Below are 72,089 nucleotides of genomic sequence, written 5' to 3'. Positions count from 1 at the left end.
CTCACAAACAACAAATATGAATAATTCGGCGAAATCAATAGGCTAATTCTTTTAGTCTCTTCTGTGTGCTATCGCTATCGGTTATGTCTGTGTTCTAGTCTTGAATGTACACACTATTTGTTTTTCAGGGTAATTTGTACTTTTGCCATCTAATCCTGACACTAGGTCTGAAATAACATCCACATAATCAAGGTCACTCATGTTTTGGTCTTAAAAGAGAACGTCTTTCCTCTCCGTGTAGTATATCATGTTGGTTTCAAAGTCTATATGGGTGAAGTTTCATGAATAAATCACGGCGTTTGTGTCAAAACACAAAACATTTCAACACGCAAGATTGAAAGAAATATAAGTATCAATTGGTCATGACATTACTTTGTGGATATCATGAAGGCTCATTACTTTTACACGCAAACTTGAACACGACACATTAAAAAGTACAACAGTAGTGTAGTTCATGAGTATTGGGATAAATGACTTGAATATCACACTGGTGTAGAATGTATGTCCTATTTTGTTTTGACTGTCTTCTTTGAGCGTCTATCACCTCTCTTGCACTTTCCATCCCCTCGGTAATTCACATTTGATACAGATGCAGGGGCGGCACTAGGGAATTTTGATGGGGGGGGGGGGGGGGGCAAAGGCGACATAAATGTGACATTTTCTTCTTCTTTTCTATTCTTTCTTTGCCCATTGGTGTTAAAATTCAGTCACTTAAGAGTGAAAATTATCACCCGTTTCATGAAGCTTTTTGTAAAGTTTGGTCGCTATTAAGACTGGTAAGTGAGTGGTAACCCTTGCTTGGGAGCTAAACTCAACACCAATGTATATATATATATATATATATATATATATATATGTATATATAATGGGGTATATCATTTAGCGATGCGAAGCAACAAATTATAGTCTTAGTCGCATCAGACGTATTGCTTGCGTATAGGGCTAGTTTGTGTATATAGCATAACCTTGTTTTTATAGTGGCAATTTCCCTGGACTTCCTAATCCTGTTGAGTCTTTGAAAAACAGAGTTTGCCTTGTCAAGTTGACTTGGAAAAATAATCTTTAGCAATGGTGCTCCTAAGGTATATATAGGAACACATGTAAAGGGACCTCTTTCACATCGTGTTGGTTTGTTGTTTATTTGTTGGCTGGTCTATCTCGAATTTTCATGACTTTTCTTCTCGGTACTGACTCCGAGTTCTCCTCCGATACTGTGGTCCCAAAAGTGTCTGCCACTGACTGGTGGTTTTAGACAGTCTTTTAGGAGCACCAGGGGAGCGTTTCATCAATATTTTCATCCGACAAGTTGTCAGATCTGACATTCTGCCGGATAAAATGGAAACGCCCCCAGGTCATTGGCGAAATCGAGAGCAGACTGAGCAGTGAGCCTCATGAAGTTAGTCCACCTTAACACTCGGGTCATCCATAGTCTGTTGCATCGCATCAATAAGTCGATTGTAACCAGAAACAGCAATGGAGATAACAACCTATCCTTGGCGTACTCCTGACAAAATTCTAGAATAGTCAGTTTGACCAGTTTCTGTACTAATGCACACACCAACGAGAGGGACGAAGAAATAGATTTATAGAAAAAAAAAGTTGGGAGTTTGCTTTTGTACAAATTGACTTACGGGGTGACCAAAAACAAGCGCATATGAACCACTGGATATTAAAGCCTCTTTTGTGGAACACGTCGAACAAAGTATGATCGTCTTTGATGACATGATTATTGTTTAGTCTAAATAATGGATAAATACTTTGCACTACAAAATAATTGGAAAATTAAACAATGTCCTCATACTTCAACTTTACCTAATGAAATCAATGATGATCGAGAATCATTTTAGACTTAACACATTCATAAATCGCAGTCATTCATGACTCAGCTTTAAATCCATGTTCTCTTAAGGATATCAATTCACGCAACGGAAAAAAAGTTCGAAAAACTCAGAGAATAATTTCTCGGAACTGAACTAATTTTGTTTTTAGCTTGTATTTCATGTTCTAATTATTTCTGAAAACAAGACGTCATGAATAATCAGGTTACCGTCTATGCATTATGCTACAATTTCCATCTTTTACAAAATAGATCAAGCACATTCCCTTTGCCAGTGTCTTAGATTTCAAGGTCATGCAAGTAAAAAAGTACATTTTTAGTACCAAAGAGACGAGGTCAAAATCGTGTCCAAATTTCAATTACAGGCTGGCAGTGCCTTTACGTATTTCACAAAACAGTCCAGCTCCCCTCTGTTCATCTCGATCGCGATATTTGATGTTAGCGAACCATCATATGAAAATCGATCGCCAGAGATAGAAAATTGCCCGAGCTGATATCTCTGTGTGTGCTTATCGACTCGCCAACTCGGCTTCAGTTTAGTTTGAGCTGTCCTAGAATTGGTTCGAGTGTCGATAGACTGCTCTCGGGTTTCGTGTATCTCATGGCTGTTACAACACGCTTGTAACCGACACTAAGTGGAATTTTCCCCGTTTCTCTCGAACTGAACGATAAAAAATCTCCCGCCTTTTTCTTTTATTGACAAAGACAATACCGCTTCGCACTTGATACGGAACTCTTCGCGCGCGAAAAAGCGGCCAGGAGGCTGGATGGCAAACTGAAATTCGTGCGTAGCTGGAGAGGCGGCAGTCCCCTCGAGGCTCCGCGCGCTCGCTCGCCATGTAAACGATGGAAATAGCAATATCGGTGAAGCGAGAGATGACGCCATTGTGAAAATGTGCCAAAATGTAGGGAAAAACCACGAGAAGGGACGGACTTTGAAGAAGAAACACTGGGTGTTAGGAGAGTAAGAGATGTAAGTGAGAAGGGTTTCGTAGCCTCAGGCGAAGTGACGCCGGCAGATATCATGATGGGCTAAGAAGTCGATAGCTATCGAGAGTTGCTGGAGACTAATAAATAGTCCCACATAGTCACGTTGTTGCTGGTATGACATATCAATTGTCCCGCGTATTCCTTCTCGTGTGAGGGACACTGCATTGCTGGGATATGGGACTTGGCTGGGTTACGAACATGATTCTTGGTCCTTTGCGAAGTTCATTGGGATTAGTATTTTAGTATACCAAGCTGACAGTCTTAAGAAGACCAATGTCTTTCAATCAGGACTAGTTCTACTTGAAAGATCAAAAGGTCCCAGAATCTCAAAGAACTCGCCATTAGCGATTTGGATAGGAGTGGAGACAAGTATGGTGGCTGATCATTAATCGTGTTTGTTGCTGCAGTTACATCAAATAAACGGATTCCAGATCGATCAGAGCTTTAACTTTATTTCGAATGACATATCGCCTGTCGGTTTGAAATCGATTTCTTTAGGGTGACTACGGCATAGTGGTGGTTCTCCATAGCGCAGTTCAAGCAGTGAGGCATGCGGACAGCACAAGATGAAAGCATAAGTGATATAAGTTCGTTTGATATACATTGCAAGTATACAGAGTGAATCAGAAAAAAATGACCTGTCAGTTTGGAGTTGTCTTTTCTTAAGTATGCACATTTAATCATTGTTTTATTGATATGACCCGGTAAAGTTTCCCTCCCTGCTTATTCGGTAACATTTCCATCTGGATCTCTGCTGACTACGAGACAATCTCCAGAAGGTTGTAAAATCTCAGATGCCCCAAAGTGTGAGACAAGTAAATGTGCACGCAAAAAGACGCCCATCATTCCACACACACACACACACACCCTCACATATAACCACACCCATAACACCCTCATACATAACGCAGCACCTCTCTTGCACACACACACACACACACCATCACACACACACCCTCACCCACCATTACCCAACGCACAAACACCCACACACTCCCACAAAGTGCTCCCAAAGGCATACTCTCCAATCCATTTTATCATAACCACTGGACTTATTTTCATTACTTTGACTTAAAGATACGAATGCTATCAATGTTCGAGCCTTTTGCATCATCGTCTGACATTAACTTTTGCGCGTGCGCATATAGGCGTAACGAATCGAAATCATTAACGTACATTGCGTCTGATGATGAATATTTCCCCGCATTTCATCTGGCCAGTACGAGAGGGAGGGGGAAGGAGAGGGAGAGAGAGAAAGAAAGAGAGTGGTATTCATAATTATGATTATTGAGGGATAGATGTGGCTTTTCTTGCGATACTAACAAATTGGTTATTTCATTATTGCTTCGGATAATCTCCATCTGAGCGAACTGTTGCGTTACGGAAAGCGAGGTTTCTATCTTTGCTGCGGTGAAACCATTTTCTAATTTGGAAGAAATAAAACCGCGCAATATTCTGCATACATTATTACAATATCATTACTGCTGCGATCCGTATAAGCTTTGGTCTCTAATATATTCTAGGTATACCAGTAAGCTCTCCTTTTGAAAATCCCCCAAACCCAGGAAAATCTTTGCGACAAAAATTTTAAAAAGTTACCCCTAACATAGAAAGGAATAAAAGGAAAATTAAATGTTTGTTATACCGGCGCGCCGGTATAACAGATCAAGACTATTATAGTCGCTGCTTTTCTTGAGAACTTAACAAAGATTAGATTTTTATATGTCGGAATTTAGAAATTATATGGATCTAGCTCATGAACACTAGGGTAATAAAGTATCACTGAAGAATTATCTGTGCAGAGCGAGATGAGATGAGAGTTTACTGGTCTTTTATCTCTCTGTTATCATTATTTATGTATTTATTTATTCATTTTCATCTCTTTATATTTTAATGTATCATTATTATTGTGTTTTAGGGGGTATGTAAGGAGGCCGACTCACACACACACTCACACACTGAGTTGCTCAACGACCTCAACTTCCGCGCACATCGTATACCTAAATATAAATTTACTTAATTTTTTTGGGGAAGGGGGGGGGGTACAGAGAAAGTTGGAAAGAGAGATTGAGAGAGAATTAGGTAGATAGAAAGAGAGAGAGAGAGAGAGAAAGAGAAATAAGGAGATAAAACTATATATGATTAGATGAAAGAACGCTTAATTAGGGTTCAAGGAAAATACTCATATATAATTCACTGAAATCAGCATGACCTGAACAATATATTAATGTACTTCGAGTATAACGGGCATGATTTGGAATTGTTTATATCGAACCGCTTTGCTTTAATTGCCCCCCTCCCCCTCTTCTTGTCCCGAGTGTGGGTTTAGAGGAGCAATTATCATGATTGCAAATTACGCTCGTCTGGTGGAATCCGGTGCACTCCTCCTAATTAACCGTGTGAAAGATTGATGAATCCAATTAAATAGAGGAGATTACAGACCCCCTCTCTTCCAGTGTGAATTAATGATAGGGGGCTTGTTTTAGCCGTCATTTTTAATCAGATTATCATGTAGGTTGACAAAGGGGGTATTGTCGTTCCCCCTTGACGAGGACGGAGGTGATTTGGAGTATGGATGAGGACTAGGAGCTGTATCATAAATTGAAGAGAGCATCGTGTTCAGAAATTAATTGCTACATTGGGATGTAATTAGCAAAAAAAATGCGATGAGGAAAGGTACCCTAATAGTAAGGTGACTTAATGAAGGTATTTGCACTGAAGATGGATAAAGATGATGATGAGAAAATAGAATAAGAAGGGGAAGAAGTAGTAGAAGAAGAAGAAGGAGGAGGAGAAGAAGAATAAGACGAAGTAAAAGAGGAAGACGAAAGAGGAGGAGGAGAAGAAGAAGAAGAAAAGGAAGAAGAAGTGGTACAAGAGGAAGACAAAGTGAAGGGGATCGAAGTGTGCCAAAAAATCTCATAAGAATTCGAACGAAATAGCCCATATATACCTAAACTGATAAATCTGCTGTTTCGGAGGAGTTTTTCAAAATCATCTGATTTTTTTTGTCTTCCTCCTTCACAGACGGATTTCTGCCATTGTGCTAGTAACGGTGAAAAAAATCCATATGGATTTACACGCAAACTTCATATCTAACGAAGAAAGCAAGGTCCTCACTAAATAACCCGATCCAATTTTCATCTCAACGTAACGATTCATTGGGCAACTGGAGATAGCATTGGTAGAAAAAAGCAAATAATTTTTGTTGCTATGTTTTATTTTCTTTACTCGAGACTCGTCATTGTTTTAATGATCATCATGACTGTTTACCTATAATATCATACATTTTTAGTCAATTACTTGACGTGTTCTTTCTTATTCCAAAGTCATCGGGGGAAATGCATAGGTACAGTTATCTTATTTCTCTATTCCTTTAATGTATACATATAAACTCTTTGTACGCTGAATTAATTTTGGAGGGATAATAGTGACGATTGTTTTCATGGTATTTTCTTTAATTCAAGATTTCCATATTGCACCATTGAGGAGAAAATTAATTATTACGATTGGTGAATTTAATTGTACGAATGTGCAAAATTGAACTCTGGCGCACAAAGTGTTTAAGAATGTCCGCATGAAGAATAATCATAAAAAATTGAACTTTTTTTTATTTGATTTTCGGGATGAAATTCAAGATGGAGAGTGGACCGTTGGAGCAAAGGAAATGATAGTCAGGTAGGAGAAAAATAAGATGAAAGTATTGAAGTTGAAATACGTTGGATATGATATATATATTTTTAGGTATATATAGTACGGTGTTCACATTCATCATTGCATTTCAAATCAAATCTGATATTGTTTTAATTTCTTTAAAAGCAGATCGTTTACAAACACCTCTTATACGTCTGAATCCGCACTTCATCTCAATCAAGCTCGTCTCGACTACCAACAAGATAGTGATATCTCCATCTCAACACACAACACTTTGCAGACGATAGAGGCAAATTACACCCCGACGGCAACAAATTTCTTCAATCGCAATTTCCCGCCCTTAATTTACTGCCTCCTCTTTACCTTGGTGCGTTTTGGATGATGATCTGCTCCGCCCGGCACAACGACACGTCACCCGGACCAAAATGAGAGAAAAATCCACAACCCGCGGGCCCGAAAAAGAAAAAAAGACGAAATAATCAGCGATGAAAGGGCGAGATATCGCGAGTCTAATGTAATATGAATTTGATTTTGATATTAAAAGAGCTTCGCTGGGGGTCCTCCGGGCTCTCCTGCATCCCTACGCGTGTAACCTTTTCTCCGAGAAGAAAGAGAGTGTGGTAATAACACGGCTCACATCTTTTGACGGTGACAAAGGAAATTTGTTGTAACGTATTTCGCGCGTTTTTGTCGTCTGCTATTTGGGGGCTGGCTGCGTCTGAATTGAGGTCGTTTGCGGGTGATTAAGCCCCTAAAACTGCCGATGTTTTGAGAGAAATATTTGCATAAGAGGAGTGATATTTTCACACCTCGATGAGTTAAAAGTGGGGTGCCGAGTAAATTCATTTAATAGAGATTTCAACAGAGGCATCAAGATTAACGTGGCGACTGTCTTTACCCTCTTCCCTGCAAAATTAAAATTAGCTCGGGCAATAATAAATTGTAATGGGTCGGCACTTTATTACCCCGGGTAAGGATGAACCCTTTTGAATTGGCCAAAATTAAAACCAATTAAGAGTGGGCGGGTGTAGTTGAGAGGGGGTTTGCCTTGGGTTGGTTTTGACCTCTCGGACCTGTAGATATTAATTTTACCCAGGTGAGTCGCTGCAGTGGGTTAGTATAATAATAATAAAAAAAAACGTAATTCACAGATGGACCAATTTCAACTTTTTTGCATTTTGGTAAAATTCTTGGTCCAATGAAAATTTGCTTGCAAGTGATACTGTTAGACGAAAGATAATATTAGGCAAACTGACAAATTAGCTAAATGGCATTTAGACCAAAATATTGATTAGTAGACGAACTAGAAAATATTATACAAGATGGGTTTAGACCAAGAGGCAAATTTACATCCAGAGTGCAATAGGGGCGACCGTGCATTTGATCTTTCAAATCTCACAATAAAAAGAAGAGGGGGAGAAAAGTAGAAATACAGGGGGTTATGAAAAGAAAGGAATATGGGAAAAAAATTGGTCGTATTTTAAAGATTTTTTAACAATACCACCTTCCGAACAGATAAAACAAACTTGTTCACCTCTGGGCTGTTTGCCCCCTATATCAATATACACTGGTGCCGCCCCCGAGTTTGTCTTCTGATTGGCTTTGCTTGTAAAAGATAAAATGTTAACATCGACAGTTTGGCTGAAATTAAAAGAAAATCGACAGTGTGAAATTAATATCGGGTTTGTTTATAAGTATTTTATATCAGTGCCCTAAGGGGTGCTAATTTATTGCATCCGACGCTATCCCTTGACTTAGAGGAGAATCCTAAGAGGGAGAACATCCTCGAATAATGGAAGAAGATGACCAGTGCATCTCGTATTAATCATCGAACATTTTTTTTTCTGGATTTTTTTTTATTACTGGAAATTTTTAGTGGGGACGATCGCCGCAATTGATTAAAATCTATTTCTGATGACCTCCCTCGACACAGCTCAAGTAGTGCAAACAAATCTGTCGCTTCGTGACTGTGCCTTGGCATACATTCCCTCATTTTGGCAGACGATCTCAATTTACCAAAGCAGAGATTAATATCGAGTACCGATCGTGGTGAATCTTCACTTTCCCGCCAATTTTGGGGGTGCGCGGCAATGTCGGCTCGTGCTGACTAAAACGCTCGCCAAATTTACCCCCGGCATCGAAAGAGAGCCGGAGATAGCAAGGAAGAGAGAGGGAGAGAGTCGGAGATGGAGGGGAGTAGATATAGATGTAAATGCAATCAGAGAGTACAGTGAAAGGTTTAACATTGCCAGAGCTGAACCCAAAGTTTACGGTGTTTTCGCGCCAAAAACGTGCCAGCCGGTACAATCGTCTGATTTAGCGCGGAATCGAAGAGAGCGTAAATTACGCGCGCACCAAGGGGAAACATTACGTGTGTAGAGAGTGATACGAGGAATACAATTTCGACTATCTTCCCTGTTTTGTTTTTCACGATCAATTTAATTTCCTCTTGGATGATTAACGTTTGCTTTGATGATTTGATATTTCATCCTCTTACACTCATGGGATAATTTAGATAAAACAATATTAAGCATTACAAGAACTTGGTGCATGCCTTTAAGGGATTAATATTTACACAGCAAAACGATCAGATTGTTTTAATGGACTTTTTTAATCTGTAAACAAAATTATTTTAAGCATGTATAGTAGCTTATATCCCTCATGATAGTGTTTTGGAATAAGGACAGTCTACACTCTGAGGAACAAAGGTTTAACTCTGCACATTTAATTGTGCATCACATTGCCACACTGAGAGCACCTTCAACTGAATGTGCCAGTTTGCACCTTTCTAGTCTATAGGAACACCTTTATAGGTGGAACTTTGCACCATTTTTTAGAAGATGGTGTGCATACAAAATTAAAGACGACATTATCAATATTTAAAAATTTAAGTGGGAAACCAATCTCAGTTATAAAATTATTTTTGTGAAAGAAAATAAGAAAAAAAAATCAGCATGTTGAAAGCCTTTAAAAAATCGGATCAGGAATATACATCTTTTTATGAGATCACTACGATTTTGTAAATCTCAAATTGGCAACCTGTTGAGATTGTGACGAATTGAAAGGAAATCTCTATCGTTTGTTTTGATCTTTGAATTGACAATTTTCTCCTAAGCAGTGACGTAATGAGCCAAAATAATTGGACATGGCGTAAGGGTAAATTTTCCAAAAAGCTGCAAGCGAATGAAGTGAGCTAGCTAAATTTTTTACCTTTTTATATAATACATATATCAAATTTTGTGATATATTTGTACATGATATACAAAAAATGATATCATAATTATTTCACCCCTTTCTTTATTTCCCTTTCTTTCTCTTTTTCTTTTTCCTTGGTCTTTTTTGGGGGTCAATGGCAACCCCTAGCCCCATCATGGATGGATGTATATATAATTGGACTAAATGAAGGGATTTGCCTCTACCCTACATCATATCAATCATACTGAGAGATTATTTTTGCCCTGTTAGATCAGTACTGAGCACAATGACATCAGCCTTGTGGCAAATATGAAATCCATGTAACTACTAATCAAACATCTACGTCTATGATTTTTTTCTTTTAAAAACAACTTTTGGGTTGGATCTTCGTTCTTTCAATTCGAAGAGAAATTTAACTCGGCTAGTATGAATGTACATATTATTCAAATCTCTCGATGAAATTCGATTGCATTATATCCAATCGCTTGTACGTGTATAATTGCAACCAGGGGCGGCGATGCTGGGTGGGGGGGATGGGGGCGGGGGCACAGTGCCCCCACTTTTTGAAGCACTGAAAAATGCCCTTTTTAATGCAAGAAAATGCCCCCACGAACATGTACTGTGCCCCTTCCACTTGAGGAGGACCCGTCTTAGGTGTTACCAAGTGTCCTTTCTCGTATAAGTGCCAATTTTTACCACCAAATGTCCCCTCTCGACCTTGTTCTGTGCCCCTTTCTCCTGAGAAAAACCCGTTTTATGTATTAGCAAGTGCCATTTCTCGTATCAGTATCAGTGCCAATTTTTACCATAAATGACCCCTCATGTACTTGTTCGGTGCCCCTTTCAACTGAGAAGGACCAATTTTATGTGTGAGCAAGTGCCCCTTGCTTTCTTTAAGTGCCCTTTCTCGAATTAGTACCCTTTAACGCCTAAGAAAAGTCCCCCGCGAACATGTTCTGTGCCCCTTTCACCGGAGAGGGAGAAGAGTTTTATGTGTCAACGAGCGCCCCTTTGAAACAAAACAATATTTTAATTTTTACATGTTATACTACTTGTAACGGAAAACAAGAAAAAACGTTTAATGAAACTTTGTTTCATGAGTCATGTGAGTGGGGTAGATAAGCAGTTGTGTACAGATAGGACGGGGGTCTTACCTCCCCCCCCAAAAAAAATCACAACCAAGGGGAAAAAAGAGAAAATGAAGGAAAACTAAAGAGAGAAGGGTGAAATATGATATTATAATCTGAATATTATGTCAGAATCTATCACAATGTTGGATTTTCGTTATAAACATGTCAACATTTTTGCTTGCTCGCGTAGCTCGCTCGCAGCTTCTTAGAAATTTTATGTAATACAACATATTATCTAGCCCCGTCAAATTTTTGGGCTCATTAAACCACTGTAGAGTTTTTCTCTTTGTTTTAATATAGTGCCCTTTTCGAAGGAAAAAGTGTCTTTTTTCCCTGTGCCCCCCCCCCCCACTTTCAACTTCGCTCCGCCGCCCCTGCAAGGAACTTGCGGAAATTTTTGCAGTTTAGATATAACTTGCATTCTTAAAGTAGAATTCTCATCCATGGTTAAGTTAGTGAAATAGTCAAAACTAAGAGGGAATGGGAAAACAGATGTAACTTTTTGAAAGCAACAAGATGAGCTCATTTCCGGCAAAGTCTATGAAACAAGTTTTAAAGTAATATAAAAAAAATGAAAAAGGAATAAGAAATGATATCACATAACCCGTTTAAGGTGCAAAAAAGTTGGATATCTCTTATCAAATATCTTACTTCTCAACAGAAAGTTCTGCAAATTAAAAAAAAGAAACGTGTACCGGCATGATTTCATTCGTTTATCCCTACTCGGTCGTGCGGTTATCCCACCCCGGGGAGCTCTGGCGGACGATCCCAACGGGACCCCGCTGCCATGCCCAGTCGCTGCCGCCCATCAGGAGTGTAAACATGGATTATGTGGATGGTGGCCCGAAAGTGAATTAGCGCAGGGAAAAAAATATAGAAATACAGGCGAAACTGCAGTACATCTACTCGGCAACGTACATTAGATTATGTCCACTAATACAACACCTCGGTTGGAGAATTGATAAATAAGGATTATCTCAGAATACTGCACTTTCATTCCACTTTCTGTTAAAATTCATCTTTTTCCGAGACTCGTCATCGATTTATGAGCAGGTGGAAGTGAAAATTTTGATAAATAATTTTTCATTTTATTTAAAATTAATGATGAAATTATCGAGCCCGAGTTTTATTTCAAAGTTAACATTTTGTGAGAGGATATGGGCACCATTCACGTTTATGTTTTGTACAGCGCTTTTAAATGTAGTTGCAAGCACCATATACTATTCAAAAATCTAAAAATAAAAGTGCTGAACACGTCGAGATAATAAGGTATCCTTTGTTTTGGTATTGATTTGTCCTATTTTGAAAATATTAACACAATAATGCTGTATATGGAACAGAATACGATATCGCAAAGCCACAGTATTACACGTATAAGGAAATTATGTAAACTACTATAAACAACCTCAATACTTGCAATAAGACTATCACCACCACTATCACTACCACCACCGCCGCCATCACCATCATCAACAACGTCACCATCATCATCACCACCATCATCATCATCATCATCACCACCACCAGCATCATCACCATCACCACCACCATCATCATCATCTGCATCATCATCATCATCATCATCATCATCATCACCATCACCATCATCATCAACATCATCACCATCATCATCAACACCACCACCATCATTATCATCATCACCATCACCATCACCACCACCACCACCACCACCATCATCATCATCATCATCATCATCATCACCAACAGCGTAGTTAAAAACCACCACTACCAATACCATTATCATAACCATCATCAACATTATTCTCTTTTAATGATATCACCATCAGCACCATTTCCCCACCATTCTCATCATTAGCACTACCACCATCACCACTGTCACCAATACCATTATCATAACTATCACCCTCATTATCATTACCATCATCATCATCACCATCATCATCATCGTCATCATCGTCGTCGTCACATCCCCCTCGTCGTCACCATCGTCCTCCTCCTCATCTTTATCACCTGATCACCATCATTAATATTACCACCACCATTGCCAAAACATCATCATCATCTTCTTCGAACTTCATTATATCACCTGCAAGTCAAAGCCCATTCAAATTGTATCTCAATCTCCCTCTCTCTCCCAGCAGTGAGCAATCGAAACGATTAGTGTTCATCTCATCTCATCTTCCAAACCAACCTCCAATTGTTACCAGGGCGACCTTCTCCTGAAACCCGAGACCCCCTATCCCTTCCACCTCTCTCCCCCTCACGTCACCGTATACCCTTGATTGGATGAGGGATGCAAGGGTTTGTATCCATTCATCCTCCTTCATGTCCCCGCATCAGATGCGATCCTAAAACCACACGCAATCCCACCAATCAATGTCTCCACCACTCTCATCTTACCCCTCTCAGGATCGCAGAAGGCTCTTCTGTCATGCCTGTGGAAAAACCGATGAGACGATATTGGTGTTGAACATCATCATCATCTATAGATTATCTGGTGAAGAAGAAGAAGACAAGATGAAAGTACTCGCTTAAGCCACACCGCCGAAACAAGCTCCTGATCGACCAAATCTACCACGTTATTTCTTACGGAATACATTGGATGGTGTTTGAGTCAGTTTCTTGGTGTTACAGCAACATAAATGTCTGAAGAAAACGGAAGCCCGAAATTAATGCCCCCATTACACCGTAGGAAGTTCCCGCTACGTCCTTGAAATTCCGAAAAAATGGCAGGGACGTAGCGATAACTTCCTTGTTTTCGAAAAATATGAATCGTCCCGTGCATGCTATGTCTGCGCTACGTCCTTGATACGTTCATGGTGCGTTAGTGGTGTTCTTTCCGTGTCCGCTACGTCTATGTTATGTCGATTGAGCTTTTAGTACGTGGTAAGAAGGTCCTTAGTGCGCGAGTACTACACACTGCTCAGACGGCGCTCCCTCTACGTGGACTTTGGACATGATCAGACTATGCCACGTCAATAACAGTTCTCGCTACGCTCTCAGTACGCTGCAGCAGTTCCCACTGCGTCATGGCCATTTTTCTTTGACGTAGCGAGAACTGCGTGGACGTAACGTTATGGGGGTATAACTAAACAACTAGTCATTAGGTAGGTATAAGGAAGATCGCCACCTTTTTTTAATCAGTAGATGATATTGATATTCGAACTGGCATTTTTTTCTCCAAATTGTATGCCTCTGTACCGTACAGAGGGCATACAATTTTTTTTTTTGGAGAAAAAAAATGATGAAAGAACAGAACATATACAGAACATGCTTTAATGTTCACACCTCATCAGCCTAAAATCATAAACAGAGTCATTTGGTATTTATACATTTTTGATATCATCAGCAAAAAATGAAATATGTTGTTGAAAAAAAAATGCCATCACTTATACATCGTTCCAACAAACAGACATATTGGAAGTCAAACGATGAAATGAATACAGGCATTTGTCTCTATCAAGTATTGAAAATCATTGTTTTATTGTACACAGGTTTTCCATTGTTATATAATCCAATGTGACGTCGTCTGATAAACCTCTATGGCTAACAATTTTTTTTGTATCTTCTTATGTTATACTATCATAATAACACCGAGTAAAGGGGCCCGTTTCAAAAAAACTATGGTAACATTGATTATCATCACGATATATTCTGCATTTAGATATCTCGATGGCCGATGCACTCACACAGCTTTTAGAACATGATATAATCATTTCAAGAGATTTTGGAAATAAGGAAGCATAAATTACCCAGCCCGAGTGAAATAGAACGCAGACTCCATCTGAAGCCCGCCATCAACGTCAATCAGAAAATAGCTTAATCATTATTTAAGACGTTTACTTTTAGTGAAGTTGCTCCATATCAGATTTGAGGTTTTCTTCTCAGGTATTTTTATGTAAAAATGTAATCAAATAATTGAAGTACTGGCTGTAGTAAACTTTCCGATTGACATTTCATCCATTTTTCATGTAAAATATACAATTCAATAACATGAATATAGTACAAAAAAAACGATGAATGTAAAATACAGTATGTAAATTGGACATAGAAGTACATAGGTATATATAATATAGAATTATATTTTCGCAGTCAAAAAACTTTGTATTCCACTCCCTTCATTTTTTTATTCCTCTTTTTCTTACTTCCTCTTCTTTTCCTCTTCTTTTTTTTCTTTTTTTTCTTCTTCTTCTCCTTCTTCATCTTTTTTTCTTCTTCTTTTTCTTCTTCTCCTTTTCCTTCTTTTTCTTCTTCTTCTTCTCCTCCTCCTTCTTCTTTTTCTTCTTCTCCTCCTCCATTTTCTTTATGTTTTTCCTTCTTCTCGCTCGTCACACTTTTTCTTCCTCCTATATCTCTTCTTCAAGATCATTCTTTGTATTTTCCCTCTATATACGCTCTCTCAATTTCAGTTGTAATGGTGTGTGCTTGATGCGTCTACTATTTCAATTTTCTTTCCTGCAATCACCAATGTATAATCGTTTTATGTATTTTTTTTCTTATATGTTATATATTGTGTACCTGTAATTCTTTTATTAGTCCTGTACTTCGTCCTAAAAAACGAGTACAAGCAACCTGGACTCATTTTCATTGTATGTAACTTCAATTTGTTTTGTTTTCAATAAAAGTGATACTTAAAAATTAAACGTTTTGTTTTCGCAATGATATATGCCTATATTTCCATGCCTCCTAATTCTCTCATTTAAACTGAAGGTAAAAAATATGTTATTTAACATGTCAATAAAGTCGTAAGGATAAATAGGAATTGGATCCTAAATGATTTCTCCCTTGAAAAAAAAAACATAAAACAAACACAGGATGACCACTGTATTTGCAAGGACTTATTATCCTAAAGTTGATGTGTAACACTCGAACACTTTTTGTGACGACGTTGTGCAAATAAAACCCATTTTTGCGACAACGCTCCAAATTTGAATACTAGTATCTAGTCCATCCCCTATTCACTTTGGGTGCGAGGCACCATTTCGCTGCTCCCCGGGGCATTCGGCAGAAGCTAGTGTATGTATACTTCTAGCTGGAACCAGCGATTAGTATTGTATTTCAATATTTGTCAAGATATTATCTATGCGTCCTAGAAATGAAAAATGTTGCGCCAACCTTCATTTGGAAAAAGTCATTTTAAGACCAATACAATGTATTTCCTCTGTAATTTACTTCGTTATTATCGCACATTCCGTCAAGAGAAAGATACCAATAAACTAGTCCTTTATTTGCTCGCATCGCTCTCTCTTATCGGATACTACCCAACAGCTGACCAATGCGATGATATTCTACATATCGCCCTGCTAGATTAAGTTTTACATTTGATGAAAAATAATTCTTTGTGAATGAAATTGCTGTCCCTTTAGCGAAGACGCCATCAAATATCATGAAAAATCGTGAACTTACTTCGTGAATTAATTTGTGAATTTGCATGTATGTGCATGCCTTCTCAAATTAACAAAATGCCCTTTTTCGTAATTTGAAAATTATTATTGAGAATTAATTTGGTACGAAATTGTTTTTTAAAACATCCCTATTATGCTTTCTCTGTAAGGTGAAGACAGCGGCAATACAAATTAAAGGTAGAAAAAACGCCCACCCAGCATGATGCTGAATAATGTTGACAAATATTATTTCCTGCATTTGTCACCTAATTCAATAGAAATCGTGACTATTTAACACTCGTCTCATTATTGCTCAAAGCATGAAATTATAATTACATTGTAACGTCCATTCTCCCAGTTCAACAGCAATGTGTCAATCTTATTAATTCGATTGTGCGCTCGACAAAAAAAAAGCGATAGAAAAAAGGGCGTCGATTTAGTGGCAAAACGTCAATTAAGCCGCCGTGTTCCCGGGTAATTTAGGGTCAAACTCATTTATAGAGGAATGCAATTGCACCATGCTGGTGTTGGTTTGGTGAATGGGGGAGTTTTAAGAACGAAATTATCGCCTGCTCGCACGCCTCGCCATGCTAACGCAAAATGCAGCGTATGGGGCTATTGAAAGATGTCACGGACTTACATCCGCTGTGCCTGTTATACAGGGGTTTGTTATTCTCTGTCATGCGGTGAGCTTAGCAGACAGCCGAGAAAAAAATGGACACTAGACATATAAGTAATTATTAATTTGTCTGTTATATTCATCTGGAATAGGAATTTCTTTATCTACGCATCTGTCTCTACGATCTACATGATCTATATGTTAATGGCGAAATTCTTACATGTTTCGTCCATGCTTTAGCTGGCAAAAGATCGCCCTTGGCAGCCCGGGGGGCGGGGGGGGGGGGTGCTCAGATTTTATTTGGACGGGGTTGTGCGGCTGAAGGTTCAAAACCCATACCCATATATACGGGTCATTTTGGCAGGGGCGGATCCAGAATTTTTCAAGGGGGGGGGGCATATTTTCCCCTGGAAAAGTTGACAAGCAAAAAAAAAAAAAAGAAAAAAAGTTATCACCCAAGATGTAAGGTCATTTCGTATTTGCACCTAATTCATTGGAGGAGAATATAGACCCATGTTTAAGGCCAGTATCTAAAAATTGGGGCCATGTTAAGGGATTTTCCAGCATAAAACCATACCCATGTTTAAGGATTTTTTCCGAAAGAAAACGAGCCATTCCAGCGGCACATCCCCGTATGCCTTATTTCGTGAGTACCCCCCCCCCCCGGCTTTGGCAGTGACAAAAAATCGGGGCATATTCAGAAATAGAGGGCTATCTAGTGAAGACAAAGCGACCGGGGGCAAGTGCCCAAACTGTGCCCCTTCCAGGATCGGACGCCATGGGTCCACGTTTGATTCACCCCCCTTCCATCTGTGATGCTAGATTACTCTTTGGTGAGATCAAACCGTTACACTTCGTAATTTCGAAGGTTCTTTATTCCGAAGGTTCGTAATTCCGAAACATGTAAATTGCCTTTACCTCGATGTTCGTTAATCCGAAAACGTAAGAGGGTTCGTTAATCCGAACATTTGTGGCGTTATTCAGAAGGTTCGATAATCCGAAAACGAAATAAGGTTCGATGTTCCGAAGATTCGTTAATCCGAAAACGAAAACAGGTTCGTTGTTCCGAAGGTTCGTTAATCCGAAAACGAAATAAGGTTCGTTAATCATTTCGTTTTCGGATTAAACGAACCTTCGGAATTACGAACCTCACTTCGTTTTTGGACTAACGAACCTTCGGAATAACGAACTTTCGGAATATCCGAACCTTCGGAATAACGAAGCTTCGGAATTACGAATGTATGCGAGATCAAACAATCAAAGTTGAATTTTTCTGGGACACCTGTCACATGTCCTTTGCTAGAGACGCCATCATTTAGAAGGGGCCAAGATGGTACTTTTTTGGTGCAGGGTTAACAATCCGGTTTCCAGCAATATTGTGAATCTGTAGCTAAACCTATTTATCACATATTAACACCACCATCTAAAAAGAAGAAAACAAAGGGAATAGGGGATTATTGAAGAATGCACATTATAATCGATTTATTTACCTATATTTCAACGTAAAGTTGCAAATCATGTCTTTTCATTAAGAATTGTAGTCATTATAATAGATATATTAATCAATTTCCAGGTAAATATTGCAGTAGTGTAACAAAACGTGAGTCAATACATGGTTAATTATGTTAGGATATAGCTATTTATCTCCCCTTTTAGAAGCACTGAATAACATGGAAACATGTACTTCTCCTTCGAAGCATATAAAAGGAGGGCTATGAGCTATAAAATTATTAGGTCAGCGTACTTTTGAGGAGATATGGGGAGTGTATTTACTCGTCCAACAAGCTTTGCCCACAGTGTTTGAGTTTTGCAGTTCATTTTTCAATCCACGCCGTTTTATCTTGCAGGGCAAACAGCATTTCCACTGCCCCGAGCCCGCCAATATTGCGATTTAGAACACGTATACCCCCATCGGCAAAATAGCAGATGACACACATATTCGTGTAGTCTTTCTTATAGGCTCACATTCAGAACTTTGAGGATGATTTTTTTTAATAAAATATGAAAATGCAGTTATCAAAATTGGCCAACAGCTAGTTAAGGGTTTACTCAAAGTTATTTGTCAGAGTATTGAAATTGATATTCTTTTTTTTATCATGAATTATTTTCGAAGCTATGATTTTCATGGAGTTAAAAAGAGTTTTACACACAAATATGAGAGAAAAGGCTAGATATGACATATTTTGGAAAGGACTTTGACGACTTAAAGCTACCGGTATCAGAAGCACAGATATATATTTCGAATTGGAAGTGTGTAATGTTTTCAATTTGATTTTGCAGTCAATCAAAGTTAAATAAAATGTGCCTTAGTTAAAAAATATTGGTAAATTATTTCAGAGATATCATACCCATCTTCTAGAAAAATCTGTCACGAAGGCAAAACCAAATACTAGCTATGCTACTTAAAGTTTTCGGTCAAAAATTTATGACTATAGGTATACATAATGATATCATCATCTCCATCATCATTCATTATCATAATCACCACCACCACCATCATCATCATCATCATCATCATTGCATCATCACCATCATCATCACCATTATCATCGTCATCATCAATGCTTTAGCGCCTAGGCAGCTAAGCTGAAGCCGGGATAATAATAATGACAGGGCTCGCTGGATAACAGTTTTCAGAACCGAAGTGGCTTATTATTATTATCATCATCATTATCATGATCACCATCACCATCATAACCATTCCCACCAACATCATCATCATCATCATAATAATAATAATTATACTTGCTTATATAGCGCATAACACTTACTTTGTCAGAAGTCTCTAAGCGCTCTACAGTATATGCAGCATAATTACCCTGGTTTTAGCAGTGCAGCTGTTACGCGCGCTGCGTTTCAAGGAACAAATTCCTGCCAAGTACCCATTTACCTCACCTGGGTTGAGTGCAGCACATCGTGGATCAATTTCTTGCTGAAGGAAAATACGCCATGGTTGGGATTCGAACCCACGACCCTCTTTTTCAGAGTCCGGAGACTAATCCACTGGGCCACAACGCCATAATGAAAAATTATCTTACTTGCAGTACAGAGCAATGTTTTATACATAGCAATGTTTTCCCGGCTTTAAGCCAGGAGCCCCGCTTTTAGCGGGGAACCCTCCTTTACCAGAGGGGTATTCATCATCATCATCATCATCATCATTATCATCATCATCATCATCATCACCATCTTCTTCTTCATCACCATCATCGTCATCATCTTCATCATCATCATCATCATTATCATCATCATCATCATCATCATCATCATCATTCTCATCATCATCACCATTATCACCATCATCTTCATCATCATCATCATCATCATCATCATCATCATCATCATCATCACAATCATCATCATCATCATCACCATCATCATTATCATCATCAATACTCTTGTATAGTTTATGTGACTCCAGTCTTAGCGACGCCCATTATTTATTAAGATTTAAAAAGAGGGGCTAGACATGCCAGAGTTGACGACGCCACGCCCGTATATGCGCAACTGGGGAGATTGCAAGGGAAAATGTGGATATGTGTGTGTTTGTATGTCGCGGGGTTTAAGTATGATAAACACCTTTACTCCCCAGGGAGTGGAGGATGTGCACACATTGTGTGCGGGAATGACTGATTGAATCCGATGACCGGGGTAATAATATATCTGTAAAGCGCTTAGAAACGTCGTTCCGATGGATTAAGCGCTATATAAAAGCGGATTATTATTATTATAATTATCATTACTGATTCTGATTCAGAATTGTTTTTCATTGAAAGATAGCATAAACATTTTCAAAGTTATAGATTCCGAATCTTCCATAGAGTAAACTAAGCATATGCACTTAATTTTATTATCGCACAGAGCTTTCCTGTTACTTTGACAAAATATTAATATATAGAAACAAGAAAGCAAGTGATGACCCTTTCATCTTATTTCAGTTACTTATCAGTTATTATAGAAGGACCTTATTATACTGCAATTTCATTCTCGTAGACATTTCTTTGTTCATTTTGTCATGGTGGCGACTGTCAAGTGAGAAATTAGAATATACCCCTTTGAAATGAACCATTTAAAAATTAGCTATCCACTGGTACAAGATACCTCGTGTTGTAAACTGAGCTATCAATGGAGTAACATTTTTTTAATAGAAAAGGATAAAGCATTCTTTCTTTGGAATTGTAAAAACCGTTAACAGAGATTGAAAAAGAAAGGGCGGTATATCATTTTATTTTCTTAATGTTTATAGGTTGGGATATACGTAGGTGGGGCCCAATCTCCTGTTTCCCTCTGTCTTCCGTGTGTATTTTCCCCTATATGTGGGTTGATAAATCTCTAACGAATTTCATGGGAATCAGCGGAAAATAGGTACTTGAGGCTTTGGCTTTAATCCGAATCAAGAAGGGCTTAGGCACGATTTAGCACCTGAAGTGGGAAAGAGAGGATAAGAAGGAGGAGATAGGTATGGAAGGTGTGTGTATGTGTGTTGTGTGTGAGAGAAAGATTGAGAAAGGGAGAGAGAGGGGGAGGCCATGAGAGAGAGATAGAGAAAGAGATGGAGGGAGCGGGAGAGACAGACAGACACCATTTTGAAAGGAGTTTTGATACGCATTTCCCCCATTTGATCTTTTATGCACACAGCTTGGCAAGGCAATTTGGGTATTTGTATTTCGTGATGAGGGTTTAGGTGGGTCGAAGCAAGTGTGTTCGAGAGTGTTATTTTGTGGGTGTGCCCGTTTGCCCAGTATGAATTTCGGGTTCACCTAAGACCTAGCACCTATCCCGTTTTATTTTTACAATGCTGAAACACCTCTGAAGCCCAGTCATCTACCTCTATATCCCATTTAACATGTTTAATCTATCAACATTGGAGGAGCAAGGGGGGAGGGGATATTCCCCTATGATTTTCAAGCGATGAAAAAGTGTGGCTTTTAAAATGAGGAAAGAAAAGAAGGAAATTAAGGAAATAAGAAAGGCGAGGATAAAACGAGAGATTTGGTATTTTTTTCTCTATCTATATTTCCATTGGAATGAAAGAATAATAATACTTCATCTGTCTCCCCTGCTCTTGGAGAACAAAGTTGTTGTTTAATTTGTCGGACTTTATGGGCATTTGAAATATTTTGGTTAAACTGACAATATTTTATGTCAATTTGTTAACTAACACCAATCCCGACAAAAACAGCGGCTGTTGAATATAGAAAGTGCTTTGCACTGCCGTTCATTCTGTTGTGCCAATAGTTTAGTACCTGGTATGTATCTAAGTCATTAAAAAGGAATAAATGGAAATTAATTAGCAGATAAAAACGGAAAACTAATCAATAGATAAACCAAAAGATAAAAAAATTAAAAGATAAATATTTGAATAAGAGTAGATGAAATGATAAAATAATAAAATTATACGAATAAATAAATATTCAGGTTAGTTTTAAACTATATAGAATGTAGTCAGATATTACTGGGAGAATTTTGTGGAATCACCCTTGAAAAACCTATGAAAACACCTACCAGGAATCCCAAAAAAATGAAAGAAATGAATAAACTGGGTGTATTTTTTCATTTCGTGGGGGCATCGAACGTAGAGGGCAGGAACAGACAAGCGCGTGTGATGCTGCCCTCTACGTTCGTTGGTGGGGGTATTATTAGGATTAAAAGCCGATACCAATATCTAATGAAGATGTGGAACTATTTTTAGGGAAATGTCGTCTGCAAAAATTACTTTAGGATGGTGTATAGTTTTTTTTTTATCCCTGTAAGGCAAATTAGTCACACTTGAATCACTGATGACGATCAGTCGAGTAATCAAGTGGGGGGGGGGGTGATACTTATTTCATGGAGTCAAATTTGACTCGGAATGGCGCCACCTGCACTGGGAATCATCTCTTATAAAGAGTTAGTGTGACTCACATTTCGAGTTAATTTGAATTAATTTGACTCGGAATCGTTTGGCATTAGCTAAAAACGGTCGATTTTGAGTCATTCTAATTCAGTAAGTAGTCATTTTTACTAGAAACAGATTTAACCCCAGCTGGCGCTATTCCGAGTCAAATTTAACTCCTCAGAAATAAAAGTGTAGGGAGGGGTAAAAGGGTGACATTAGTGAGGAGATAAAAGGGGTGGTATATGAAACCTGTATTCAATTCTAAATAGATTGTAGGTCAATAAATTGCTATTTTGCAATTGGTTTCTAGTATAATAATATTCTTCCGACGGAAGACTTCATATACATGTATATATTTTGTAATCTTTCAAACTACAAACAATAATGCTCTTACCATTTCCATAATTCTGATGTTCTTTTTAATTGCATTTGATTCTGATTATGACAATAATTATATGCATGACAAATTAATATCATTTCAACTATTGCACTGGAGGCCAATTTCAATACATTGGATGTATTGTCATAATGATATTCACAGTTTTAAAGGCATTGTGTTATAAAGTGCTTTTAATGATCATGGCAGGTCGAAATACAACCTCGTCGCAGTAAAAAAGCAACAACGATACTTTAAAAGTGCCTGAGAGATGTCCCAAACTGATTTGTTTTGTCTTTGTTTTCTTTCTCATACATCCTGGGCCAAATTATTATTTAATATTAAAATTTTATAAACATAATTCAGGTTTTACTATTTGTACCTCTATATTGTGATAAGAACATGGTCATTTCGTTCTCTCGCGCAAATCGTCAGAGTAGCTTTAAGATCATTGGGTACCATGCTCTCATCCGCCCAAACCATTTTTCATCATTTACCCGATATGGGCCACGTCATTTATCTCGCTTGCTGATTCTTTTTGATAGAAACTTGATGAAATCGAGCAATGGCTTGTTTAAACACGCACTATTGGCACAGCTATCGGGATATTATACCCATAGCCCCCAGCAATTACGGGGGCAAGCGTAGTGTAACGGAGATCACAGATTTTCTTAAGGGGGAAAATGCAGACGGCGAGACGATTAAAGTTTGATCTGGTTATCGACAGACGGAGAAAGAGAAGGATGGAAGGATGGATAGAAAACAAAGAATGGGTAACTCATATTTTGAACGAAAAAATGTAGGAGTTGTGGAAAATGAGAGGAAAGAAATGTTGAGGGAGTGAGATAAGAGAGAGAGAGAGAGGGGGGGGGGGGGGGGGGTAGAAGAGAGGGACGGAAGGAGAGAGGATGATATGATTGTAAGATTGTAGTCTGAGAAAGAGGTTAAAGATCTTGATTTTTACAGGAAAAAATTGACACTGAAAAAAAGGAGTGATATTGGATGGGGTCACTGAAATGCATATAACCACACTTGAAAATATCTGAGACGGTAAAGTTAATCTTATTGACCAAGTGCAAAGCCAATCAAGCGATTAAACAGTTCAATGTCTATATTTGAACTTAAAATTGTAGTGGTTACTCGGTTGGCTGATATGGCTGACCAAAACACCAATACTCCCATACATGTCAATAAGACATCAATGGTAGATGTAACGACATCAATGGTAGATGTAATTCATAACAACCTTTATGAATTCAAAGGAGGTGGATGAAAGTACGAATTCAGGTTGTTTAATGTCATGAATATTTTCTTCAAACATGATCTTCTCATTTCCATGTTCATGTCTTTACGTGGTTATGGGTGGTTAAAACCTTTCAATATTGAATTTCTTGTAAAATCTGTAGAATATTTGAATATGCCCAAACAAGAAATATTGTAATTTTTTACTGAAACAATTTTTTATTGAAACAATGAGCCGCTTTCTCGTACCACATTACATTATTGTTTCTACAAATATTAAAGTTATGTTTTCCCGCCAAAATAGGATATTGTTAATTGACGTGCTATAAAAAAATCTTTTAGAAGAAAGGGGGGGGGTCGCATGTTTGGGAATCATCTTTCCGATAACATGGATCTGTTTCCATTGAAATATTTCCTGTTCCCTCCAATTTAGGATTAATTTTACATATATACCATTGACGTTTTTGAAACTGTGTGTGTGTATGAGGATATGTGTATGTCTGTGTGTGATGGATGGGCTGAACATACTCCCCCCAAAAGACAATCACGATTAGATGATAATGTTCATATTAATGTAAAAGTTTACTAATAAAACTGAGGGTGCGTGAGGGTATGTGGGTGTGGGTGTGGGTGTGTGTGTGTGTGTGTGTGTGTGTGTGGATGGGGGAGGGTTGAATCCCCTACAGCCCCCCCTGTTCTGCGGCCCCGTTTTCATTTCTTTCCTGATCATCATGATCATGCTGATGTCCCGCTTCGACCCAATCTCACTCTCTCGTTCGGACTGTCAATCATCTCTCTGTTCTCGTTTCTCATTCCCTCCCATTTCTATAAACTTCCTCGTCTTCTTCACCCGTCCTGGGTGAATGACAGCAAATATCCGTTCCAATGAGGGCAGCCTTCCTCCCCTCCGACCATTATATGAGTCCCCCTTCTCCCCCTAGCTCTCCCCCTCTCTTGACACGGTGGGGTTTGTTAAAACATCGCCAGTCCAATATTATCGGTACACTCTCCCGGTGTTTGCTCATCGCTTGCCGAGATCCTAATAAATGTCGGAAAAATCTGTGTATCTTTTCTACCAAAGCCGGGATATGACTTCAAGAGAGACGCTGAGACGGGCTTTGGGTGGATGGGGAGAAAGAGAAGGGAAAAGGGGGAATGAGAAGGGAGAGGAGGAGGTGGAAGAGGAGATGAATGAAGAACAAAATTTCAGATAGTGCCCTTTTCCGCCCCTGACACCATCGTCATCATCATCATCATCATAATCATCATCACCACCACCACCACCACCATCATCATCCTCGTCCCCCTCCTCCTCATTATAATCATCATCATCACCACCATCATAATCATCATCATCGTCATCATCCTCCTCCTCATCATCATCACGACCACCACCATCATCATCATCATCTTCATCATCCTCATCATCATCATCATCATCATCATCATCATCATAATCATCATCCCCACCACCACCATCATAATCATCTTCATCATCCTCCTCCTCATCATCATCATTATAATCATCATCACCACCACCACCACCACCATCATCATCATCCTCCTCCTCCTCCTCCTCATCATCATCATTATAATCATCATCATCATCATCACCACCACCATCACCACCATCATCGTCATCATCATCATCATCTTCATCATCATCATCTTCCTCCTCCTCCTCATTATAATCATCATCATCACCACCACCACCATTGTTTATAGGTGGCGTTCTTTGTCAAACATAATTCCGAATACAAGCTGTGCACTGCCAAGTCCTCTTGCTCAATATCATTACAAAATACAGGAAGCTATTCATTAAAAATTTAGCTAACCACGCCACAATATTTTTTCTTACCCAATACCATTCATATTTGAATTGCACTATATTTAATGAGAGCAAGCTATCCTCTCGAACTATACCAGATAGTCAGAATTTTCTTGATTTTTCTTTATCACATCCTGATTTATCACCTGTGTAAAACACAATAGGACTTCTAAATACAAACCATTACGCAAGCATAGATGTACACAACGAAAAACTTTTGAATGACAAATATACATTTTTTGTCATAGATTATAAGTCACCATTAATATCATTCAGGTTAATTTGACCAGATGGGATTCATAACTTTTTAAAAACTTCACCCCACTAAGCACCAAGCCTGACAGAAAGGATGGTTATGATAATGATGATAATGCTAGTGATGGAATGAAAGAGCCCATGATCATGACGACGACGATAGCGATGATGATAATGATAACGATAGTGATAATGATGGTCATGATGAAGATGACGACGGCGATGCTGATGATCATAATTGCGATGATGGTGATAACGATTACGACGACGACGGCGATGCTGATGATTATAATTGTGATGATGATTACGACAACGACGACGATGATGATGATGATGGCGCTGGTAATTATTGTTGAAGAAGGGATGGTTGGGGCACGTGCAGGTCATCAGAGCGCAATATGCATATTCATTGCTTATATTCAAATGTGGAGAATGGGAGCATCTCCCCAAAAGATTAACATTTGACTGGGGGGGGGGGGTGTTAGCTCCCCTAATGCATGACATGGTGTCAATATTCATACATGAGAGCCCTATCCTGATGGGAAGATATTTTCAAAACACTTGTATTAAAAAAAAATCCACCGATCGTTATGTTTGAATATCAAACTAGGGCCAAATTGTGTGATGCAGTTAACATCGTCAGGAATCAATTTTATAGTTGCACTGCTAATTAAGATTGAAGTTGCATTTCTTCTTTTGTTAGAATAGGCTTAGAATGCTATCAAGACAATAGCCGAAAAATTCTATTACTTAAAAATGACTTTTTTAATTTGGCAAAAGTTTAACTTTTTGCAAAAATATGCACAGTTTATCGTTGCATAGAGGGTTAAAATAACTAGAAACATCAACTATGACGGAGTATGGCTTTAAGGATACAAAATTCTTTGCAATCATGATACTATTCATTGTATTCAAAGTTACAGATTAACAAAATGAATAATCACAATCATTCTTTTCACGTTAATAGTTCATTGCATTATTGGACGTATCATGCATGCAAACCCCCTAAATAAAGTGTTGTCAAAGTCGGGACTTTAATACGAAGCGCTAAGAAACATTATTTCGTACAACGCGCTGTTGTATATGTTGAATATTTTTCTGTTATCATTATAAATTTTCATTTCTTCATTCTACTCATCAAAAAGTTGATAAAGACAAAGTTTCTTCTCTAGAAGAAAACGATGATAAACCATTCAGTGATATTTCATAAAGAAGAAGTTTCAAGACAAACACTCGCTGTATAGACATGATAGATCAATCAGGCGCGGACACTTTCGAAAAATTATTGCTATCCGGTCGAAAAAAAGGTAACATTTTATTTCAAAATGAATATTTCACCAAGATCGAGAGGATATTGGTAGTTGCGCGGATAGCGATAGCGATGTGTAAATCGATACCCGTCGCGATACAAAAATCAGCGTTTTATTGGTGAAATCCATACTAAGTAATTTAGGAAGATCATCGCAGGAGAAAAGGGCTCATTTTGAATCTCAATAACAAAGAATGAGACACGGTTCGACCACGCGAGCTTACTTTGCCACGATTTCTTCATTTTTTTGTGGTGGTGGTAAAAGAAGAGGAAAATAAAGGTAAATTTGAGAAGTCGAATGAGGGGTTTTCGTTTGTGCGCGTCGTTTACATCCGTGGATGAAATTACAAAAGCCCGGAAAACACACAATCCCGCTAATTCTCGCTTACGATTTTGGCATTTCAAAAGGCGGGATTTAATTGGGACCGGTCGTGATGTTTAACGCTGTAGATGGTGTATATCGAAAGCAATTGAACGCCGTTTAGTTTTGATATCTAATCATAAACGTCTCCGAGGGTCGTGGAGTGAGATGGATGGGCTATCCTGGCACTGGGTTAAGATGATTTCCCTCAAATGAGATATGAAGTCGACTTTAAGATCTTGCTTGTGAATCTTATTAGCTACCTTAGCTTCCTTCTTGTTGCGACCCATCATGATCATGATCCTGGAGGGGGTTGGTGTTTGGGGGCACAGTAACCCCCACTTTTTGAAGCACTGAATAGTGCCATTTGTACGCAAGAAAAATGCCCCCATAAACGTAATCTATGCCCTTTTCACCTGAGAATGACAAGTTTATTTCTGAGCAAGTGCTCCCTTCCTTTCTTGTAAGTGCCCTTTCTCGTATCAATGCCCCTTTTTTCCTAAAAAGTGCCCCTCACGAACGTGTTCTGTGCCCCTTTCACCTGAGAAGAATGCTATAAGCAAGTGCCCCTTGGTCTTCTATTAGGTGCCCTTTTCTCGTATCAGTGCCCCCTTTTACCGTAGGAAAGTGCCCCACGGCTCTACGAATGTGTTCTGTGCCTCTTTCATATGAGAGAGGCCTGTTATGTGTTAACGAGTGCCCCTTTGCCTTCTCAAAGGTGCCTGTTCTGCATATCAGATAGGTTGTCCTTAAACACCACTCATTTTTTAGCGCCGTTCTGCTTCCTTCTGCTTGCAAGTGCGTATAATGAATGAAAAAAACGAGTAAAAATAGTCTTACGTGCCTTAGTTTCATGAATCATGTGAGTGGGGTAGACAAGTAATTTCTTCTTTGTTTTGAGATCATGGCCGTACGCAGTCCCCCCCCCAGAAATTTTGAAAACTCACATTATTTTACGGCAGATTGTCACAAAATTCATCAAAAGTATGCACAAAAAATTTCACGTAACAAAATGCAAAAGCGCCTCTATGATAAGCTTGGTCGTTTTGCTCCCTTGCTATCAACTTTTTTTCTCCAAAATTTTTACGCGTGCTGGCCCCTAGCGAAAACAATTCTGCATACGGCCATGTTTAAGATAGTGCCCTTTTCGAAAGAAAAGGTGCCCTTTTTCCCTGTGACCCCTCCCCACTTTCAACTTCCCTCCGCCGCCCCTGACACTATTACAACCATCATTACCACCATCGTCATCATCACTACCATCATTACCACCATCATCACCATCATCATCACCATCATCATCACCATAATCACCACCAACATCATCACCACCATCACCACCACCACCTCCACCAACACCATCATCATCATCATCATCATTATCATCACCACCACCGCCACCACCACCATCATCATCATCATCATCACCACCACAACCACCATCATCATCATCATCTCCGCCTCCATCATCGTCATGACTAGCGCTATTATCATAATCGTCTTCATAATCACATATTTCCCTTTTCATTCATAAAATTTCATCATTATTTTCATTTAAAAATTCCATCATTATTTCTCGTACAAACACAATGGAACTAATAAAAAGGCAAGTTTACACAACAGCGTCGAATTGGGTGCTTATACCAGCAAACAAGAATAATTTGAGAAGAAACATATCCCAAAAATACTGCAGCCGGAAAACCATCAAATTATGAAATAATATTGTTTTGTGTCAATTCACTTTGATGACGCCACAGACGAGCATATAAGTTGTCCTTTTTATCGGTTCCTGATAACGGGATACATTTTATACAGAACAGGGGCCGCAGAACCGGGAAGGGTGGGGGAGGCTTCAGCCTCCACTTCTTTTTCAAAACCTTGTACAAAAACGCAAAAATGACCATACGATTTTGATTTAGGCCCCCTTCCACTTTCAAAACCGTTCCGCGACCCCTGCAGAAGTGTTTGTAAATAATGAGTTGGAATAATCATTGAAAGCATAGATAATCGTATGCAATATATCAGTTTGAGAGAATGACAATTTATGGAATTTTATTCACAAAGCAAATGGTATAAATGCTGCTGGCATGTAATGTCACACAAATAAAAAAACATAACTCTGTTATTATCTGAATGCTTTTTTGCTACAAAATGAGAGTTTCCTCCATATAATATGCTATCATTGAAACATCAGAGTTAACTACCCCTTTAATATAACAAAATACCAAATGACGGTTCATTTTATGTGTTGTTAGGTGAGATAAGTCTTATTTCAACCATTGCAATTTTTGTAATTGATTTTTATTTTTATTCTGGTGTCATACATCGAAGAAATTAATTCGCCTTTCGCTTTGGTTATAGATACAATTATGTCTCTCTGTTATAAATCATATAATAAATAACATAATTCGGAATATTTGATGACAGGAAGTAATTCATCAAGGGTAAATCAAATATATTAAACAATATATTGCATAACATCTAATGATAAACACAATGATCTTGTCACCTCTTAATGAAACTTCCATTTTAAGATTAAAATACTTATGAAATGAAAATCAGTAGGTGCGCAGGACACGAATTGTCAAAGCAACGTTACTCTACAACGATTAACGTCAATGTTACGTTAAGCTATACATGGAAGATTCCTTCCTAACGATTGCTTAGATTTAAATCAAAATTTATCATCGCAACGAAAATGCTTTTCACAATAAAATAACACGTTTGATAAGTATTTTTGATTTCTCATTTTCACAATATTGCTGCATTTAAATGTTTGATCTGTAATATAAACAAAATAGATATGAACTTTTTACTTTTGTTAATGGATGACATTCATTATCACTGTATTAAATCATATGTTGTAATGGGATAGTCTAATATGAATAGATTTTCCAGAGCAAGTGAAGTATTTGACATGAAATAAAGCTATATTCTTTTCATGTATTTAATATTTTACGAACACCGAAGGCATTGGGTTAGTGCTATCCATTTAAATTTTCACAGATCATACGGGTTTCATATTTAAATCGAAAATATATTTTCATGTTTTTGATTGTCATATATAAGAAATCAAAGCCATGCATATTAAACAAAACTTCACGTATTTTTTTCTTTCAGATCAATATATAAAAGGAAACGAACTTAGTATTTTCATGTTATTTTTAGTCCAAACAATATAAAAAGAAGGAAGAATCATATATAATTCATGTAACAATAGATGTGAATTTATAACCGTCTTCGATAACATAATACGATGATCTTCGACTTTATATCAAGGCTTAGTTTTTTAATGATTTGATGACGATGGTAACCGCCGTCAATGACATCAATATTTTAATCATTAACTTCTACAGGGTTTTTGCATGTTGGTCTGCATGCAGCGATGACGGTTATAATAACTGTCGTCAATGACATCACTATCGTAATCATCGACTTCAAGGTTTAGTCTCACGTCTTCGTGAAATAATGTCGATTGCGTAACCCCCATCAGTGATATCAATGCGCTGACCATCGACGACGAAAAGTTACGTCTTCTTGAGATGACAACGATCATCGTAACCGTCGATGCCCTCGACGAGATTGGTGTCCATGGTGTTGAGAACTTAGCCAATGTCACGAACAGGTCTGTACAGGGAGATATAAAATAATAGAAGGAAATAAAGCTGTTGCTTATTGTTGTAAAACTCCTAGTTAATGTTAGCTGTCTATTTAAAAAAAAATGTTTCAGATGAAATGTAGATTGAAAAATAATAATAATGAATTAACCTGTATCCTTCGAAAGTAAGGATTCCGGAAGTTTTAGTCAAAGTGCGCCATCTACTTGTGAAGGTTTTACAATGACAACAGGACCAAAGCTTTAAGTCCTGGACGAACCCTGGGAATCTCGACTCTATTCAGGCATAAAGCCTATGTTGAAGATACAAATAGAAGATTTATATTTAGCTTAACATACCCCCTAACCTCATGTTGTTTGTTTCATTTTCATAATTGTTATGATATCAGGGTTAAAGAAGTAGGCAGTAAATATAATCAAAACATCATTAATTCAACTAGAGGCCTATCATTAGTTGTTCAGTTTTATTGGTTGATGTAGAATATGCTCTTATATACGTGCATTCGCTTAACAAGTATTCGTATTTGTTGAATGACAAACAAGTGTCCCGATATTTTTAAAGATCGTGAGAACTATACGCACTTTGTAAAGGATTAATTCCTTGAATGCACGAGCGCTAAATGGCAGCTCGGGCTATAGCCGGTGTAATAATAATAATAATAATGATAATAAAATGCGTCTCGGAATAGGCTGTTTCTAGACAGATGGTGCTCTACAAATGCCTATTATTATTGTTATCATTATTACTATTATTATCATTATTATTAAGTGCAAATGCGCTAAATTTCTTTTCAGTCTGGACTTGGTGAAAGTAAAGAAGAGGTCTAACGTCAGGAGTTCATTGCATGATTTATGAAGATTTTGTTTATACGTTTTCTTTCAATATTCATTTTTGTCAGTTTCATTGATATCTCTTAGATTGAATGATTTTTCTATTATTTTGTTAGATTCATCGTATTTCACGATGAAAATTCGTCGAGTACTTGTAAAATAGCATTTTTGCACAACCCCATCAATATTCAAATCATTTTCCACATTAATAAACAGTTTTATGGGCTGCCAGCTTTTTAGTGACCCCTCCACTATCAACAAACCTTTTAGTGCCGTTTGTCTAACTGAAAATAAAGTTTTTATGTCAGACATTGTGTCAAAGAGTGCTTTTAGTATTGGAATAAATCCCTACAAACTGTATGGTCCGAGTTTTACCTTCACAAATTCATACCTACTTTAGGCATGTTAGGAGAGGAATATTAAAATAGATAAATGTGAATTCCAAACAATCTATTAAACCCGTTTAAAAAGTAAATGTTAAATCACTTAGCAGTTGTATCAACGGCAAATAATGCAGTCCAATATTTCGCCACAATGCCAGAAAATAGCCTTCTGTGCCTTAAAAAAGGAATAAGTGTTGAAATCCGCCAGCTTCTAAAGAGAAATAACAAAAGTATTAAAGGGCGGTGAAAACAGGATAGTTAAAAGGCATTAAATAGGAGGGGCTAATCCCGTCAAATCACGCTGGAGTGCAAAAATAAAATGGGGGCCACTTCTTAAGTCATGCAATCATAACGGAGCGAGGATGAGAATAGAAGAAAAGTGGTAGACAGTGATTAAAAATTTGAATAATGGCTATAATGGAATCCGAAGAATGTCACAAACCACCATAAATTTCAGCAATTGAGTATGATGGGGGTCCGAGGATCACTCTTTTTAAATAGATGGGGGTGAAATGTGGCAGGGGCATAACAAATCGGGGTTTTAACGAGCTTCTCATATAGTTGTTAAAAAACGGAAAACACAATAGGATTGGTAGCGGTAAAGATTGAGAAGTCTTCGTTTCCAGACGCAGTCTGTGTACAAAAAGTATTCCCTTTTTTGAATAAAATGTTACAGGTAATATACTCCAAGTAATGATAATGCGAATCAATGATTTTAAAATTAACCTCTTACTTTGAAACTTCTTTTTTTAAAATCTACTTATTTAAAAAGTTACATTTGATTTTGAAATCTACATCTTAGACTGAAATCTACATTTGCTTTGAAATTTACACCTTAATCTACATCTCACTTTAAAATGTACATCTCACTTTAAAATTAACATCTGAAATTGAAATCTACATCTTACTTTTAAAATTTCTTTTTTTTTTAAATTTACATCTTGCTCTTAAATGTTTGAATTTTACACCTTACTTTGAAATATTCATATTACTTGAAATTTACAGCTTACTTTGAAATTTAGATTTTACAATGAAATCTACACTAACTTTGAAATTTACAGCTCACTTTATAATCGACATCTTGCTTTGATTTATTTTTTAATCTACATCTTGCTTTGAAATTCACGTCTTGCTGCGAAATTTTCATATTGCTTTGACATCTACATCTTATTCTGGAAATCCGCACCTTTCTTTGAAATTTACATCTCACTTTGTATTTTACATTCTCATGTGAAATCTATATCTTGCTCTGAAATTTACATCTATCTTACAATGAAATTTACATCTTTGTTTGTATTCTACATTATGTTCCTGCATTTCATTTTCAAAGAAAATATCCCGAATTAGATTAATCTGATTGAAGATTTTTATCTTTTAAAGTCTACAGAAGCCACCAATTGGATGCGAAAGTGATTTTCCACTACTTGAAAAGTATTAGGATGTGGTTGACCTTGCCTATCTGTGTCCCCCTGTTTAAAAAAAACAAAGGCCAGATGAGACTGTGAAGAATACACTGTAAAAAATGAAGTGCTAATTTAACACTTACAATGCTTGTATAGTGACTGCACCACGAGTGCTGATTTTCTAGTTTAAATTTGAACTAAAAAATCAGCACTCTTAGTGCAATCACTATACAAACACTGTAAGTGCTAAATTAGCACTTTATCTTTTTACAGTGTACAACATGGGTTATGATGGTTGTGTGGAATGGTGCATTGTATAAACCGTTTCATTTGTTTCACTTTAATGTCTGAACTGTTCAGGACAAACACTATTAAAACGATTTTTTGTGAAAAATGGAAAGTATGTGTACGCACACCCACAAAATCAACGCACACTCTTTCTTCCCTCACGCGCACTCCCCCACACCCTCATACGTTCACAGTGTGCACCTATAATGACGGAATCGAGGGTTTCACCTTCTTATTTCCTCATTCACTTCAGCAGCTAAGACTACTTGAAAAGAAAATAACGATGGGATTTGAATGAGAGTGGACCCTTTCATAAGCTCCTTTTAACAGTCGTAATTAAGATAATCGCCCAATTAAAAGGGTATAATGGAGAAAATGCGAACGGTAAAGGGGTTCCATAATGCGCTTTAGGAGCAGTGATGAGTGACCAACGTTGGTTAAAAATTGAAAGATAGTAAGAAAATAACTACACTCCTCTTTAAAGTATAATTGTCTTCTTCCAATTCTTCCGATTCCTTTACAGAGAAAAGTTTTCACACTTACATTAAAAGAGGTATAACACGATTTCATTTACAGAAAATACCCCAAATTAAAAACAAATGTTCAATGATATTCGGGTTATTTAAAGGTCAAATCCATCCCAGAAATATATTGATTTGAATAAATGGAGAAAATCTGTTGTATTACGCTGAAAAGTTTTATCAAAATAAGACATTGCACATGTAGATATACACTGTAAAAACTGTGGTGTTAAAACTGACACCATTTGGTGTTAATAGAGGACCACACCCTGAGGTGTTAAAATAACACCATAGAGATTGAACATAACACCAAAGAGTGTAAATGTAACAAACATAGGTGTTGTAATAACACCTATAGGTGTAAAACTAACACCACCAATTTAACACCGGTGTAAAATAACTGGTGTGGTCCTCTATGTACACCGGTTAACACTACAGTTTTTGCTGTGCAGGGTATTGTTTCCCATAAACGGTGTTATATTATTGAAATTAACACCAAAGATTTAGATCAACACCAAACAGTGTTGCTGATTTCAGACCAGCAAAGTGTAAAAGTCACCTACTGAAGTATCAAACCACAAGGTGATAGAGTGTTATTTTTAACACAAACACCGAATAGTTTCTCACACCCGTTTCTATGGTCTCCTGTTGCACACTGGATTGTATTAGGTTTAACACTATATTATATTCAAATTAGACACCACTATTTTGCACTGGGTATATAGGGAGCAAAATAATTGCTCATGCTATGTTCGTAATAATAGTAATTGTTATCTAAATTAGATCTTAAACAATTATTGCATAATGAGGACACTTGCATGTACATGTATATATATATATAGACTATTCATGACCATCATTGTTACATGAATTGCACATAATTTTAGGATATTATTATGTTTATTTCGGGTCAAATGATACATTCGTTATTATGATTGAGCATCACCAACACATGACTGTTTCATCCATTTTCTTCATGGTGATATTTTCTTTGTAAAATATTGAAATCAGCTCTGAGATTTTTAACCTTACGACGGATTTTATCTCGAGGAAAATATCCGAAGTGATTTCACCTTCTGAATGTTTGTGGGTTTTAAAAGAGGAATTATAGGTTTCCGTTTACTTTTCATTAAACAAAAAGTAATATAGACATTCTGAGGCTGTGTGTTTTTTGTAAATAAGAGTCGTATGTTGATAAGTTTTCACATTCACAATCGTTCTAATCATCAATGACATGACCACGATGAGAGCATAAATGATATGTTGAATAGATTTCAAGTAAAATAAAAAAGTGAAATTAATTTAAAAAAATCAAACATAATCATGAAAAAGTTGACCATCTAATGCATGATATCGTAGATTGAAGTTGAGGCCAGACCAGCATAAAACCAACAGTTCTGTGTCGTGACTTTTTTGTGAGGTAGAAATTTGCATTAAGCCTGAAATAAAAAAAAGGAACTGTTTTGATTGGTCATTAGTCAGTGTTTTGATCAAAATGCTCATAAAATATTGATCGTAATTGGACAGCAACATTTGAGGATCAATCGTTACTTTAATGTTTTTTTTTTACTTAAAAAATGTTACAAAATATTTAAGAGCCTCAGGCTCCAGTCCTATCAACAAAAATCGCGAAGGCATACAAGACGGAATTTACAAAAGAAAATGACAAGGATAAGATGAAAAATGCTTTCAAACCGCGATTCTTTCCACAATAGCCACCAACCCACGAGATAGTATTTTAAACAAGAACCACCGAATTAAACACGATATAAAAATCGTTTGGGTCAGATTTGACCAGGGATCAGTGCTTTGGGTAGGCCACACTCCGTTCTGGGTCAAAAATGGCCCCGAATAGCGTCGGGTCATTTGAAAACCCAGATTTTGGGTCACTTTTACCCGGAAAAGGAGTGTGGTAGCCAAAATCGACTGATTTAGTGAAATCATATTCGAAAAAAAAACATATATATTTTTATTAACCGATGTTTTGTAAAGTTATTTATAAAAATCGTTTCGTTTCTGTTAGGGTTCCTCCCTGCGGAAGAGGCCACACCAATGACGGATACCTGATGTAATTGGTTAGATTGTTTTCAAGCTAACCCCCAAACCTAGCGGTTTGCTTCTAAAACCATAGCGGGGACTATGTGGGCGAGTTTGAGGGGTTTCTTTGCCAAATTACTTGCCAAAAAGGTAAGCTCCAATTTGAGCACTAAATGGCTTCGCTCGTTTCGTGGTCTTTTCTATTACTTCATCCCTCTATATACCCATCCATCTCCTCCGCTTGTCGGGATCGCGGCCGGGACCCCATCAGGATTCATGGGCCTTTCTTTTGAAAAAGATGGTAATCAGAATTCCTCGACACTTTTGAATCTGTTGGTGAAATCTCAGATCGTCGTGAATAGAATGAGCTATTATCGTACAACCCCATACCCCGGGGGTATTGGCTTGTTTGAAAACCCGCTTGCGATTCTTCTCGGTTCTGGAGCTGTTTCTCCCCCGTCGCGCCCCGGGGCTATCCACACAAAAAAATGGGGAACTTCTATTCATCAGCCCCATTCATTACAAATCGCGTATGGTGGTAGGGGGCTCTGAGCGGATTATTTATCTCATTTTTTTTTTACTTTGCCTCTCCTCTTTTCTCCCTTTCCCTCTCTCATTCTCGTTCGTCTAATAAAAAAAGAAACCATTCGATGCAAGGGCATACCTATACACCGAACTAACGCTTTTTCCAGGGTTGAATCAAAATGAATCGACCAGTCTGGTTCTTGAATGTCAAGTCTTTACTCTCGTATTGTTAGCCCGATGAAGAAGGTAAGGATAGTCAGAAATCGGATTAACAAACTCTGAATATAAACTTTTTAGAGCGAACATAATGACGGAACAAAACGATGCGCCGTATTCCCACCGTAAGTCCCATTCGTAGTTACCCGTGTAGGCAAACAGCACCTATTCATATTTATTGTGCCGTTATGAAAAGAAAGGAAAACAAGATTCGGAGTGTAAGAAGTCAAAGGAGATGGGTATAGAAGAGGGGCAGGTAAACTTAAAAGACTACTGATTGAATAATTGGTGATAAAGGGATGTCCTTTGTGACGAACAGTTAATCTAATACAAGACCGGTCTATCACTTCAAGCCGAATGAGAATAAAAGAAGATTTGCCAATATATACATATAAAAAACCTTGACAAGGCATAATAAAGAGGAAGAAATCGTATCATCTGCTTCTTCTTCTTCTCTTCCATCATGTCCGTCTTTTCTCTCTTTTAGGTCAAGTCCACCCCAGGAAAATGCTGACTTGAATAAAAAGAGAAAAATCAAACTAGCATAACGCTGAAAATTTCATCAAAATCGGATGTGAAATAAGAAAGTTATGACATTTTAAAGTTTCGCTTATTTTTCTCAAAACAGTTTCTATTTCTATTTCTTTTGTTTTTACTGTTTGAATTATACAATATTTCATTTTATATAGATTTGACATTAAGGACCAACTTGACTGAACCATATAGTATTAAACAATGCTAATTCCACATGTTCAGGGAGGAATTAATTGTTGTATCACTTGACAATGATGACATATTTCATATTTCATATAATAAAACGGAAAGAAATAGCGATTGGATGACGTCATATTCTCCTCATTTACATACCAGCCAGGATGTTTTATGAAATTAAGCTGTTTTATGAAATTAAGCGAAACTTTATAATGTCATAACTTTCTTATTTTACATCCGATTTTGATGAATTTTTCAGTAATACATGTATGCTTGTTCGATTTTTCTCTTTTTCTTCAAATCAACTTTTTGTTGGGTGGACGTCATTTTCTTTTCATTCCCCTCCCTCCTCCTTAAGGTGTAATTTTGGAGGTGGGTCCAAAAATATAAAATTTGTTTCACCCACACCCTTTAAAGGTTCAGTTCGGTTGGCACTCAATAATAAAAACTGTAACGATATAATTTACAAAAGTGATAAATAACAAAAAATGTTAAAGGAAAAGAAACTATAGTGTTTTTCATACTTGTAAGGAATTACCGCCTAACATAAATTATATACACATAGTGTGACACATTTAAAACTTAATGGTTTTATTTTCTCTGCGATGTAAAACGAATTTGATATAATCTCTTTTGAATGAATAAAATAAAACTTAAAATACAAACAAAAAAGAAGAAAAAAAGACAAGGATATAGTATCTGTGCTTACAAATTCATACCTATGGACTGAATAACAACTATTTTGGTTCTCATTATGAAAGCGAAAATATCCATGACGAAATATTTGCCGAATCTGTTGCACCGTGTCATTCATGTTGATCACAAAATGCATTTGGAAAAAATTAAAGGCATTTTAGTGTATCATTAAAATCATATGTTCATAAAATTAGTGTATTATAATCATGTTCACGATTTTCGCATGTTTAAAAAACTATGCTTTGAAAGGGAAAGAAAACCGATTTCTCCTGATAAAAATTTAAGTATGCAAATCCCTAAACGTATCAATGTGACAAACAACCATTAAAAAGTGAATTAATAAATTATGAAGTGAAATGCACATTAAATTAATATGAATCAATGTCTATTTGAAATCAATATAATTCAATTGGTGTAAATGTTGGAAATAGTGCTATGCAGTTGGACATAATCGAAATTAACTATGTAGTATACGCCTAACTTGTCTATATTTACATTCAAAATACGCTTTATCTTTGATAAGTATCATTGGTATAATTATGATTATATCGTGTATTTGAGAATGACAAGGTAAGTGTGAGCTCATCCCCAACGAATCTAAAAAAAAAAAAGACAGTTGCCAATAAGAACAAACAAGTCTGTTTCAAAGAATATTGAGGTGCTGAAACGTGTAGTTGCTCATTATATGGTAATTATTATAATTTAGCTACTAATGTTGGTTTAGGCTTGACCCATCCTTTTGGCAAACAGCTTTGGTTTCCTATTCATACTTTAATAATGAGTCTACAAAACTCTGATTCTGCTTGAAAAAAAAGCCCCGCCAAAATTGATCCGTATGCTTTGTTGGAGGGTGTTGGCATCCCTTTCATGCGGAAGGCTAAGCCAGTCTTTGCAAGCCAAAGAACAACCCTTGGTGGCTTTGCACCCCTAAAATCCTCTTTCTGTACCCCTTGACAAAAGGCCTATTACCCTTCCTTAACGAGAAAAAGAATTTCATGATGGGGTGATGATGACCCGGCGAAGGGAAATGATTTTGAGCTTAATTCTTTAAGGAAAAAAACTCACCCTAACGATGATTTGATTTTTATTAACAATAGAAAAAATATTGGTTAAGGTTTGATGACAATACGTCAAACAATAACTGAGTTATGAGTATATTCAACGTTTTTATTTTGTGATGTCACAGTGGAGCACCTCCATGCCGTGTTGCATAAATTTATAAAATTTCCTTTTCTCAGAATTTTGAAATCTATTTTATTTTCACAGGGGATTATCATCAGATACATTATTGCCTGTCCCGTTCTATAAGGAAAGCATTTGTATTCATCATCTTCCATTGAAAAGATACATTTATGAAATTTATATTACATGACAATATGTGGGAGCGATGACAACACAAATTAAAAACTTTAAGAATTCATAAACTCTCTCATCCTTTGTGATGGTTTTTCATCACCAATATTTTTTGCTATCGTTAAGACCAACTTCTCGCAATGGTAAAATCCCCTTTAAGGTTCCTTAAGAAGTAGCTAAAAATTTCTCTACTTTCTCGAGCCGTGATCCCCTCCCATGGTTTTGTTCGACCCCAATTAGATCATTCTTCAATGCTTTTACTTTGAAAGACAGATCGATAGATGGGGGCAAAGGCTACGACTTAATCAACCCAGCCGGGATTTAGCGAGATAGAAAAAAGGGCCCACTTAAGTACCTTTCCGAAGAAAAACCGAGGAATGATTTTAATCCATAAAATGTTGTTAGTCTTCTGACCTGCTGGTAACATCCGTTTATTTCAGAAACCATTAAAATATTGAACTTCTGATTAAAACACTCTATTTGTTAAAAAATTATCTGAATATATTTGAAATGTAGCCAAACTTTTTCAAACAGAAGAAAAGTTTTAGATTAATAAATTTGAGGTGGGTTAATGTTTTGGCTTATTTTATAACAAAAAATTGTAAACTTTTCATATTGAAAAATAAACGTTTGAAGGGTATTTGTTGTTGTTGAGTGAATTGACATTTTCGTGCGTTGTTTGGAGGGATCTGATAATTGAAATGTTTCGTAACATTTTCACCCAGAAAAGATGAACTTTTGCTAACAAAAATGACATCTGACGTGAACCCGAAACGGCATTCACCTGAACTCCTTGAATTTGGACAGAAATAGACCCTTTTTTGGCATAGGGCTGACGTCATCATCATATTACCCGGCACAAGCGCATATAAAATGTACATAACATTGACAATAATGGGTACTTTCCATTCATCAAAAGAAAAAAATTCCTACTACCTGCCCTAAATGTTTTGAAAATCCATTGAATTTACCTGTCCAAGAGATTAGCATTGCTATTCATTTTCAAAGCTTTAATTCTGTACATTTACGACATTTTCGCGTGATGAATTATACCTCTGTAAAATGATTAATTTTGCAGAATGCACACCTTTTTCTTCGCAATTTTGTTTTGGATTTTCATAACTTATCCATCATTATTTGTGATGGAATGTCTGGTGATATGTATGTATTTTTTTTTATTATTTCATTTTTGAGGAAGAAGGGGGGGGGGGGGGTGGACCGAGTTGGTGTAATTATTCAAAAGCTGTCAGGGAATTGAACCGAACTGTTATTCACAAACACGTACTCGACTTAAATCCTTTCTCCCTCAAAATCATTATCTTCTTCTCTCTGTGGGAGATAATCAGCCCCTAAAGAAGAGACGAAATAACCCTCTCCTATTGTTCTCTTGCTTTTGTTCCCACCGCCGAAAAAAATATAACACCGACAGGCAATATGGAAGAAGGAGAGAGAGAGAGAGAGAGTGAGTGAGAGATGGATAAATAGAAAATAGAGAGATAAGAGAAAGATTAAGAGAAACAGAGACCACGGTAGAGGGTGCGTGGGTGTGTGTGGGGGGGGGGGAGAAACAATTTTAATTTAAACATGGGAAGAGAAATTGATTGAGAAAACAGATGGAAAGAGAAAAGTAGAGATGGAGGGATTAATCCAAAGAAACACATATAGAGAGCATGGATCGTTTAACTTTTGGGAATTAGAAAACGAGAGAGGGAGACAAGGGGGGGGGGGGGGTAAACAGAGTGAGAAATAGAAGAGAGATATTGGTCAAAAGAGAAGGGAGATAAAGTAATAGAAATGGAGGGAGAGAAAAAGATATTTATACACAGCAAAAACCGTGGTGTTAACCGGTGTGCATAGAGGACCACACCAGTTGTTTTACACCGGTGTTAAATTGGTGGCGTTAGTTTTACACCCATAGGTGTTATTACAACACCTTTGGTTGTTATATTTACACTCTTTGGTGTTATGTTCAATCTCTAGGGTGTAGTTTTAACACCTCAGGGTGTGGTCCTCTATCAACACCAACTGGTGTCAGTTTTAACACCACAGTTTTTACAGTGTATAAAGGGAAATGGAGGGTGCATGAGCAGTATACGGATGGAGAGAGGAATTAGGAAGATAAAGAGAGAGGGGAAGGAAGATGAAGAGAGAGAGAAAGAGAGAGAGGGAGAGATTGAGAGAGAAGAGAGAGATAAACGTCTAAAAACCCCAAAGGATAATCAATACGAGCGACAACTCATCAAAAAGGGTAACCTCAGTTTTGAAAGGAGGGAAATGGTGATATTTCTGAAGTGAATTAATGGCCCCATTTTGACCGATGAGTGTCTCGTAATCCCCTTTAGAAATTAAACATCGGAGGTGCTTCATCATTTACGATGCCAAAACTTATTTTTACTTCAATTATGTCTATCATTTAGGAGGGTATGGGTGGGGTCACGCTCGTGCATTTCTTGCAGATTTTTCTTTTCTTCTGGGCTGCGCAACAGACACCATAGCACACCCAGCCACTACGCTGTAGTTCTAAATTTACTTGAAGATTCTGAAATTTATTTTTAAATGTAAAAACGAATAACAGTACTAGGTTTATTGTAACTTAGTATTTCTGAAGGATGTGTCTAGGTTAAAGGGGAATCCAACCCGAATACAAAGGTGTTTTTAGAGGGAAAGGAAAGAATCAGATAAGTAGATAGGGGAAAGTTTGAACAATTATGGGACAAAGCATAAAAAAGTTATGATTTAGGATTTTTTTTAAGTTGTAAAAAATAGTAATCACTATACCCATGAAGACTTCAAATTGACCGCATTGGTGATGCCATAGTCATGATAGTAATGTAAGGCAAGGGCTACTCTTCAATGTACTCCCATACATAAAATGGCTAAAGCGTCATTCTGTTCAAAAGTTTTAAACAAAATTATATATTTTTTCATGACATAAAACAATATGCTACCTTACTGCGCCAGAAGAAGAGACGCTTAGGAGAAAACCACAAATCCCTGGTAATTATTATCTTATTCGAAGTTGTTCCACCACTTGTGACAATTTAATTACCTAGTTGTCAAATTGAAATTTGCATCGTATAAGGAATCTCAATTTTAAAACTGTAATTTTTTAAAAAGCTGTAAATTTCTTATTGCTTGTCCATTTTTGTTAAACTATCACCATTCTATTACATTTATTTGTCCTCCTCTCTCAAAGTCACAACATTTTGTGACCAAGTTACGATTCCCCTTACATCAGGAAAAAATAATGATGATAATAATAACGATGATGTTAAGGTTCTATTGAAACCCTACAAAATTCGAATCTTCCCGATATTCTTGTATAATTATTTATAATGAAGTGTTAAGGTCTTCTATTGAAACCCTACAAAACTAAATCGACCGGAACTATACTTTTTGTAAGTTTCATATATAATGTACAACTGTCGAAAACGTTGGCGTATATCAATTTTAAGTTTCGGTATAACAAACACACGTTTGCTGATATAATTTTAAACACTGAAAGGGGGAATTATCGATACGACAGGTTATGATAGCCTTCCATTAATCAATTAATCTTAAATAGAATTTGTCAAAGTAGCTTATTTGATTATTGATAGAATTATAATATTTTAAGCAACACTTAATTAAACTGCAGGCTCTACTCAAGGGATAAAGAAACCATATTATTGATTAAGCCGGGATCAACTTACTTTACTCTCATGGGACTTCTAGGAAGGAAATCTAATTAAAACTTTTTTCAGGATTCCGCCAGACCGTTCTCTTCATTGGATCTTTCGATTTAGTGGCACAATCGCATAAAAATCTCGAAATCCTTCATATATTCATAATCAAATATTAATAATAGATAGGAAACTGTTCCTAATAAAGTATTATTGACTCGCGTTTAGCTTATTTCATACTTCATAGGATATTAAAAGGTCGAGAGACTTAAAGTTTACTTAATTTATACTAGTTCTACGAAAAGTTCCAATCTTGATCGGAAGTTGATTTTTAAAATCGCTTTTATCCACGGTTGGAAAACATTCATCTTGTTTCAAGCTTTCAAATAAAACATGTGACTTTGCTCTGCTTGATAAATTCTACATTATTCTAAGAAAATTAATGTAACTTCTTGTCAAGAGAATGAATTTTGGAAGGAACAGTCTTAAAGTGATTTGAAAATGTTGATTCTAATGCGAGTAAGATTTAGTGCGTATGTAGGGTAAGATTAGGCGAAAAACACAATGGAACTATATACGCATATGTATAATTGGTTGATTATTTCAGGTTTTTGTCTTTATTTCAATTATTTATTTGTTTGTTCATCTATTTATTGTATTATTACTATTATTTTTCTCTTTTGTAGGGGGGGGGGGGTAGATTCTGACCTGGAATGCTTCAAAAGTGTCCCGCTTAATATAATATTTATTAAAACCCCTGCAAGCTGACAACGCATTTTGTAAAAGTTCCGAATATTTCGAGAGTTCACAGACAAGTTCATGGATTGCAGTAAATACGGTAAACCAAATAGAACGTATATTTACACATGTTTTACCATATATAATGTAACAAAATATTATAAAGGGCATTATAATATTTAAGGTACAATATATTAATCATTAGGTACATATAAACTTGATTAATTCCTTTGTTGGATGACCAATTACATTTGCAACATTACATTTTTACATTTTACATTATATTTTTAGCAGTAAGAAGTCCTATATAAGTTTAGTATTTCCCACTGTTTTGTGGACGATTTATTGATATTTTAATTCTGACTTTTAAGTAAAAAAAGAGAATTCTTTGTTTTAAACATGTATAAAAATGATTTTGGTATGTATATCATATTTTGTGTTTTTATTCATTATTTTTTATTTTAATTATCTTTTAAAAACTTTTATTCTGACTTTAAAAAGGAGAATTCTTTGTTTTCAACGTGCCCAAAAAAGACTTTGGTATGTACTCTGCAAAAACTCTGGTGTTGATTTAACACCAGCCCTGAATCTATATATGCCCACACCAGAGAAGTGGACAAAACCAAATAGTATTAAAACAGCATCGGTTTGATTCCAAACTAGTGTTGTTCCAATACTTCTATATGTTGGACACATATAGATTCCGGGCTGCTGTTAAATCAACACCGGATGTTTTGCAGTGTATATCATATTTTGTTTTCTCAATTACATTATTTTAATGTTTCAAATATCAATTGATTGGTTGGAGAATCGATTTCTACCTTTTTGTATTACATTAAATTGGTATTAATGGTGTTAGGATAGAGTGTAGAAGATTTACCTTATAACGGGTGTCCAATATTTCCACATCAAATAATTCGCCATAATTATACTGAGGTCACGGAGGCCTATATCAGGAGTAGAAAAAAATAATAGAACATGTAGAATAAGATTTATTAGAAGTTTCTCATTAAAAAATGCTCACTTAAAAAAAGGATTCAATCGTAACAGCAATATACACTGCAAAAACTGCAGTGTTAATTAAACACCATCCCGGAGTCTATATATGAGCACACCAGAGAAGTGTTACAACAACACCAGTTTGGCTTTGGATTAATTCCAGATAGGTGTTTATACAACATCAATTAGTGTTAAAACAGAATCGATTAATTTCATACCGGTGTTATTTCAACACTTCTCTGGTGCGGACATGTAGAGATTCCGGACTGGTGTTAAATTAACACCGCACCTGCAGTGTATCGCTGATACCGTTGTTTGACAGGTTTCAACGTTATTATCAACAAAATAATGTTGTGCTTAGATTTCGATTTACAATTGTTACATAGCGGAATGATTAGTCACAGAAAGGAATGCAATACAGTGACCAGGTTTACCAATAAAACGATTCCCTTTTAAGTTCCGCCATTAATATAAAAAATATAACATAATGTATAGGCATGATATATATATACATTATACGATTTATTTCTACGGTATTTTCTAAACTATTTGTGATTATATATATATATATATATATTCTAAACTATTTGTGATTATATATATATATATATATATATATATATATATATATATATATATATATATATATGAGCTAACCTTGACTTAAAAATGGATTGACACGTCAGGTGCAGTATTTATATACAGCACATTATCTTTCAAGAAAATTTGGCTGTTAAATACCAATTTTCCGTTGAAGGTCGAAGTTCCTATTTATCAAGAAAAAATGACTGAGCATTGTGACAAAGCAATGGTTTCATATCCATTTTTTAATGGGATGATATAGAAAAATGCAAGAGAAATATCGTCCTTGAATCTTTTATAGCTAGCGTGACCTGAAAATGTAAGGACAAAAGGAAAATATGGTTATAAACCAGGTTAAAGTCATCGTTAAAAATCGGCACAAGGCCTTCAATGGTTATATACCATTGACATACGACAATTAGAAACACCCATTTGCTTAATGAGCTGCTTAATGTAATATGAAAACTGGTACATTCTCACACACGCACAGAAAAAAAAACTTCCCATAAAATTATCAATAGAAGTTTTTGTACATGGCTGTAAGTGAACTTAGAGACAGAATAGAACATTGTTGAATAACACACTTGTATAGCGTGTTACAACGGACGGAAGGATAACACTTGTTGATACTAAAAACTACTGAATATTAGTCCAGGGTTTGGCATGTGAGAGCAAAACAAAAGCAAAAGTACAGAAAAAATATGTGGTAATAACATGCATCCTAATATGTAACACGAAATATGTAATCATAACTTCTTTACTACGGATTTATCGAGTTAAAATTCGATGATTTGAAAAATGAAAAGGAAATAGAAATACAGGAAAATTCCCTCGTAGTGTTTGTATATTTTATAAACACGATAAAAATTACGTGCATGGAGTCTTAAAATTGTAAGATGAGAAATACTCATCAAGTTTAACCTATATAAATCTATACAAGTTTTCTTAAATGTTGCACAGTAAATTAACATTTTTATACAACGTTTGTTTACTATATAAACATTACAGCAGTCCCTAGTTGTTTAATAGTTTGAAAGATTAAACCTACCATGCCTAATTTGTTGACGATTAAATATAAAAAATCTAATTTTGTTGTTAAAGGTCTTAAACTCTTGTTTAAATTGTTAAAAAAAGCTACGGTAAACCACATATTGTAAACAGCTTTTTTTTTAAACATCTTAAAAAAGCTGTTTAAAACAGCGTTTATACTGTGTGTATCTACTATATTCACACCCCTGACAGGATTTTTGGACCGGCTTTTCACCGGGATCAAATATCACGATGCGTTATCACTGTACAGGATCAAAAAATTGTATATCCAATAAGTATATGATTGAATGGGTTTGATTGTTATTTTTGTTTTATTTTCGTCCCCCATTTCTGTCCAAAGGAATGGAGTTTATGGAATATGTTATATTAAAAAAAAACACGACAGACTTGTATGACTGATCACTGAAATCTGATTTCTATCAAAGTAGTTTTAATGCATAAAAATTGTTTGCCCTCCGACAGATCTTTATCAGCGCGATCTCAATCTAGATAAAAATCTTTGGACCATTACGCCCGGGTTTGTGGCGACAACAATACCAGAAGTTCGCTCATTTTTATTTAATTTCTTTTAACGGGGATCCAAAACAAGTTTAATAATTCCTGAGGATCCCTTCTTGGGCTCTTTAAATTTGAGTTTTGACGGATAACTACAGTGAAGTTATACCATTACAATGGTGGAAATAAAAAAAAATGTGAGGAAAAACAAGGCGAAAAGCAGCCGCAGGACCAAATAGACGCAGTCATGTGGGACCTTCGCCTGCCGTCATGGGTAGTTTACGACGCCATTTTGCCTATCATCTGGTTTTCGTGGGACTTCGTTTGATTTTTTTTCTTTTGCAATTTATGATTTTGATGGTGAAGTTGGATTTTTTATACCCTCTCCCATTTGCTGGGTTGATATGAAGTAGTAGAAATCATTTGCCTTTAGGGTATTTACCACGTTGCCGGGTCGTCATACAGACTGTGTTGATTTAATCAAAATGAGAAGAGAAAGAGAGAGAGAGAGAGAAAGAAAGAAAGAGAGGGAAAGACTGAGAGAGGAGGTGTGTGGCGGGGGAGGGCGTAGACCCTTCTAACATGAAGTTTAAGTTTGTAATGATCAAATTCCACCGGTTTTGGGTAACTCATTAATATTGCACCAATCATTCAATTGGAAATACAGGGTTTCCTCATGTTCGTATCCTTGTTTAAGTCACATATTTATTAAAAAGTACAGAAAATATATCAAAAAAACTTTCAGTAAAAAAAATGACGTTAAGTTAGAATACTCCAAAGCATGAAGTAAAGTACAAGGAATGTTATATTTCATACTGGACATGTGTTTGGTTTTCAGTTGATACACAGATTATAATTTTAAAATAATACCCTTTCACACAGGTTGTTATATGACAACACAGTGCGGAGGCATTTATAGCAAAGTGAATTTTACCATGAAGTCCTTAAGCAGGTTCACCCCGATACCGGAATTTCTAGCCGGGCCATGACGATCATGAACAGCTTCGTCAATAAAAAAAAACTTACAGTAGCATGCCACATCCTTAAACCTGCTTTCTTGTTACATAGAAATTTCTTTACTATAGGAAATATAGTCCTCAAAATAACGTCACAAGAACATAGTATATGATGTTGCATGTAATGCTATACACCACTATTTCTTTGAAAACTGTGCTCAATAATTTGTGCCTTGTGATTCATACTTTTTGGAAGGAATTATTATCACGTAAAAGTATTTTGAAATGTAGTAAATTAAATATAAAATCAGAATTGATTTCTGTCAGTTCAAATCCAAGATTTGATCTCATCTTCACAAAAAAAATCATTAAATTCTGTTCTACTTTGTTGGCTGGTCTTCGCTGATGGCCGATATGGAATATGATTCTTCTAAACTTCCTCGCCAGTAGTCCTGAACTGACAGGCCGTCGTGTAAGCGGAGATTTTCTCCTTCACTAGAAACTTATTCTACCGTGTGTTTTTCTATCTTCAAATATTTGTCGTCTTTTTTCTCCATACCAGTAGCGTACGCTGTATTTGCTCATATAACCTAATGCAAACATCTTCCAGAATAATTTTTTTTTCTCCTTAGGTAGTAAAATGCTTGGGAATAGTCACGAAAACACAGAAAATCGACAAAAATTGGAACTGGAACAGAGAGGCAATAACTAAGGGATGTCTAATCCTTTGTTTCGTTGTCAGATTAATGTGTAAAGGTTTGACTGAAAATTGGGACAAGTGCTTGTAGTTCGTTTTGTCACATGAAGGACAAATATCAGGTCAATATTATCCGGAAAATTATGGTCATATCAGTGATTTGGAGCTCTTTGTAAAACATTAATATAAAAGGTGATATCACAAGTGTAATTGGTCATAAGCTCACAGGGTATTTATAATTCATTCAGTATGAAATGGCAAAAATCTTAAACCATAGCACTTAAAGTAGAAAAAGCACCCCAAAATAAAATAAAAGGGAAAGATCGTCTACGATATTCTAGAAAATCTATTTTTTGCAATCGGTTTATCGTAATTTAATGTTAACAAACAATACATTGATGATTCGTTTATATAAAGACTAATGATAATGGTGCGTGATTTTTCAACAGTTAATCTATAACGGGCCTTATTATAATGCTTTGCAAACCTTCCTCAAATTGCTCTTTTGGGGATTTTCTCACATTCGGTTTAAAACCCTTAAAGGTTGCATTCTGTCGTGATTGCAACGACGATTTTGAAGTATTATATCTGTTAACAGCATTTGGGTCATTGTGATACTTTTGTATTTTCTTCCTTTAACTTAAGAATACTTCTCAGCGAGTAATCAAAGCGCATTAACACATTTTCCCCCTTCCACGAGTTCACTGATTGTATTCATGGGCAATTTATTGCCGACTACTCTGCACGGGTGGATATGAATGAAAACCAACAGTAAACTGAATGCTGCTTCCCTAAAAGCACTAGGCATTTACTCCAAGGATAGGTAAACTTTCATTAACAATGCAATTAACAATGTGGTTCTTTTAGCCTTGTATAGCGGCCCAACACTGGTCTATACAGCTCGCCAATAATGCGGATTGGAAACGCAACACGACGTTTCTATAGCCGGTTTGTGTAAACTCCGCATTGTATCAATTATGGTGGTTGTATGGAGTTTAAAAAGTGTTGTGAGATGCGAACAAGTGTTACAGTTGTAACTTATTGATATTAGATAAAGGCCATGTTTATATTTTGCAGCGCTAAGAATGTAGTTGTTTGGTTATGGCGAGCCTAAATACATTTGATTCCACTATTCAGAAGTTTACAGGTAGAATTGAAGTCGGGGCGCTTTGTTAATGAAGATCACCTCCGCATTTCAGTAAAAATGGAATTCAGTGTGTGTATTTGAATCGCCTAACATCCTGGTACATACATGTAAGAGTATTACTATGAGATAAAAATAAAAACAAACATAATTTTAGATGATAATTTAAAAGAACAAATTTGGTCTTTGATTCTCGGAAACAAAAGAAAAGACGCCGCTTCAATTTTCTTTACGAAATTTGACATCAAGTGATGCATCCTCGTCAGGCATATCCCGGAAAATATTATTAAATTACTATCCGTCTGTTTTGAAATTAAGTGACCCCCCCAAAAAAATATGTGTCGGGGTGATGTTTAAGTCCTTGGCACCAATATTTCAAGGCTTCATCGAAAAATAAATCCATAATTATTATCTATCAGCACATATGGGTCTGACAGATCTTATACAAATACCAAATCCTCTTTTGGGGGCACTTCAGGGGTGTTTCTATATCAGCGGTGCCTGTGAGCAACGGTAAACAACTCCGTCTAATTTCATGCTCTAATAGTATCACAAGAGAATGAATTAAAATGACAGATAAACCTTGAGCTGTTCCGTCAAAGTTTTGTCAGCTTTCCACCAAAAATCCATCTTTTACTTCAAGTTTTCGATGATAAAGTATATACATCCTTCATCTTTTTTTATAGCACGAAAACATTGAAAGTGCTTGGATATTGGAACTTAGAGGAAATGCATATCTGTACCATGTATAGGAGAAGATTTTCTGAATATGGATCAAAATAATTTATAGTAGCTAGCCCCTACTTCCCCTGTAATGTGTACTGAAATTCAATGAATTAATCAGAAGCTGAATTAAGCCTTTTTCATTCCTAAACGTTCGCATGAATAGAACAAAATAATAGAAATCAAAGAAATACTGGATTTTGAATTTTATTTTGATATTTATTGAAAGCTGCAATGAAGCGAAGGGGAATGGACTAACTTTATGATTGGTCCTATTATTTAGAACTACTTATTCTCATTATTACACTTTTTACAGGTAAACGCATTTGATAAATGATGAAACATAATGCGCTATAACAATATGTACATATTATGTTTAACGGTTAAGTATGAGAGTTAAGAAAGCCAAATGTTGATCTAATAGAAAACTGTTCTCATGTAATTTCCAATTCAAACTTTGAATTAAAAAAGGAAATTAGAAGGAAGCAAGGTCCTTGGTATGAGATTTATTATTTGTTGGTCCCCTTAGACCTAATTACAAATCCATTTTCCCATCTTTCTCTTTCTATCAGTATTATTCTATCACTCTATCCTATTCTTGTTTTCCTCTAGATCGAAGCTTTGAGTGTTTTTTTTTACTTCTTCTTTAGCCGCATCGATCGGGTTTAAACAAATCGCCCTGGGCACTGGCGTCGATAATCCCAGGGAACAATAGCGACTCAGTATGGTGAATTGTCCCTCCTCTCCCCGTGGCGGATTTCTATAGCCTGTTGCACGGGTTATTATTTTTTTAGTCCCTCTGCCGTGCCTAGCGAGCACCCATCATCCCGTACGCTTCGCTAATACCAGATGTGTGTGTGCGCGGTGGTGGAGTGCGTGCGTGGGTGAGAGTGTGGGTTAGCGAGGGGTCGGAATGCATGCGGTTTTCACGTGCGTAGGTTGCACCACACGCTCAACTTTGCACGTTCCTACGAAGGGTGTTCAAGTGTATTGGACTTTCTTCCCGACGTATCGGCATGCTGCCAAGTCCTATTAAATAAGTATTTAATTTTGGCTATAATTTGGAAAACAGACACTCCCCGCAAGATAGTGCATCAAAACTTTCACAAGAGCACTCTACCATCATTTAAACACCATAAAATCGTTACAATAACATCAATGACATGATTTAAGAGCTTAGCTTATTCATTAAATCGATTGACATTATACAATTAACAGCAATTAGTGTGTAATATTATGGTACATAAAAACTTAATTATCGAAAAGTTCGTATTTAATAAGATAATAAGTTATGAAATGAAAGTTTTTAAAAGCCATTTGATGCAACTTTAATACGTGAAAGAAATAGAATAGAACAAAAGCGATTAAAACAATAAAGATCTACTACAAAGAAAGATGCCAATTATGATTTCCGTAAGATTATTCATAAATGCGTTATGTTTCGTTTAATCGACATAATGTAATGACAATAAACATAAAAACCTAGGCAATTAAAATACAATTCAGAGCAAAGATGAATTATTCCAGCCTCCTTGGAAGGAGTTGATTTTCAATAATATTACCTACATCGTTCAATAGTCAGTTATTTCACTTCAATAATTAGTTCGAGAGCATAAAATAGTACCATGTTTTCGAAAAAAAAATCATTTTAATGTTTAGAGATCATTTTGACATGCTTTTTCAAGAATTTTCTCCAACAGCTATTGAAGTAGAATCTATTTCAAGTGGGCATGTATATGATGATCCCATCTCTCTACTTATAACCTTTAATAATTTATTCCTCCTACATATAAGCCCAGGTGCTGGAGGAATATATCTGCTCCACCGAAAAAAGTATATTCCATCTATTCAGTTTACCCAATGACCCAGGCTCGGAGTGTTACGGGTTCGTGAGCACCATCTTCCATCATAACCCACTCCAAAGAATTCCGAAGCTTAGATCAGTAGAGGAAAAAAAATGATAACAATAGAATAAAATCTGAAATGGGAGCATACACACATATGTCTGTATATTTTTCGTGCTCGCGGTGGAGTTAGCAAACACGTTTGAAGATTTCTACACAATAGAAATTCGGAGTTTATCTATTCGGCAGGGGGTACTTTATTATTTTTCCATCAAAAAGGAGGAATGAACTTTCTGAAAGGAAGGAAGTATAAGGTGCCAATCGAAGGATAGTAAAGAAAAAACATAAACGAAGAGCCAAAAAATATGGGTATATCGAAAGCTAAGAATTCATGAAAAATGATTCATGAGAAAGCAAGCGTACATGATGCTATGAATCAGTGGTCTTATCATAACAAAATGTTTCTGAGGATCTTACGCATTATACTATTCATTTGAGGAAACAATGGGAGGGAAAATAATCTGGGTCAATCACGTAGTACAACTATATGCATACCTAAACCATGACTTATGACATCCGCAAAGAAAATATAAAAACAGAATGTGAAATATTTGTTAAAAATATTGTCCTATATAGTCTAGAGTCATTCTAATTATCCAACTATCAAAAGTGGAATGATAATATCTGTATAAAAAAGGTGTAATCAGCTCATTTTGCGAACAGAGCCACGCATGAGGCACTCATGAATGATATTTCCAAATATGCAATATGCATTGCAAATTTATTCCACACAATCTGACAATACAACATAACTGATTTAGTGTTATAAAAATGTTGGAAAAAACGTTCTCAAAATGACTGTCACTCTAACAAAGTGACTCTATCGCCTTATGTTGTTATATTATTGATAAAAATTTAATTATGATAATAAAAAAGTGACTCCATCGCCGACTTTCGGCCATTCGACGGAAGTGCTTTTGCTAGTTTTGCTCGAGTTTAAGGCTACAAATAGGCCTAAAATTTAACAATTTTGTTTAATTAAGATGTTCAATCACGAGTGAAGATTTTGGTAACATATTTTGTTGATGGTTTCCGTTAGGGAGATGTAATTAACTTTAAAACAACAACCCTACATTAAATCTAAACGATTGGCATTGGAAAGAGTAAAACTGAATTCAAATGTTTGGGTTTGAAGGCCTAGTCACACCGCCCGAGCGTTGTTGGAGCGGTCGTGGAGCGGCAGGGAGAGAGGGTCGAATTTCGCTCACAGAATTGGGGAAAAATCGAAAAAAAACAACAATCGAAATCGAAAATGGTGAACGGTAGCGAGCGGTGAGGATTTTTTCTCTCCGCTCCACGACCGCTCCAACAACGCTCGGGCCAGTGTGACCAGGCCTTAAGAGGATGTGCGAATGTAAGGGTTAGGGGGTACAATATTTTTTTCAACTTTTCAGAAAGTTTTTGAAGAAATCTGCCAACTTCTTCGAGTAACAAACCTACATTTATTCATTGAAATATGTTTTTTTTACTGAAACGAAATCCCTTGGACACGAACAGCGAGATCGCAATATTCCAAATGGAAGAGGTATATACTGATCAAAATTACATAATCTCTAAAGGCAACCGCACACCTTACGATTGGTCTGCGACCCGATTTCAGAATAAAATGTAGTAGAATTTGATGCTAACATTGAGACTTGGAATATCTTGCTGTGTAATGTTCTAAATCATCATACGAATACCTAAGTTCAAATCTGTGACTATGCTATCATCCTTCTTAGAATTAAAGCAAATTTAATATCTAGTCGTAATGACGTCATAGCAGTCGTACGATTGGCTACGATTTGAAACTAATTTGGCATTTACTCTAAAATAAAGGCTTGCAATCTTTCAAAATGGTTATTTTAGCATTCTTTCAATTCATTTTAACCTCGAACAAAATGATATTTTTCATTCACATTTTCAGAAAATTAGGGAAATGCTATTTATTCCAAAATCGGATCGTAAGGTAGTAAGGTGTGCGGTGGCCTTAATATAACACCAATGTCACACAGGCGATACCGAACCCAGGGGCGTTGCATGAAACTTTTGCCATAAAAAACTATGAAAATAAACACAAAATCTGGTAAACGAAATTATGCCATTGATACTTACACATAAAACAAAAATTGAGAGATTTTTTTTTTAATGCGACAGGCCCCAGATCGATCTAAATTATTACGTTCATTCCAACGAGATTACACCAGTCGGTTAGGGGTAGGTTTCGGAGATGTGACTATAGTATTTGGTCGCTTTAGAGCTGGTATGTTGTCGGTAAGGGGTAGCTAAGGGAACGGTCTTGAGACAGCTCGTTGATGGAACATTACGGTAGCCTGAAAACTAATTTTGTATCATTTCAGTCTTTGCAGCTTGATCTAGGACAGGAAGAACAATAGGTATACTCGGGGTTATGGGCGGGATGATGACCACCCATGCCCTCAGATGATTCAGATGAAATGACCCGGAACAAAATAATTTATCATAAATGCGTGGGTCATGGTGGTTTCTGGCGAAAACAAAATAAAAAAAAGAAGGTCATGATATAGCCTCAGAATTAGCTGAAAAACAGTCGATTAATAATACTTGACGGGAAGCCTCGGGAGTAAATAGAATCCCACTTTTGATCATTCGTCCATTATTTATCGTTTATAGCCTGGGCTTTGTCGTCCTCATTGAGAGCATAAGTCTTTCGTCGTACCATAGTGAAGCGTATATAGGGACATGCCAATCAAAAAAGAATATTTAAGACATGACCAAAGCAAGAAAGGGTAGAAGTCTGTGTTTCTGGTTGTAAGTATGAGAAGCAAAATTGTCTTTATATACATGCAAAAACCTACTTAAAACCATATTACCAATGAGTTACCGAATTACTGAATAATGGGTAGGATTACTTTCTCTCGCAAGATGTTCTATGCTTCTTTGTGGAAATGACGTAGATAATTTTTCCAATTCATGATACTTTTTAAATTAATCTTTTGATTTTGACAAATAAAATGGGAAGAAAAAAGTATCCTAGCCTTTGCGCCTTTCTAAAGGCATGGTCACACCGCCCGAGCGTTGTTGGAGCGGTCGTGGAGCGGTAGGGAAAGAGGGCCGAATTTCGCTCACAAAATTGGGGGAAAAATCGAAAACATAAATCGAAAACAAAAAACAATCGAAATCGAAAATGGTGAACGGAAGCGAGCGGTGATAATTTTTTTTCTATCCGCTCCACGACCGCTCCAACAACGCCCGGGCGGTGTGACCATGCCTTTAACTCTTGTTTAACAAGCAAAAACTATCTTCCGCAAAAGGGTGAAGTTATGCTCTTTAATGTAGAAGCGAAATTACAATTTGGGGTTCCTGTATCTGCCCCAGTCATCAAGCAATAGGCCCAAATACGGTTTCCATTTGCATCTAGAGATTTTAACCAATGATTGTATAATCTCGACAATCTATGGAAAGGTCGAACGCACAATTTTTCTGCTGTTTATAAGATTTAAGTAATGGTAGATACTTCAAGAGTGATTTGATCTTTTTTTTAAGTCAAAGAAAAGAATGACTGCTCCCGGAAATGAACTTAAATAAATAGTCAGATGTACAAACTGCTTCCTGAAACACCCAATAATTATTATCAGATTGAAATAAACTAAACATTGTCATTATCATACGTGTCACTATATACAGGATTTGGTCGGCTCAGGATATTGTTAATGTTGTAAATATAATAAGGATAAACGTAGTGGTATATTTCGTACAGGTTTTTACGGAAGTAATGTTGACTTCTCATAACCAGGGTAAGCGGGCTTGACTCGAGAGCAAAATATCGGCATGTTTCCCCAGCGATATCTCTAAATTCATATCCCATAAATCTTTATGATCGAAGAGGAGCTAACCCCATGCAGTGATATTAATGCCGTGGGAATTAGTTCACAATACATATAATTAAACAGAGCTCAAACTTCATAGGCGTTAACCATGCCATAACTTTATTGTTTGTTCATCCCGGAGTTAAAGAGGTAGAACTTATTTGATTTTTGTGTGTGGCACTAACCTTAATTAACCTTGCATATTACGTCACCTATCAAGGGTGAGACTTGTATGTTGTCGATAATCATTTCTTCTTTCTCCATGTTTTCTAATTAAATAGGCTATTTGCGGCTTGAGAGGTCTACACAGTTCTTCGTATTGATCTGTCAAAGGTATCAATCATGGAAACCTTGACTGAAAGAATCATCAACAACACAGCACGGTGATGAGGGGATGTGGTGCATTTATTTATCGATAAATCGTTGAAAATATTCGGTGTTCGGTTTCAACTGAATCATGTTCATAATCTTAAATGTAGGAACTTTCACTTTTACGGGTACCATACTGTGTTGGCTAGGTTACATGGTGATTATCATTTTGAAATTAGGGAAGTAAGCACCTTTGGACGATGAATGGCGCTTTACGTTACTTCTCCCTCATGATCACATCAGGGGTAATACCACACCCCAGATTATTACCCCTAAAACCATGACAACTCTCCTGCCTCCCAGCTTATTACCCCTAAAACTCTTCTGCACCCCTGCGTATTACCCCCTAAGACTCTTCTGAGCATCGCTATTACGCAACATGGGTGCTGGATGTATTGACCAGTTAAGTATTTCTTAAATCGAAGCAGCGAAGGTATGACATGGACGGAGTGTGTGTGTTTGTGTGTGTGTAAGAGAGAGAGAGAGAGAGGAGAAGAGAGAGGGATTGAAATTGGTATAGAATAATTATGAGCCGTGGCGTAAAGCCCCCCTCTGAAAATCGATTGAAGTCTCATCGGCGCCAGCCGGCCCGTTTGATCTCCTACCACCGTGAGTGGCAAAAAACCACGGGATAAGTCGAAACTTAAGTTTTTCCCTTCTTTTTTTTTAACAGGGTGGTATGATCGTTTGGGGATTTGGAATCATCGCGGGCATTGTTCCGAAGGATAACTCTCTTTTCGTTTCCTTTCGTCTCTTTTCGATACGGATACTTAGCCATGAGAGTCGGCAGGGGCGAGGGTATGTTTGTATTTCGGTCTTCTTCCAAATGCCGGATAAATAACAATTATTTTTTAGACAGATTGCTCATCTACAAACCCTGATAATGAAGGGTCACTTTGAAAATAAAAGAAAATCATATTTGATAACTTCAATGTTTATTTTACACAAAACTGATTTCCAGTCCCCTCGATGATATACCAGAATACTAATTAGCGTTAAACCATTTTATTAATTATTTCAATATTAGATTCATCAAATTCCAAAAAAATGAAAAGAACAACAAGATATTACAATGAATACTCTTTTATTATATGAAAATCTCTTTTATCATATGAAAAATAGTATCCTTAAGGAAATGTCAGATGAAATACATGTTTATTGTAGACATCATTGCATTGAAATTTTGAAAGAGAAGGAGAGAAATACGCGAATAAAGGGATCACTCAGAATGACAAGTTTTAGATACGGCTTGTCGCCCCCTTTCTTTCTCTACCAGGGTTCTAAGAAACCAGGTGCAGAAATTTTGTCAACATTATGATCGCGATTTAATAAAATTGGCAGAATAATTAAAAATGATAATAATCAGTCGCCAGGGGCCCATCGGAGAAAAAAAAATGCGTCTAAACTAACTCTGAAATGCTCGCTCCTGGTTGGTTGATTATCAAATATGTGTTTGATACTAATTTGTGATACAAGTTCTTGACGTTATTAAGGGGTAAGATATTGAACGACTTAATAACAAACACTTGTGTATAAATGGGGAGCTTGGGGCCATGTCCTCCAAATAATTCCACATCAAAGAAAAAAAATAGAAGATAAAGAAAGAAAGGTAAGAAAAAAAATGTCAGATATGATGTTATTATCTGAATATCATTTCAAAATCTATCACAAAACTTCATTTTGATTTTAGAAAGGAAAAATCTTTGCTTGCTTCGCTCCCTCGGAACTTTTAAAGAAATTTTGCTCACGCGCCATGCTATACCTCTTTATTTCTTTGCTCATAACGATTGTGCTTCCTAATCAACATTCATGTAATTTAATAGGATAATTAGCACTTTGCACGAGACATACTTTTTGATCTCTTGAATTACGTTAAATGATTGATTGATTGATTCGAGGAATTTGTTTAATTCATTTTCTGTGACTGTAAATACTAAACTGCAATGGTCACTCACGACGGTTACAATGTATTCGTATGTGAACACGTATACACTTATTGTGTGTTCAATAAATTGAATATACTACGTTAATATAATGTATTTTGTTGAGATTATTTTTGTCAGGAAGCTCTGCAAATTGCTTGTTATCCAACTTATGAATAAATATGGACACACGACCAACAATGGACGACTTCTAAAGCAAGCATCATTACAAAAAGTAGTTCCTCAATCTCCCAAATGTACAGAGACTAACTTGTGAGAAAATGATAAAAACAAATCAACGATTTTCTTTCTCTTGACATCAATATTGATGATGAAGAAGAGACAGTTTGGTTCTCATCCTCAGCTATTGGTATCGATCTAAGCAAAGAGGAGTTCGATATTAATCGATATTCATCGATCAGGAACATTAACGGGCGCAAAGTGTGTGGGATGCAGTGGAATGAACGTGGCATACTCCACAGTCCTCAATTGATGGACACCTCATCATATATAGTTCTGCGCTCGTTAACGATCATAATCTCGGAAATGCACATAATTATACATGCCACCAATGTTGATACCCTTGTTTTCAACACACTAATCTTGAAATATATGTAGATGCGCTTTCATTTTGTTTTAAGGACAAATTCACAGCAAAAAGAATAGGCCGTCAGTAACTATTTTCCTAAAGTGTAGACCTCTCGAGTAAAAAAACTAAATCTATTTTAGGATCGGCCTGAAACTACTCCAGTTAAAAATTTTCGGATATATAACCGACATCTTTTTGTTGTTTGTAGAGTCAACGATTGGCAGAAAAGATTACTTTATGAACTTTATCATCATAACTGCCGAATGGGCAAACTTGAATAGATTTTTATTCATGATTACGAAGAAAGGGAAAAAGTATAGAAATGTATACATTGAGAGGCATAATAACTTCAATTTAGATAGCTTTAATAACTTTAATTTTGATAGCTTCAAGTTAGAAGCACTTCTACATTGAGAGTTTTATCCGTCGTTTTGCAACGATTAAGTTAAACTTTTTTAGTACCATAATAAGGGTATTCTTTTCTCTCACCGTTAGTTTTGCACTATGCTCTGTCTGACATTCCAAGGCGCCCCATACCCTACGTAACGATGCCTAAATGGATACGTTCCCATCCCTCATTCACCGGGGAGCTTTCGTCTGAACCAAGAAGTGCAATGAAGGGGGAACAGGGCTGGTCCGTTTTTGGTCTCGTATTGATGGAGCTTCACCTCGGATCTCGAGCCCGGTGGGATCGGGCGGCGCCTCGTTCAACCCACCGGAGAAGTTCGCCTCTTCCTCATATCTACGCTAAACGTCTGTTGTATAACAAAAAAAAAAGGTTGTAAAAGCTTTATTGATAACAAAGACTTTATGGAGTTTATAATTACTGAATCGAATTCATTTTAAACATTTATATACACCAGTATGTACATTAATGATTATTCATATAGTTTTAAGATCATTGACATTTTGCATTTTGTGCCGTGTATTGATACACACATAATATTCAGTACGCAGGAAGTATGGTAGTAACAAAATGTTTTTTTATAGGAAAAAAATCAGTATAGTTTTCAAAGGCTATTTGCAAGGTGATAAGAGACATTATCCGGGGTGATTTAGGTATTAAACAAGATTTATGACATAGTGTTGGTTTCAGTCCTGTATCATTAATATATAATTAGCATATTTATTATGTTGGTGAGAAAATAATCATACGACGTACATTCCAAACTAAAAAAAAAGCAAGTACAACTAAATAACGTTTACCATTTGCCATTCAACGAAGAAATATTACCAGAGGTCTATAAATGAGATTTGCTGGTTATGTAAATAAATCACAGACGAAATGCCAGTATTTAAAAAATATGTTTATTTACATATTTACATTTCATCTTCAAGATTGAAAAGCGGAAAATCAACTACACATTTGATAGGATTTGCGAATTACAGCATTTCTGATTGCATTTTGTTTTCATCGAATGTTCCAACGAAAACAAATAGTTTCTTTTATTGTTGTTTTCAACGAAATGAAAAGAACTGCATTACCAGCTAAGGTGAATTAGTTAAGGTTGCATGCTTTTTTGTTTATTTCACTAAAATCACGTTCTATCTTCTATTATAGGCTTATAAGGAAATGGCAAAATTGGTTTTCTGACGTCTTTTTTTGAGAGTAATTTATCCCATGGAGGATGAAATGCAAGTCATGCTTAATCCAAATCTTATCATTCTTCAGATTATGTAGATATCACAACATTTGAACAAGACAGGGAGAGAGAGAGAGAAAGTGGGGTGGGAGGGGTGTAAGAAGGGGTGGATCGAGAGGGAAGGGAAAGTAGGGGGGGAGTGGTAGAGGATTATTAGAGGGGGAGAGAGAGAGTGAGAGGGAGGAGGGGGTGGGGGGATATAGAGCAGTGGTTCGATAACGATGTTTCTGAATATTCTGAATATAAGTTTATTTACTTTTGCTATACATATATACTTGAATGCAACTTGCATGTAACTTACACTATAACTTACAGGTAAACAGAATGTGACTATGTAATAACTTATATGCAACCAGCATGTACTTTACATTCAAAGAGCATGTAACTTACATCATGACACCACCTGCAACTAGCACGGATCTTACATGGACATGTGTCTAGCAACATAATTATAACTGACATGTCATTTACGTGCAACCTCCATGAGCAACATCGTAAGCAATAATGATGTCAATTGTCTTTGATGGCGCATGAATATTTATGTTATGTTACTCCAGAAAGGGGCAATTGTTACCGATGCTTTGTTATGAAAATAATAAATGTTTTCATAAATATACACTGTCAGTTAATCTCAAAATGAAATTGACCAAGTAACACATGTACAGGCATGACTGATTTAAATTTGTACCAAAACTATAAATATACCAAAACCCACATTCGGTGATCCAGAAATGATTTGAAAAGCGAACAGTCTACACGCCAATGCTGCAGATGCATAAAGTAAGTTTTCAATGTAGGATTATGAAATAGAAGTTGTTTATTTCGTGTTAACATGAACATGTATATTATGCGTAATTATGCCTAAGTGCGTTTCACCGCAGCTAAAATTCGTTCTCTTTTTTATTTCTATTTTGAACGAATATCTGACTACGACTATGCTGAACATAATTATCATTATGAATAGTTATCATTGCTTGTTTTTAGAATAGCATGCATGAATAAGGAAGTCATTAGCGTGATAAGTTAATGTGGCTTTCCCTGTAACTATGACCATGTAAATTAAATAAAATAACTATAACGCAATATAAGAAGTTTCATGTAGCCTATCTTTCATGTAATTAAAACAAAAATGTAAATTGAAATGTAATAAGATAATAATGATTTATATGAAGCTTATACTGTAATTTACATGTAAATTACATAATAATATGTATAGCGAAACCGATTTCCGTTGATGAGGCCAGTTCGCTACCGTTTTATAAGCTACCTATGACATGGCTTTCCCGTTAATTTGAATCTCGCGCCATAAATCTATTTGGTTGGTCGCGAATAAATGTTTACATTTTGAATTATAGTGACATAACCAAAACTATATATATATATATATATATATATATATATATATATATATATATATATATATATATATATATAAAAGGGTGGAGATAAAAAAAGGCTATCATAATAAAAGGACTATCGATCACTTTTGCATTTTCATTGAGCAAGCATACGAACCAAATTTCTTCACATTACCACAGACTACCCAGTACCCTATAGGTTTCTTCCGCATACTATAACATTTAACTTTTCCCTTTACAATATATAACAAGCAATGTTTTTAAGAAAGAAAAAATTTATTATTTTTTTTAGAAATAATTTTCTTGTCAATCTAACAATCATTATGTACTCTTACCACTTATATTGATCGGTGAATTTCTCATCCTTCTGTCTAGCGGATTTCCCAAACTTCCCTTCTCTTTATTGATAAAGATCCTTTTTACGGCACAAATTCCATATTTTTCTCCCATTTTCTGCTCTCCCACACCGTTATTTTTTTTACCTTATCGCCTGAGCTCCTTCATTCGAAATGAAAAACCCATACATTAAACTACGCTACTTAACCCCATACAGTCGGGTAGAGAAAAGGCAAGGTTTGGGGTTTTGTCAATGTTTTGCAAAGAACAGCATAAAGGAATGGGTTCTTTTCCTCTTTAGCAATAGGAAGGTCTCGGCATAAAAGCCCATGGAAAATGGGGGCATTGTAGGTCCTTATAGGGTATTCTCCCCGCATTGACTGGCTATACAAATGCTCGGTGTATGGTGCGCTATAGAGCTTTAGCCAGACGAAACGAAACCGTGGCGTATTAAAGCCTTCCCTACAATAACCCGTCCGCAAACCCTCTTAACGCTCACAAAAACCCACACACACGCGCACAATATAACGACAATCAGTCTTTCAGCGATGAACAAAACTCGCTCGCGTTTCCCTTTCTTCAAATCCATAGTGCTAAATATCAACGCCAGGAACAATGCCTGAGTATACATTGTTGAAAGTCATCGGAAATTCTTAAGAGATGAAAAGAGCATTTTGATTTCAAACAAGAGAGACAAAAGCCACGTTTTGCACTCAGATTGATCTTATTTAACAAACCTCCACCCTGATATGTAAAACACCCGTTCGACTTGTATAGAATCGCATTGATGATCGGCCGGGTATTACTAGTGTCCACACAATAATTTACTTAGGCGCTTGTCGCGCGTGTATGAAAAGATGATCATTACAAGTAGCAGTAGTGGTGTTTGAATTAACAAAATGACAAATTGAATTAAGCTATTCATATACATTCCTCATTCAGGGATGATTATCCCAGCCAGGGATTGGCAAATACTGTAGAGGTATTCTTCTTTTACTGGAATTCCATTGACTATTTCGGAAGTAGATACCTACTATGTTTCCGTCAGTCAACTTGGTCATAAATATGTACCCCCATGCAATAATAAAACAATATTTTGTAGAAATGCAATTGACTCTTGTGAATATTGTGTCAAAAGTGGTCAAATTCACCCAATTTGTTTATAGAATCTTCCAGATTACATAATATCACGTTAATTCATCACGTTCACCTTATGTATAAATATATAGTGTGTGCGTTTTATAGTTTTGTCAGACGTCTATCAATCAGATATGATTATTTTCGTCTGGGACCGACCTTTAACGTCACCATCCGAAAGACGTGACCAGGAGCATGTGTGTATGTGTGATGTATTGTTTCTAGTTTCATCAGCGAGACTTATAGATTTATAACCTATAGAGGTTTGACAAATTCATGGATTGGATAAGAAAATATCAATAATTTTTAAAATGTGTCTGTAACCAGGATTGAGCCCCTAGCTAATTCAAGTATTTTTGTCCTGTCAAACTTACCTTTTACACACTCCCCTGCGTGCTGAGGAGTTTGAGATACATTACTGAAACTATTACTTTGAGAGCAGGTGGGTGTTTCATAAAGCTGTTCGTAAGTTAAGAGCGACTTTAAGAACGACTGGTGATCCTTTCTTGTGGTAAATGGTATATACATTGGCGATGGTTAAGCGCATAAGAAAGGTTCACCAGTCGTTCTTAAAGTCGCTCTTAACTTACGAACAGCTTTATGAAACGGCCCCCTGGTCTTTAACATGCTTTGAGAAAGTGATCATACTGGATATTCAATTATATCCCGGAATCCATGGATTGTACTAGGCAAACATGAACATTAAGTCATGATTTTGTAACACAATTCAAACTAAAAAAAACGAGTTGCATTTTCGGAATACCTTTAGCGATTTTAATCAGAAAAATACAACATAGTACACGGTAATTCGGTTTGAAAATGAAAACCAGACCCATCTTTGTTTACTCTGTGGAGTTTCATCCGTAAATATGCATTTCTTAATAAGGCTGGCGTCTCTTGTGTTTGTTTTTTGACATGCAAGGCCAGGCAAGCACGGAACAGTTTCTATTTACCGTCGGAGGCCATCAGTGCAAATACATGCACACATTGCTTTTGATAAAGCACAATACAACTGTCCTCGTCAGCACACAGTGTATTATGAATTAGATACATCTTGATGAAATGTACAATGGTAATATACCAGGGGCGCTGGGGTTCAAAGGAATGCCGCTCTGCCGCGGGTATCTCGACCACGCCCAGTTCCGCCACTGATGCAAAGCGCATCCAGAATCTTGGCGCAAGAGAACATTTTCCCTCCAAGTAAGTATATGGTTTATAGATCTAATAGATTTGCATTAGCCATGTAAGTATGAAAATATATTTTGTTGTATATATTATAGAAACGCGTTTTGAACAACGTATAGCGGTTTTAGAATTAGGTATGAGGGAACACAGTTATTTCGTGTGTGCATCCCGGAGCATTTAAAATTATTTCTTGAACACTATTATAGTTAAAACTTCGATTTGATAAACTTCGAAACATCCGTGTCATAAATCAATGTATTACTTGTTGCGAGTAACTGCGCGTTTCATAATTCGTATAAGGGTGTCAGAAAGTACACACGGCCCACCGAAGCGCCAGGGGCGGTTGCAATATGCATTTTGCCAATATTATTGTAATATGGGCCTAAACATACCGATCGGGATTAAACTAGACGGTCCCGGGTCGTGGGAACAATATAATAAACGCTGACTTATCCTCGATAAACATCTAAACTAAGCATGAATTACTCACGCTATCCTTATAGCGTTTTGGTTGATAGTGAAGGTGAGGGGGGGGGGGCAGTCTAGAAGGGCCCCTTCAACAAATCATTTCACGTAAGTAAACACGAGAACAAGTGTCTATAACCTACGAGTGCATTTAACTTTTAGTTTCCAATTTAAGAGTTAAAAATGAGACTTTTATTCATCTTGTCTGGTAACTTTACCGATATAAAATGAAATTCATACTATGTTCGAAGCTCTTCGTTGTAAAAGCAAATGATGTGACATGATGCAAATGAGACATCAATTTCAATGAAAATAGTAGTAAATGTGACTATCATCAATTTTTTTATACAGAGTAAAAATAAAACCATGTTCGAATACCTCTCTAGCGTTTGATAACAGGAAATGTTATGCAAAATAAATCTAATGAATCCAAGAAAACGCGCCTTTCTCTCTGTAAACTTTTTTTTCTTTCTATTTTTCATTTCTTGTTCAATCTTCCATCGCCCTGACCGTGAAAACTGTAAAATGCTGTTTTCCTCATTTTTCAACCCAAAATGACCTGTCCTAAGGCTTACTTCTCTCGTAAATACTAAGAAGCCTTTTCGATGACGAAAGTAATAAACTTTTAGTCTTTCTTTCTTTCAGTCAACCTGTCATTTGCTGATGGGCAATACCGAACCGAAAATTGGTTGGGTGCATTGAACCAGTACCGCTATGATCTTGTTTTTAATCTTTCAATTACCCCCTCTTTAAGAGACCCCCCCTTTAGTATAAATCGAAATATATAAAACAGAATTTAACGAATCAAAAAGAAGAAAAATGAAGAGGAAGAGAAGGAGAAAGAGAGAGAGAGAGAGATAAAATAAATAAAACTGCCTCATTTTGATGACTTATTGAAGTCCATGGAAGCGAGAACTGATTCGAAGTGAGTAATGGGGATGAGGTGAGTATATTTCGTGGTTTTAATCTTCTTTTGAAAAATTTCTCGAGTGACAATCACCGCTCTTCTGTTATTGTCCAAGTCACAAACAACTCCGACCCCATTCAATTCTTAAACCCAGGGGACCTACATCGAAGCAATTTCTTTCCCTAATTGCGGAAAATAGGAGGGGGAAAACTTTGAGAAACTTTGCAAAACTATTTAAAGACCGGGAGGAAAAGACTCCCTCATTAATAAAGATTTTGTTAATGATTTCGATATGGAGATTTATGAATGAGAATGTAAATCTAGATGACTATGTTAATAGACACTATATGCAACAGTTTATTCCTCTTTTAAGTTTCATAGGTCCGGAGGCCGCTATTCCAGATGGGCTGAATGTACAAATCCTAAAACTGCTATTGTGTTTATGATTTGAAATAAAAAAACCCATTAAATTGATGTATTAAAAACAAAAAACTGAGAAGCAAACAATTAGCCGAATTTCACAACAAACAAATCCTACTCAACTTCAGAACATCAAAAAAGAACAAAAGAACGCCGTCATCGTAGGTGTCGTGAGATAATCTAAAAATAAAAAAATCTTAATGTTTATTCAAAGGATTACACAAAATGAACGGATAGTAAGAGTAAAAATAACGATAAGAAGAACAATAAAACTAATGAAAAATAGTCTTACAATGATATTATGATAATGATTTATACATTCACTATAAATATTCATAAGATAGGTAGCCCAATCAGCAACAAGTTGATTTTCGTTAGGGCATTTCGTAAGAAACACATATATGAGAAATGATGATGATGATTGTCATGATAATAATGATGTTAATGATGATAACGATATTAGTAATGATACAAAAGATAACAAATACCACTTTGCCAATCATTATATTGATAATAATGATACTAAAAAATTAAGAATCATAATTATGCAAAAAATGAATTCACACTCCATCTTCTGCCGTGGATGTAACAAACTTTCTTACAGTCCTGTATCAAAAAGAAAATTCGAAGGAGTATTTGGTAATCATCTCATCATCAACAGATATGAAAACTATTCAACAGTGTATCATTTTATGAAGGGAAATCCCCATTCCTTTATGAAATCTATAAATTAGTATCGTCTGCGCATACTATATGATTAACACTGGAGATGTCACGTGCTCACTCGGGGGTGTATGGAATATATACCAGACTCATATAATGCATCATTAATTATTCATTCAATTTATTTCAATTAATTATTCACCTTTATCTATCTATCTATCTATCTATCTATCTATCTATCAATCTATCTATCTATCTATCTATCTACCTACCTACCTACCTACCTCCCTATCTATCTATCTATCTATCTATCTATCTACCTACACTCTAAATTACAGGGATTTAAAATAAGTCCAGATAGACTGTAGTTAGGGACCAATTGATTTCTGGATTTAGTTTTAATCCTAAAGACTTAAATTTAAATCTCAAATGATTTGAATTTAAATCTTTCGAGATTTAAAAATTAATCTTAAGGATTCAAACTAAATCCGGAATTCGATTGGTCCCTAACTACAGTCCATGTGAACTTAATTTAAATCCCTGTAATTTAGAGTGTACCTACCTACCTACCTACCTACCTATCTATCTAACTAACTGTCTGTCTGTCTGTCTATCTATCTATCTATCTATCTATCTATCTACCTACCTACCTACCTACCTATCTATCTAACTAACTGTCTGTCTGTCTGTCTGTCTTTCTATCTATCTTTCTATCTATCTATTTATTTATCTATCTATCTATCTATCTCAACTAATTCTTAAGACAACTTGAATATAGGCCTACATGCATGTCATCGGCAGTGTTACTAGTATTTGTCTGTGGTCATACTTTTTCTTTAAGGTGTCTTTAAACGAAAATGTGCACCAGCCCAAAGATTGACACCAATTTTAAGCCCCATTATCCTTCGCAAGTGTTTGAGACACACACACACGCACTCTGTCTGTGCTCTTTTCATTGGCATCGCAGAGATCAACGGCCATGAATATACATATATTTTTATAATGTAAAGTACAAGAACTTTCCTTTTTTGCAAGGAAATGGGGGGGGGGGTCAGTGTGTTTATATATTGACGGGTTCACGTAAATTTTGATTATTAGTTTTCTTTTCCATTAGGCGTGTTGGATGAGTGGATTTATTTTCATAATTTATTTTTTTAATCTATCTTTTTATTTAATTATTCACTTACATACTTATCATTAGATTTAATTGATTGCTAATTTATTTAGTTACTAATTGATTAATTCATTAGTTTGTTGGCTGATTGATTTATTGACTGATTGATTTTATTCAGTCATTTATTTTCTTATTCCATCATTTAATAATTTCTTGATTGGGGAGTAGTGTGTAATACTTGGAAAGCTCGGATGTCTTCTTCTGTATATACATCTCCGTTCCACCTTATAAATCGAGATGTTAAGTTGTACCTTTGCACTAATCTCTTCTTCGAATCATGTCTCCAGCACCAGAGATTAATCTATGCAAAATTAATCCCGACGGCCTTTCTGTCATCGTAAATGTCACTTCATCCCCGGTGATGTAGATGAAATTAAAAGATTTGAACATTTTGCCCTTGCTAGCCAATTCCAATGTTTGAGGAGCTGTGCTGAGCGGGCAATGATGCGCTTCTCGAAAAGAATAACAGTCCCGTCAGAGAGGAATTGTGTCAATTTTACGGGATCACCCATTTCTTTTTAACCTGTTTAAGAAAGATAAACATTTGCTTGACTGTCGACTCACCTCTCTTAGTTTTTTTTATCTTGTCATTATATATTGATCAGTTTGATTAGCGTGAACAGAAAAGACAGAACATGATCACGGAGAAATTACCTGTGTCCCCACATGAATTGAACTCCCATTAGCTTGAACATCATTAGGGCACAGTTTGGTTGTTATTGTTTTAATAATGTCTATTTTGGCTTCCTTTGGGAGCACGAGAGAAGGTGAGGAAGTGTTTTATTTATGAACAAATAAGTTGAGATCGGTAATGCGTATTGATGCATTGTTAGCGAACAATAGCGCAATCATGAATATCGCGCGGGAAAAAAAGGCACTCAAATTATGACGAGGCCCGCGCGCTCTATCTCGTCTGCATCAGCATCCCCCTCATCAATTACAATAGATGGCCTTGAGAGCTCGTTTGTGAATTAGGTGCAACATGCCTCATAGAGATGGATTGAAAATTAATCAATTGTAACGGGTGAGATTGTTTCTATTTTATCTAATAACATTTCGAGTGCCTCTCCATTTCCCTTTTACAACCATCTCGTTGTTTTACTATTTGCTCTCCACTTTGTAATTTTTTTTTAGATTTGACGTTCCCCAGGCTATTCCTAGCCCGGGGATGGTATTCCCTTCCCCCTAGAGTTAATATATCTGCCCAAAACATTTACGAAGAGCTTAAATGAAACTGTCAATATTCATTATTGTTCTATATGTCAGTTGATGTTAAAATTTCTGTCACTATATATAGCAGTGAGTTATAGATGATGCCCATATGAAAATATTCGCAATATACCCCCCAAAAAAGAGACATATCTTTATAACTTCGTCCCTCAGGGGGCAATATTAATGTTTAGATCGCCCTGCATCACTTTTCTTCCAGTCAAAACACTGGGTTAAGAAAGTTCCACCACTATCGTCACCAAAGGTCCCCTATTCTTCGATTTCTATTTTCGGACTGAGCCTTATACCTGTAATCACCCAAGTTCATGAAAGAACTCAAAAGAGATGGACGAATTTAGTTTCCCTCCTTCCCTTTTGAGGAGAGTACAGTCGTGCTAAAAAACTTGAATCAACAGCTTATAGGAAGAAAAACCTAAAGGGATAGAGACTCTGCATAAACCAGACCTGAACAAGGAACGACGTTTGCACGCAAGCCAGGGAAACTGCCAATCGGTATACACCCACTTGGTCTACTTTCCATTAGGTCACACCTAATTCTTCTACACTGCAAAAGTTCTGGTGTTAATATAACACCAGCCCGGAATCTACATAATTATGTCCGCACCAGAGAAGTGTTAAACAACACCAGTTTCGTTTTGGTCTAACACTAGATAGGTGTTTATACAACACCAATTAGTATTAAAACAGCATCGGTTTGATTCCAAACTGGTGTTGACATATAGATTTCGGGCTGGTGTTAAATCAACATCGAGGTTTTGCAGTGTAACTAGTTTTTTTTTTTTTTGATTTTTTTTTATTTACCAACAATATTCACATGTTTACGGGTTATAAAACAAATTGCAAAACAGTTACATATGTATAAAAATACGATGGTAAATGGGACCAGGAAATAGCACAAGTGCTAATCGAGCCTGGTCAACATGTTAAGCCGTTGACTACTGAATAATGATATCCCCACACTGCAAAAACACCGGTGTTAATTTAACACCGGCCTGGTATCGGTCCACACCAGAGTAGTGTTGAAACAAGACCAGTTTCGAATCAAACCGATATAGGTTTAAAAATAATTGGTGTTGCTTCAATTCCAAAATTGGTGTTAGCCTAACGCCAAACCGGTGTTGTTCGAATGCCTCTCTGGTGTGGACCGATATGGATACCAAGCTGGTGTTAAATTAACACCGCTCGGCGTTTTTCCATTGCATATATTTTGTACACGGACCAGCCGTTTCCAGGTAACAGGTCAACCGTTTGATCTAATTTACAATTAGGCTATAACAACTAAGTCTAATGTCTACTC

General features: G+C 36.4%; 2 long non-coding RNA genes across 2 annotated transcripts; both read right to left on the bottom strand.

Moving 5' to 3' along the window:
* Positions 1 to 31,409: 31,409 nt before the first annotated feature.
* On the bottom strand, positions 31,410 to 45,938 carry LOC121429518. The gene is made up of 2 exons (XR_005971946.1): positions 45,898 to 45,938; positions 31,410 to 31,664 (listed from the first exon to the last, which is right to left on the bottom strand). It is a non-coding gene; the product is annotated as an uncharacterized LOC121429518 (long non-coding RNA).
* Positions 45,939 to 45,944: 6 nt separating this feature from the next.
* Positions 45,945 to 64,129, bottom strand: LOC121429517. The gene is made up of 3 exons (XR_005971945.1): positions 63,611 to 64,129; positions 60,764 to 61,029; positions 45,945 to 45,964 (listed from the first exon to the last, which is right to left on the bottom strand). It is a non-coding gene; the product is annotated as an uncharacterized LOC121429517 (long non-coding RNA).
* Positions 64,130 to 72,089: the final 7,960 nt, after the last annotated feature.

This window comes from Lytechinus variegatus, chromosome 16 (assembly GCF_018143015.1).
Source record: "Lytechinus variegatus isolate NC3 chromosome 16, Lvar_3.0, whole genome shotgun sequence".
Classification (NCBI taxonomy): Eukaryota; Metazoa; Echinodermata; class Echinoidea; order Temnopleuroida; family Toxopneustidae; genus Lytechinus; species Lytechinus variegatus.
Note: the sequence above shows the minus strand (reverse complement) of the source record. Positions and strands in the feature narration are given on the sequence as shown.